Source organism: Magnolia sinica, chromosome 15, assembly GCF_029962835.1.
Source record: "Magnolia sinica isolate HGM2019 chromosome 15, MsV1, whole genome shotgun sequence".
NCBI classification, from domain to species: Eukaryota; Viridiplantae; Streptophyta; class Magnoliopsida; order Magnoliales; family Magnoliaceae; genus Magnolia; species Magnolia sinica.
This window is the reverse complement of record NC_080587.1, coordinates 16,680,509-16,752,597: the sequence shown is the minus strand read 5'-3', so window position 1 is coordinate 16,752,597 and position 72,089 is coordinate 16,680,509. Positions and strand designations below refer to the sequence as shown.

General features: G+C 38.2%; 2 protein-coding genes and 1 non-coding gene across 3 annotated transcripts; 1 reads left to right on the top strand and 2 right to left on the bottom strand.

The window, feature by feature from the left end:
* Positions 1–13,065: 13,065 nt before the first annotated feature.
* On the bottom strand, positions 13,066–65,647 carry LOC131226830 (protein neprosin-like). Its single transcript, XM_058222553.1, has 2 exons — positions 65,558–65,647; positions 13,066–13,443 (listed from the first exon to the last, which is right to left on the bottom strand). The coding sequence occupies exons 1-2, from the start codon at positions 65,645–65,647 to the stop codon at positions 13,066–13,068; spliced, it is 468 nt and encodes a 155-aa protein (XP_058078536.1).
* LOC131228408 (small nucleolar RNA R71) lies at positions 40,773–40,879 on the bottom strand. The gene has a single exon (XR_009162910.1). It is a non-coding gene; the product is annotated as a small nucleolar RNA R71 (small nucleolar RNA).
* A 764-nt stretch (positions 65,648–66,411) lies between the features above and the next one.
* LOC131226829 (uncharacterized) lies at positions 66,412–67,622 on the top strand. Its single transcript, XM_058222552.1, has 3 exons — positions 66,412–66,541; positions 66,584–66,774; positions 66,894–67,622. The coding sequence occupies exons 1-3, from the start codon at positions 66,412–66,414 to the stop codon at positions 67,620–67,622; spliced, it is 1,050 nt and encodes a 349-aa protein (XP_058078535.1).
* The last annotated feature ends 4,467 nt before the right edge of the window (positions 67,623–72,089 follow it).

Here is a 72,089-nt window from a genome sequence, read left to right as displayed (position 1 = left end):
AGATTGGTTGAAGACTCGGTCACCCTTGTGACCTGACTTTGTGGGGCCCACCCTGATGTATTTGTTTCATCTAGGCCATCCATCTGTTTTTTCTGCTCACTTTGGGGCATGATTCCAAAAAAACAAGGCAAATTCATAGTCAAATGGACCACACGATAGGAAATACTGGTGATTGAACTCCTATCGTTGAAAACTTCTTGCGGGCCACAAATTTTGGATCACACTAATATTTGTGTTTTGCTTTCGTCCAAGTATGTGTGACCTTGTGAATAGGTTGGATGGCTCATAAACGTCTTGGTGGGCCCTAGGAAGTTTCAACGGTGGGCATCAGTGTCCCCACTGTTTCTTGTGGTGTGATCCACTTGAGCTCTGGATCTACCTCATTTTTTTTTTTAGTAGGGATGGATGGCCGAAGTGGATGAAATACATGCAATACGGACGCCTCACAGCGTCCCTGATGACCGAGTCCAGAGGTAGTATCTCCGGCCTTTTTCAAATAAACGGTCCAGCCGGTTGAACTATAAGTTACGTCCAGCAGAAGATAACTTCTAACCACTCATGTATGTGAGAGATCTACTCCATCTAATAGGTTTTCCTCATCACGAGGATCACCTTTTGAAAAACTCAGAAATATTCACTTAATGAATCGGCCACACTTGTACTTTTTACTATTTATCAAGATAAAATATTTGTTTATGGTGTGGATCATCTTATGAGTAGATATAGAAGTTATTTGCTAGCTTGATCATAACTTGTGGTCTAACTTATTTGACTAGTAAACTACTCTAAACTTGACATGTAGTAAATTAAATTACACCAATTAAAATGTGGAGCCCATTTTTTATAAGTCATAATTCCAAAATAAGATTGTTTAAATGATCATAATGGTTGATTTATTACACTTGTTTGTTCAAATAATATCAATGGATATTTTAACTATTTATTGTATAATAAATGGCCACCATCATGTAGTTGGATGATGAAATAGGCATAATCTAGGGCTGATTGCATTAGTGGGAGTAGTATTATGGATTGTATGAATTTTAGACCCATTTTTGGGTATCTGAAAAGTCTCCCAAATTAACAACATTATTCATTTGAATATAAATTTTTTTATTTTTTATTTTATTTGAAGAAATGATGTTAAATATTTAGAGATGTGCATTAGTAAGATGAGTTACATAATGTACATAAATTTTAGACTAATTTGAGGTCACTCTAAGTGTGTGTTTGGTTTATAAAATAATCAACTATGCCGAGACAATACTCTTATTAAAGAGTGGACCATTATACCATTATAAACATGTTTAAAATCATGAAAAAAAAAAAAAAAAACATATTTAGAATCTTCTCATTATTTTGATTTTTTTTCTTCAAAAATTAACTATAACATTCCTTAATGGCAATTACACTTGTATAATATATCAATAATGATAGAGACCATTACCGCTATTGCATACCTTGACTTTTCGTTAAATGAGTGGGATGTGTATGAAATAAATGCATGGTTGAAAAATGTGATTAACGATTCACATACAAATGTAATAATGCAGCCAAACTTAGAAGTAGTATATGTAGGAATTTTTGGATATGTAAATTCATAATTATGAAAATTTATAATTAAAATTAATTGTAAAAAGAAACTAAAACAAAATTAGAATAAGGATGAATTTAGAAAACTTATTTAATTTGAGGCACGATGAAAGTAACTTGGCTTGAAATTAATTTGTTCTCCTTTGGATGATGCCCGTAATGCAACATGAATACTGGACAACCAATCTCTAGGATGCCCTCAAATGTTGTCTTGTCACACCGATGCATTCGAGATACGAAGACCCAAACCGTCACTGTATGTCTAACCCGACGACTGAACTAAATGAAATTATGACACAGATTCGAAGTGAAAGAGAGAGAGCCGAAAGATTGAACTTAATTAAAAATTCAGAACCAGAGAAGTTCATTATATAGACTTCAAAGGTTGCCCCGAATGAGTGTATACGCACTCATATCAACAGTCATGGCTGTTGAGTTTTTTTAAGAAGTCTTTTCAATTTTCGGTTTTGTTCAGAAATACAAAACAAATAATCATTGCAAATCGAAATTTCAAAAGGCAATAAATTTTTTAGGCTCGCAAGTATATTCATGCGCACACAAACCACAATACACCACACCGCGTCCACAACCACAGCTCAGCCCGACGCGCATGTCCCCCCCCCCCCCCCCCCAATAAAAATAATAATAATAATAATAATAATCATTACAAATCGAAATTTCAAAAGCCAATAAAATTTTTAGGCTCGCAAGTATATTCGCGAGTGCGCAAACCACAATACACTGAACTGCGCCCACAGCTCAGCCTGACGCGCATGCCCCAGCCGTTTGCAAATAACAATAATCTAAAATTTTCAATAGGAATTAAATCATGTATCTTGATAATAGCTTTAGGAAGCTTCTTTTTTATTTTAGTCTCGTTAATTATTAATTTTTTTTCTTATTTTCTTTCTTTTTCTCACATTATACTAATATCCTACACACGATCATTTTCATAACAAAGGGTCCCACCATCCTTAATGCACTAACAATTTCTCCATTTGTCCATTATGTAACAAAAACCTGACCTAAGACCATGTCATGGTCCATACCAATAACATACCAAAACAATAAAAAAAATATTAAATGTCAAATTAAAACTCTTGTGTTAAATTCTTTATTTATTGTAATTTAAAATTTAATATAATTAAAATTCTCATATTTAAGAAATTTAATTATTAAGATTTAGATTGAATTTTTTCAATAATAATTAAATACAAATTAAAATAATTATTTAATATTTAAAAAAATTAAGTTTATGTTAATTAATTACTAAAGTTGAAAAAATGATTAATTATTGATCGTAAGTGAGATGGATCTTCTTCAAGGAAAGCGTACCTGGGGATTGGAAAGCTCCGAAGGAGAAGAAAGTTCTCTCTCTCTCTCTCCGCCCTCTCTCTGAAAGATTACTAAGCAACAGACATGGATTGGCTGGAGACTCAGTCACCCTCGTGACCCGACTTTTGTGGGGCCCACCCTGTCCGCTCACTTTGGGACATGATCCCTAAAAACAAGGCAAATTCATAGTCAAGTGGACCACACGACAGGAAATACTGGTGATTGAAATCCTACCGTTGAAAACTTCTTGCGGGCCACAAATTTTGAATTACACTAATATTTGTGTTTTGCTTTTGTCTAGGTATGTGTGACCTTGTGAACAGGTTGGATGGCTAATAAACGTCTTGGTGGGCCCTAGGAAGTTTCAACGGTGGGTATCAGTGTCCCCACTGTTTCTTGTGGTGTGGTCCACTTGAGCTTTAGATTTGCCTCATTTTTTTTATTAGGGATGGACGGCCGAAGTGGATGAAATACATGCAATACGGACGCCCCACAGCGTCCCTAGTGACCGGGTCTAGAGGCAGTATCTCCGGCCTTTTTCAAATAGAAGGTCCAGCAGGTTGGACTATAAGTTAGGTCCATCAAAAGATAACTTTCAACCACTCATGCATGTGAGAGAACCACTCCATCTAATAGGTTTTCCCCATCATGAGGATCACCTTTTGAAAAACTCAGGAATATTCACTTAATGAATTGACCACAATTGTACTTTTTACTATTTATCAAGATAAAATATTTGTCCATGGTGTGGATCATCTTATGAGTAGATATGGAAGTTATTTGCTAGCTTGATCATAACTTGTGGTCTAACTTATTTGACTAATAAACTACTCTAAACTTGACATGTAGTAAATCAAATTACACCAATTAAAATGTGGAGCCCATTTTTTATAAGTCATAATTCCAAAATAAGATTGTTTAAATGATCATAATGGTTGATTTATTACACTTGTTTGTTGAAATAATACCATTAGATATTTTAACTATTTATTGTATAATAAATTGCCACCATCATGTAGTTAGATGATGAAATAGGCATAATCTAGGGTTGATTGCATTAGTGGGAGTAGTAGTATCATGGATTGTATGAATTTTAGGCCCATTTTTGGGTATCCGAAAAGTCTTTCAAATTAACAACATTATTCATTTGAATATAAATTTTTTTTTATTTTTTTATTTTACTTGAAGAAATGATGTTAAATATTTAGGAATATGCATTAGTAAGATAAGTGACATAACTTACATAAATTTTAGACTAATTTGAGGTCACTCTAAGTGCGTGTGTGGTTAATAAAATAATCAACTATGCCGGACAATATTCTTATTAAAGAGTGAACCATTATATCATTATAAACATGTTAAAAACCATGAAAAAAAAAATATATTTAGAATCTTCTCATTATTTTGATTTTTTTCTTCAAAAATTAACTATAACATTCCTTAATAGCAATTACACTTGTATAACGGTCATTACATATATTAATAATGATAGAGACCATTACCGCTATTGCATACCTTGACTTTTCGTTAAATGGGTGGGATATGTATGAAACAAATGCATGGTTGAAAAATGTGATTAACGATTCACATACAAATGTAATAATGCAGCCAAACTTAGAAGTAGTATATGTAGGAATTTTTGGATATGTAAATTCGTAGTTATGAAAATTTATAATTAAAATTAATTGTAAAAAAATTAAAACAAAATTAGAATAAGGATAAATTTAGAAAACTTATTTGATTTGAGGCACGATAAAAGTCACTTGGCTTGAAATTGATTTGTTCTTCTTTGGACGATACCTGTAGTGCAACATGAATACTAGACAACCAATCTCCAAGATACCTTCGAATGTTGTCTTGTCACACCGATGCATTCGAGGTACGAAGACCCAAACTGTCACTATATGTTTAACCCGACGACTGAACCAAATGAAATTGTGATAGAGATTCGAAGTGATAGAGAGAGAGCTGAAAGATTGAACTTAATTAAAAATTCAGAACCAGAAAAATTCATTATATAGACTTCAAAGGTTGCCTCGAATGGGTGTTTATGCACCCATGTCAACAGTCATGACTGTTGAGTTTTTTTAAGAAGTCTTTTCAATTTTCGGTTCTGTTCAGAAATAAAAAACAAATAATCATTGTGAATCAAAATTTCAAAAGGCAATAAATTTTTTAGGCTCTCAAGTATATTCATGCGCGTGCAAACCATAATACACCACACTGCGTCCACATCCACAATTCAGCCCAACGCACATGCCCCCCCCTCCCAAAAAAAAAAATAATAATAATAATAATAATAATTGTTACAAATCGAAATTTCAAAAGGCAATAAAATTTTTAGGCTCGCAAGTATATTTGTGCGCGCGCAAACCACAATGCACTACACCGTGTCCTCAGCTTAGCCTGACACGCATGCCCCAGCCGTTTGCAAATAACAATAATATAAAATTTTCAATAGGAATTAAATCATACATCTTGATAATAGCTTTAGGAAGCTTCTTTTTTGTTTTAGTCTCCTTAATTATTATTATTATTTTTTCTTTTTTTCTTTCTTTCTCTCACACTATACTACTCATATCCTACACACGTCATTTTCATAACAAAGGGTCCCACCATCCTTAATGCACTAACAATTTCTCTATTTGTCCATTATATGACAAAAACTTAACCTAAGACCATGTCATGGTCCATACTAATAACATACCAAAATAATTAAGAAATATTACTTGTCAAATTAAAACTCTTGTGTTAAATTCTTTATTTATTATAATTTAAAATTTAATATAATTAAAATTCTCATATTTAGGAAATTTAATTATTAAGATTTAGATTGAATTTTCTCAATAATAATTAAATACAAATTAAAATAATTATTTAATATTTTAAAAATTAAGTTTATGTTAATTACTTACTAAACTTGAAACAATGATTAATTATTGATCGTAAATAAGATGGATCTTTTTCAAGGAAAGCGTACCTGGGGATTGGAAAGCGTACCTGGGGATTGGAAAGCTCTGAATGGGAAGAAAGCTCTCTCTCTCTCTCTCTCTCTCTCTCTCTCTCCGCCCTCCTTCTCTCTCTCCGTCTTTTCGAATGATTACTAAGCAACGGACGCGGATTGGCTGGAGACTCAGTCACCCTCGTGACCCGACTTTGTGGCGCCCACCCTGATGTATCTGTTTCATCTACGCCGTCCATTTATTTTTTCCGCTCACTTTGGGGCATGATCCCAAAAAACAAGGCAGATTCATAATCGAGTGGACCACACGACAGGAAATACTGGTGATTGAACTCCTATCGTTGAAAACTTCTTGCGGGCCATAAATTTTGGATCACACTAATATTTGTGTTTTACTCTCGTCCAGGTATGTGTGACCTTGTGAATAGGTTGAATGGCTAATAAACGTCTTGGTGGGCCCTAGGAAGTTTCAACAGTGGGCATCGGTGTCCCCACTGTTTCTTGTGGTGTGGTCCACTTGAGCTCTGGATCTGCCTCATTTTTTTATTAGGGATGGACGGCCAAAGTGGATGAAATACATGCAATACAGATGCCCCACAGCGTCCCTGGTGACCGGGTCTAGAGGCAGTATCTCCGGCCTTTTTCAAATAGAAGGTTCAGCCGGTTGGACTATAAGTTAGGTCCAGTAGAATATAACTTCCAACCACTCAGGTATGTGAGAGATCCACTCCATTTAATAGGTTTTCCCCATCATGAGGATCACCTTTTGAAAAACTCAGGAATATTCACTTAATGAATCAACTACACTTGTACTTTTTACTATTTATCAAGATAAAATATTTGTCTGTGGTTGGATCATCCTATGAGTAGATATGAAAGTTATTTACTAGCTTGATCATAACTTGTGGTCTAACTTATTTGACTAGTAAACTACTCTAAACTTGACATATAGTAAATTAAATTACACCAATTAAAATGTGGAGCCCATTTTTTATAAGTCATAATTCCAAAATAAGATTGTTTAAATGATCATAATGGTTGATTTATTACACTTATTTGTTGAAATGATACCATTAGATATTTTAACTATTTATTGTATAATAAATGGTCACCATCATGTAGTTGGATGATGAAATAGGCATAATCTAGGGTTGATTGCATTAATGGGAGTAGTTTCATGGATTGTATGAATTTTAGACCCATTTTTGGGTATTCGAAAAGTCTCCCAAATTAACAACATTATTCATTTGAATATAAATTTATTTTTATTTTTTTATTTTATTTGAAGAAATGATGTTAAATATTTAGGGATATGCATTAGTAAGATGAGTGACATAACTTACATAAATTTTACACTAATTTGAGGTCACTCTAAGTGTGTGTCTAGTTAATAAAATAATCAACTATGCCAAGATAATATTCTTATTAAAGAGTGAACCATTATACCATTATAAACATGTTTAAAATCATGGAAAAAAAAAACATATTTGGAATCTTCTCATTATTTTGATTTTTTTCTTCAAAAATTAACTATAACATTCCTTAATGGCAATTACACTTGTATAACGGCTATTACATATATCAATAACGATAGAGACCATTACCGCTATTGCATACCTTGACTTTTCGTTAAATGGGTGGGATGTGTATGAAACAAATGCATAGTTGACAAATGTGATTAACGATTCACATACAATGTAATAATGCAGCTAAACTTGGAAGTAGTATATGTAGAAACTTTTGGATATGTAAATTTGTAATTATGAAAATTTATAATTAAAATTAATTGTAAAAAGAAATTAAAACAAAATTAGAAAGAGGATTAATTTAGAAAACTTATTTGATTTGAGGCACGATGAAAGTCACTTGGCTTGAAATTGATTTGTCCTCCTTTGGACGATGCTCGTAGTGCAACATGAATACTGGACAACTAATCTCTAGGATACCCTCGAATGTTGTCTTGTTACATTGATGCATTGAAAGTACGAAGACCCAAACCGTTACTGTATGTCTAATCCGACGATTGAACCAAATGAAATTATGACAAAGATTCGAAGTGAAAGAGAGAGAGCCCAAAGATTAAACTTAATTAAAAATTTAGAACCAAAGAAGTTCATTATATAGACTTCAAAGGTTGCCTCGAATGGGTGTATACACACACATGTCAACAGTCATAGCTGTTGAGTTTTTTGAAGAACTCTTTTTAATTTTTGGTTCTGTATAGTAATAGAAAATAAATAATCGTTGCAAATCAAAATTTCAAAAGGAAATAAATTTTTTAGGCTCACAAGTATATTCATGTGCGCGCAAATCATAATACACCACACCGCGTCCACAGCTACAGCTCAGCCCGACTCGCATGCCCCCTCCCAAAAAAAAAACAAATAATCATTGCAAATCAAAATTTCAAAAGACAATAAAATTTTTAGGCTCGCAAGTATACTTGCGCGCCCGCAAACCACAATACACTGCACCGCGTCCACAGCTCAGTCCAATGCGCATGCCCCAGCCGTTTGCAAATAACAATAATCTAAAATTTTCAATAGGAATTAAATCATGCATCTTGATAATAGCTTTAGGAAGCTTCTTTTTTGTTTTAGTTTCCTTAATTATTATTTTTTTCTTTTTTTCTTTCTTTTTCTCATATTATACTACTCATATCGTACACACGATCATTTTCATAACAATGGGTCCCACCATCCTTAATGCACTAACAATTTCTCCATTTGTCCATTATGTGACAAAAACCTAACCTAAGATCATGTCATGTTCCATACTAATAACATACCAAAACAATAAAAAAATATTACATGTCAAATTAAAACTCTTGTGTTAAATTCTTTATTTATTGTAATTTAAAATTTAATATAATTAAAATTCTCATATTTAGAAAATTTAATTATTAAGATTTAGATTGAATTTTCTCAATAATAAGTAAATACAAATTAAAATAATTATTTAATATTTTTAAAAATTAAGTTTATGTTAATTAATTACTAAACTTGAAAAAATGATTAATTATTTATCGTAAATTATGAATATTATTTTGAAAATGGTTAAAGTTTGTAGTATATATGTAATTAAATTTGTAGTAAATCCGTGTTTTATATTTCTAAATAAAGTTATTGATTGCGAAATAGTGATTCATAGCATATTCATGTTCATCATTAATTGAGATTTAAGATTAATACACAGACGCTTTGCCTTGAGTATCCCTAAAAGATCACAGACACAACGCCCTGAATCATTCTTAAAAGCTTTACATGAGTGTGTTGCGCTGAATTATTCATAAAAGCTCCAATACAAGGGCACACTGCCCTGAATTATTTATAAAAGCTCATGGAAATATATGGTATTTGTTTAATTTATTATATATGAGAATTCATGAAAATATTACATTCATATCATATTACGATTCCAATATTTGAATTCATAATCATTTTATTCTCGATACTTTAATATCTCGTTGTTTATGATCACATTGAGTGTATGTGTGTATGCTCACCCTACTTTGGATAATGTTTTAAATGCTAAGTTGGAGTACTATAAGCAGGTGAGCCTTTATTATAATTTTTTTTTTTTATATTGTATATTAGGATTTAATTTAAAATTCTAAAGTTTAGTGTAATAAATTTTTTAATTTTAAGAGTAGTGACTTGAATAGTAAATAGTGTGAATTGAATATACAGTGAGTTTGATTTAATTTAATTTAATGATATTTTTTCATTTAGATATGTATGGATGATTACTTAAGTTGAATGAATGTATATGATGTGAAACAACTCGCATTCTTAGAACTTGGGTCTTGAATAGCCTTACTCGAGTATCCAAATTTTGAGGCATGGCAAGTTAAGTATCGGGCCTGGATTTTGAGCTGTGTTGTGAGCAAGTTATACTTGACTTTTTTTTTTATGAGCCTAAAGGAATGGGCTTCTAGTCCATTTGAAATCCAAAATAAATTATTTTTTTTCTAGGACCTAATAAATGAGACAAAAATGAAGAAGAATAAGAAAGAGGGTCAAGGGCCTTAGTTGTTGAGCTTGACTTGTTTTTGGGCTTGAAGAAATGGGCTTCCAACCCATTGCATAGCTCAAATAGATTCTTTACATGGCTGGATAAGTGAGAGTAAGAGGAAAAGAAAAAGAGTAGCGAGATATGGATATGGTGTTTGGTTTAAATGTTATTGGGCCTGACCACGTTTAGGCTTATTAAATGAATGTACTTACCATTCGGTCTAGGGTTATTGTAGACATTGGCCACACAAATTTAAACCCATGGACAACATAACAGATGTTTATATGTTGTTTATGAACTAGTTTGATAAGTGGACTCAAATGTGGACTTGGGTCCATTAACCTTTAATGTGATATTTGGATGGTCTTTGTGATACCATTTAAATTCATCATTAGTGATACCATCTTATTTCCTCTATTGTGCTAAAGTTTGGGGGTCCATTGAATGTTGTCCACAAGTGGATGGATAACTTAAATGAGTCCCCCATGGATGTCCATAAAAAGATGGGCTAGATTAGAAGCCTAAATCACTTCTCTTAAAGATTAAGTGCATCTTATTAAGGGCTTTTAATTGGCCATTTGTGGATTGATTTAGATCAAGTGTGAGGAAGTAACTTTGAATTTTTCAGCGAGATCTAACTGATGGCGCGATCTGTTTTTATAATTAATGGTTCAAATCTTTTGTGATAGTGATAATCGACATATGCATTAAAATAAAGGAACACTACTTATCTTAATGCGATTTGTCATTGAAAGACAGATCAGATGGGTGGGCCCGCAAGATCTAACGATTTACACGATATTGGGACCTTTGCAAAAGTAAAAAATGTATGATGCACATCCAATAGTCCGCCTAACTATTACGGGAGCAAACAGGTTTGTTTGATTCTACAGTTATGAGGCTCACATCGTATAAGGCATGGGCCACATGGACAAATTAGATATGAAACTCTTTTTCTCCGTATCTTCTTTCTCATCCATCTCGAAACTATTAGATACCATTTACTAGGGATCCCTATCCATATTTAAAAGGAAAGTCAAAGAGATTGGATAAGGCTTAGAATTATCCCATCTAATTCTGACTTTATCCCAATCTTATTTACGATTGAATTCAATTTTGAATTCATTTGGGAATTCAAAACTTAAAATTCAAATCAAACATCAGAGAGAAATTGGACCTATCACTAGTGGTTGACTACAAGTGGTCCCACAGGCTTATGCCCAACAAGATTGAAATATACTTTTTTTTTTTTTTTTAAACCCTTCTCAGGGCTATCTATAAAAAATTTCAATCATTTAAACATAACCCTAGATCCAACGACTATAGTCTCAACCAATGATATCTGACCAAAGCACGCGTGGGTATTTATCACTTGTACAAGATCTGAGCCTTTAATTGAGTGGACAACGGATTATGTGTTTTGCCCCAGCATTTCTCAAAAGTGGATTGCAATGGGCATTTTCTATCCATCCACTGCTTTCAAACATTGCTCTCTTTAGATGAGTGGCCTGTTATATAATCGAAAGCTCCCATCAGGTCCACCTAAAAATATACCTTATGGGAACTTCCCATAAGGTCAAGTTCTGTGGACCCCACGGTGATATGCGTTGAACATCCACACCGTGCATTTGGTGGGTTCCCTTTAGGTTATGGGATTTGTTAGAAATCAATTATATTTGAAACTTAGGTGGGTTACAAAATCTAAAACCATGTAAAATCATGCCTAAAACATATAAAAGCACCTGATGCAGCCCACTTGAGTTTTGGAATGGCTTGAATTTTGAGGTGGCCCCTCATTCAAGTGGGAGTATACAAGGGATGGATTGGGTGTCAGAACCACATCTCAATGGGCCCTATATGCAATCAATAATGTTTCAATGGATATTTTTGGGCATGATGCCAAACACGTACATGACACAGATCCAAGTGGACCACACCATAAGAAATTGTGGGGATTAAACAGTCACTACTAAGAGTTACCTTATGAACTAGTTGGATGGCTAATAAACATTACGGTGGACCGTAGGAAGGTTTCAATGGTGGGAGTGATCGGTCTACTCTTTCATATAGTGTGGCCCACTTGAGATTTGAATCTGCCTCGTATTTGAATTATCCCCTAAAATAATTTGGCAAAACAGATGGACAGCTTAGATATAACACATATATCACATTGGACCACCTATTATTTTACTTTTAACCATCCATTTCATAGTTCCCAATTGAATGGTTAAGGGTCCGTTTGGATATTGGATCCCACTTTTGGGGGGCCCTCACCCTCCAAAGTATGATTGGTAACGCTTTCTTCCTCTGAAAAAAATCATGTTTTTGCAAAAAAGAAGCACAACTTATCCTGCATGATTCGGGATTAGACTTAATCCTTATTTTGGGAGATCCCTCGCCCAAACAAACCCTAAAATTACTCAATTATTATGATTTTTGAGCTAAATTCCATGCATGATATTGACACGGGGATGAACATGATGAGGTGGATCACCGTTTTACGCAAAGATAACTACTTCGAATCCATGAAGCTTATGTGGACTCCTACTTCTTGAATCCATGAGAAAATAGGCAAGAAAATACAAATAATATTTTAGAAAATTCATAAATTGATTGATAATTGAATAAATGTGTTTGCGCATGGTTTTTCGGCCAAAAATAGTGAGTGTCCTATTTCTCCGCACTGTAATGTTTCCGTAACTTTTCTAATCACTTTTTATGTTAGGCGCAACTCCTAAAGCCCAACGGAACTTATCCATCGATTTGGTGGTATTTCACAAATCTAGCATGCGCAACCCAATGTAGCAAATTGGGTGGCTAAAGTAGCTCGTCCTACCCCAAAATCATATATAGTATATCCGATAGCTCACTCTGATTTGCGAGATACGTCCGTTTGAAGTTTTGACGGTCCGGATCACCTGTCTCTAATCAGGTTTTTTTTGGTCCATTTGGGCCATGAAACTGTCTGCAACCTGCTCTACATAAGATATTATGGTCCACGAGATAAATGAATGATAATGTATGTGAGTGTACCCCATGTAATGAGGATTAGTGACAAGAGTATTTCGAATACAGGATATTCCGAATACAAGCTACCAAACAAAGCCTTAAATCATTACATAGCTCTATGGAGAGTTTCATTTATGCAAATACACCATCCATCACTTTCCACAATTACCACCGGGTCCCCCAAAAAGAAAATAATATCTCCAAAGACCCTTTAAGCTTCCATGAATCCCATTGTAGCATTTGGGTTGATCACATTCTGTATAAATCTTCTTAGGCAAAGGGTCCCTAAGACTGTTGGTTTCATCCACAAGCTGTAGCTGTCTTTGGTAGCATGCCTTTCTGTAGCCTTCCTTGGGTAAACGGCCACTGCCCATGGGTGGACTTGGTGAAATTGAACGGCTGTAAGTCTCCCCTCCCCACCCAATCAACGATGCAAAGTCACTTAAGCTGCTGAAGAGAGATTTGGGCCAGTACCCCACTCCTTTGTTTTCTTTTCCAAATACCAACCACCAATTTCCAGTATTTGGATCCTACCATAAAAATGAAAGTAAAAGATAGCAACAACCTTATGCAATCACATAAAAATATATAATCCTCACCTAAGGATGTGTATTTCTACAAGTTGGGCACATGTTTACAAGACCCAAATGTTGTTTTCATGGGCCATGCCAAAAAACATCTTCTAAATTGGAAGATCCAAGCCATCTAATCTTTGGCCTTTTTTGTTGAATATTGACCATCACTCTAGTTTTTTTACTTAAAGTGATTTTTCAGCCACTGATTGAAGAGTTAAATTGTCCAATTAAGGAGAATCATTGATCATGGTCCACCTAGTGCAGCTAATAAAATAATTGGCCTGGATCACCAATTGATGGGGCTCAGCAACCTATCAACAAGGGTCAACCCACAATGAAAATACAAAGAAATCAGGCCAGACCATTCATCATGTGGGCCCGTTTAGGCGGGCTACAATAGAAAACAATGAGAAACCACCTAAAAACCTATGAATCCACTACTTGGCCATCATAATAGTTGATCTACCTTATATTTTGGACATCCCATTTTCATGGTGGGATGGCCCTATTGGATGGGTTGGATGCCATACATACCGCAGTAGACCCACATCAACGGCTGCAGATGTTGTTGGGGGTGATGGTCTGCTTATCTAATAATTGCACTCTTACAGTAAAGAGAAATGCTTCAGTGCTCTTATAGCTGTATGGGCTATAATGCTGCTAGTTAGATCAGGACACTTTGTAAAATTTATTGATCCAAGCCGTTCATTAGGTCCAATGCACATTTCATTGGCTACCATGCATTCATCATGCAAATCCAACAAATATTAACCATTGATCAAACTGCCTTGATAAGAACGGTCAATATTGTTTATGAAAAAAAGAGGTCTAATCACAATTTGATTCATCTACATGTTACGCCTCATCATGGATTGCTTATGATTCCAAATAATCACTTCCTTAGGCAATCATAGCCATCCCATCCATGGGTTGGAAAAAGGATGGCTATAGAAAACAAGGCCATATTAAAGATGGATTAGATCATCCAATGAATGTGATTTTGGCAAGGTAGTCAGTTCAATCTATTTTGGATTTAATAGACAATTTAGATCAATCAATTAGGCTGTCCAAGTGGATCAATGCAACTAAGAATATTATAAGACTATAAATTATAGTACTACCAATAAATGTTCCTACCATTTTATATTTTGTACCCTAGAACTGCAGCCTCCAAGCACTCAATACATGGTCAAAACCCCGACGGCTCAAACCAATCGGGTTAGGTAAACTCAAAGATGTGGATGCATCTTAAATGAGTTGACTCGATTCATTTCATCATACGTGTTACTTTTCCAATGAATTTATATATTTTGTTATTGGAAATTGTTTGATGCAGTGAGTGAGAGACTAGTTAAGCTATGAGATACCTCGTTTCAACACTCGAGGTCTTGGTATCGATTCCCAACAGGGATGGCTAACATTTAACCCCCCCCCCCCCAATGGTGGGCCTTGGGCTTAAAAATCAAGTAAATCTATGACTTGTGTGGGCCACATCACATGCCACAGTTGAGAGTAAAACATTCGTAATCATTTGTTGGGCCCACCGAGATGTGATTCACAAATTCAACCCATCCATTATGTGTGTCTCACTTGGATGAGGGGTCAACCAAGTTTCAGACGCATCCAAATTTCAGGTGGGTCCTACCAAGTGCTTTTATATGTTTTAGGCATGTCTTTACATGATTTTAGATGATACGGCCCACCTGAGTTCCGTATATGGTTGATTTTTTGGATATCCCATAATTTAAAGGGGACCCATCAAATGCACTATGTTGATGTTCTACACACATCATGGTGGGGCCCACACAGCTCAACCTCATGGGAACTCAGCATCGTGTGTGTGTGTGTGTGTATATAGCTCATTTTAAGAAGTTTTTAATGGATCAGACCATTGTCATATGTGGTGTGGTCCCTCACATGGATCTATAATAAATACATCAAGGTGGGCCCAACAGTCAGGCCCACACTGTGTCACGTGAGGGTGGGCAGCACTTCATCTGCTCCCCTTCCAAACATGCTTTGTGTGGGCCCCACAGAGCTCGGTTGTTGTTCGTGCAAGCTGTGCACAACATATGCTGCAGAGGATTCTAATCCGTCGTATATAGCCCAAACCCTCTGTAGCCTAGGGCACCAATCTGTCATGTGGGGGACATCCAAGCCATCAATTAGCCATCACCATGTGTAAGTGCCCGGCTCAAAAATCAGTTTGGTCCACTCATCAGGTGGGCCATGGTGGTTGGATAAATCAGGTCCTTTATCTTTTCATCTGTTCCTTACAATGCGCCCCAGCCAAACGAGTGGGCCAGGCGGCCAGCCTGATTCTTGTGCAAGATTATCCACACGGTAGGTTCCACCTTTTGAACGGCTCGATCTCACACACATCTGTTAGCCTAGCAGGTGTCTTGGCATACACACGTGTGGTTAATAGCGGGGGAGTCCTTTTTGGCTTACAGTCCAGTATCCAAACAGTCGAGTGCGATGGTCGTTGTATAAATCATAATCCACCTGATATATATATTCCACAAATGATATTAGTATTAGGGATTAATTATTAAAAATAAATCAATAATAATTATAGCCAATATGGTCTTTCCTAAGCTACAAAGCCCACACGTGTGTAGATCCAAGCACACACATGTGGTGATACATGCCAATGTGAGACACATGTGAGAGATCCAACATGGCCCGGTGATTTTCGAAAGCGGATGGTCAAGTCATCGATCCGACCGGGCTATATAGGTTCGAAATTATATTAATCGGAGGGTGCTAATCTTCGAATGGCTATGGTTTTATGACAAGGTTATCAATGGGCCGTGACCGATTTAACATTCAGGCCTGTTTTTCAATTGGATCACATTTAAACCATATACAACAGCCCATCAACATAGCTTGAGTCTAGCCTTGCTTGACTGATTAGGGTTTGCGAAGGTAATTTGTTAATACACACAATAAATAAAAATCCTTATTTAATTTATTGCACAGCTTATATTTATTTTGTAGCTTATAATCCAACTACGAAACACTTGGGCTCGAGCGGTCTCGAAAATTTGCCAGGGCTTATATTGAACAATGCAAACTTGGACAGAGCTTAGCCCGGCCCTAAGTCAGCCCATTGAAACTACTCGCCATTCAAAGTTCATCCCATGGCTATGCAAACCTTTTAGTCAACTTGTCCATGTTTGTCTGGCATTGACGAGATAAAAGTTTCAATATTAACATATGGAATGCAATTTTAGTAATAGAAATGAAAATGAGGATTAGTTAAGATTTTTGACCTTAAGTACCACAAAATGAAGAGATTAAAGGAGAAGTAGAGTTGCACCTCCATATAGTAATTAAACTGAAATGAAGATTTTATAGGATAACTATAAGACTAGCAATGCTTTATGAGACAAAACATTGGATAATCAAGATTACAAGGGGAGCATAGCTTAAATGAGGGTGTTGTTATCATTCATTTGCAAAGTGAAGTATAAATTTATAAACGGATGTATTGGGGAGAATTTAAAAGTAACACAACAACCACGACTCATATAACATGAGAACCACAACCATAATTACAATACAATATAAATAACGGTTCGCTTCAACGAGACCCCAACGAGCTGAAAAACTCAGTTGAGAATGTCTTATTTTACCCTAATAAAAAACTCTATTGAGAAGGTCAGACTTAAACAAGATATTCTCAACAGAGTTTTTCAGCTCGTTGGGTGCCTGTTAAAGAGAATCTTATTCATATTGTATTGTAATTATGGTCGTGGTTCTCATGTTATATGGGTCTTGGTTGTTATTGCATATGTCTTGTGGTTTCCAATGGAATCATGGTTGTTATGTTATATATTAGGTCGTAGTTTTCGTGAGTCGTGGTTTTCATGTTATATGGATCGTGGTTAATGAGTTGTGGTTCATGGATCGTACATGTAGCGCTGATTCCAAAGGGTCATGTTGAATCCGAAGGGAATGGTTGTGGATATAACAAACAATGGGTTGTGGTTGTCATGTTATTATAATAGTACTGAAAAACCATCAAAATCTCCTATGAATCAGTCTTGTGCAGCTCTAAGCTTCTCTTCTAGCAATGACTCCATGGAATTATCAACAGAGTTTTTCAACTCGCTAGGCACTCGTTGAAATTATCGATTTACTAGAGTTCGAAACTCCAAGGCCCACTATACTGTTTATTTGACATCCCAACTGTTGATTAGGTTGTACAGACACAGATGTGGTCCACTTGAGATTGGGATATACCTCATTTTTTGACGCATACCATAAAATGATCTGGAAAAATATATGGACGACATTGATGAAACACATACATGGTGGTGGGGCCCACAAACCACCCAACATCAGCCATTGGCTGGTGGCAATACGTGCCTTTCAATGCTAAGAATACCGTTTATCGGGATTATGGGGAAGTAGCGAGATTAATACGATTTCCTGAAAAATAATATGACACTGTTACCGTAGGGTCGTGGTTGGGAACCACGACCCAGTGTCTATGACAACCACGACCCTGTCGTGTGATCGTGGTTGTCATCCAATGTTGGATCGTGGTTGTCATCCAGCATTGGATCATGATTGTCATCCAACGTTTCATTGTGGATCGGGGGAAAACGGATTGGCAACCACAACCCGTGTAACATGAAAACCACGACCCATATCACATGAAAACCATGACCCATTTAACATAAGAAGACCCATATTAGATGAGAACCACGACCCATATCACACGAAAACCACGACCCATATAACATGACAACCACAACCCATGTTATATGGAGCTTCTCAACAGAGTTTTTCAGCTCGCTAGGTGTCCGTTAAAGAGAACTGTTCTTCATATTGTACGGCTTAGATCTTATGCATATGAATCCATACTATACAAATTAGCAAAAGTAACGTGCTCATCCATACGATAGTAATGTAGAAAAATTTTGTATATCACATTATTCTTGATTGATGGCATAAGCAGCAAATGCAGGCTTTTTAGGAGAGGGGATTACAACTAAAAGAAAACACTCTTCAAAAGTAATAACCAACGATGATGAGAGTGAGGAGGATGATAATATTCCCATTTGCAAACTTAAGTGGAAGAAACTTGTAAAGTTGTGTGATATTACTAAAAAACTATCAAAATCTCTCATGAATCAGTCTTGTGCATTTCTAAGTTTCTTTTCTGGCAGTGGCTGTGTTATATGAGTAATAGTTGTCATCTTTTATGGATTTTAGTTGTCATGAATTGTGGTTTCCATGCTATAAGGGTCGTGTTTTTCATGTTATATGGGTCGTGGTTTGCCAAGGTCGTAGGTGTCATGTTTCATGGGTCATGGTTGTCATGTTATATGCATCGTGGTTGTCATGTTATATGGGTTGTAGTTGTCATAAATCATAGTTATCATGTTAGATGGGTCGTGGTTTGCTTGGGTCGTAGTTGCCATGTTGCATGGGTTGTAGTTGTCATGTTATATGGATCACGGTTGCTGTGGTTGTTGCATGTTCACCACGACCCATATAACATGACAAGCACGACCTATACCTCATGACAACCATGACCTTTAGTGCATTACAACCACCTGACGTGATTAAGCTACTATACAGATATCGTTTGCACGATATCTACGTATGTCATGTACTAACTTTGATGGATGGTAAGGATCTTACAACCACGACCCTTACTAGATTACAACCACGACCCTCGTGGTTGTCATGTTATATGGGTCGTGGTTCTCATTTCCTCCTAACAGATTGTATAACAACCACGACCCATACATGCACATAAGATCCTTACCATCCATCAAAGTTAGAAAAGTAACGTAACCATCCGTACCAAAGCTAGTCTGACATTTTTCAAATATGATATGACTATTGATAGACTACAGGAGCAGGAAATGTAGGCTACATGGGTCGTGGTTGTCATGAGGTAAGGGCCGTGGTTGTCATATTATATGGGTCGTGATTGCATTGTTATATGGGTCGTGGTTGTTATGTTGCCTGGATCGTGGTTGTGGTTTTCAATGTGTTCACTCCTTTTCTATTAGACCATTGGTACCATAACTTAAGGCCCGTAATGGGGTGATCCGATCCATCCACCCTGTCGGCTAGCTCGCTGTGGGTCCAAAAAGTCCTGACTTTGGTAGTATCCACTTCTATTCACCTTGTCGGTTGATATTTGGGCCCCACCCCTAAAATGACACGGCAAAAAGGATGGGTGGCATAGATTATGGATGACATGGATGCCTTACTCCTAAAATGACACGGCATGGATGCCTTACCCCAAAAATGACACGACAAAAAGGATGGGCGGCATGAATTATGGACGGTATGGATGATGGATGGCATAGATGAAACACATAAGCACCGAGCACCAGCACTTACCTGGTGGCAAGGGGAGTAGCCAATCTGTCACTTTCTCGGGAGAGTAGCTACTCCATCTCTCCATAACCGTACAACTTCTGAAGGAAGAATATGGGCATTTTTGTCTGAAATAATATCTAAAGCTTGTCAAAATGCTACTCTTGAGAAATATAGAACGTCGTAGCTTTGTAGGTAATTTGCCCAAACTTCGAGGTCAGTACAATCAAAATTCCTTTATTTAAAAATGCTATGAAAAAGCGGATTGTTTGACTTTGATTACCATTCATGATGGAAAGGCACATTTAATATATCAGAAATACCATTTTTCTATTGATGTTGGTCATGTTCACACTTAGATCCTAATTTTTTGTGCTTGCTTTTGTTGGTATATTTGGGGCTCACCTTTAAGCATACAAAGTGATCCATGCCATCCATTTATTTTGTAAAGTCATTTTATGGATAAATGAAAAAAATGATAGGGATATAAATCTCAGGTGGACCACACTATAGGAAAACAATAATGATTGGATATCCACCATTAAAATCCTCCTAAGGCCCACTATACCGTTTATTTGACATCCATCTGTTTATTAGGTCATATAGGCCCAAATGAAGGGAAAAAGAAAAAAAGAAAAAGATCACTTGATCCAAAACTTTTATGGCCCCCAAAAGGTTTTTAATGGTAGAAACTCATTCAACACTGTTTCCTGTATTGTGGTCCATTTGAGATTGCAGTATACCTCATTTTTGGTCTAACATTATAAAATGATCTGAAAAAATAGATGGACGGCATGGATGAAACACATACATCATGGTGGGGCTCACAGAGCACCGACCACCAGCCATTGGCCGGTGTTGGTCATGTTCACACTTAGATCCTAATTTTTTGTGCTTGCTTTTGTTGGTATATTTGGGGCTCACCTTTAAGCATACAAAGTGATCCATGCCATCCATTTATTTTGTAAAGTCATTTAACACGATGATCTCGTGTCCTAGGAAGGTTTCAACGGCATTCTTGATCTGGATTTTATTTTATTTTATTTAAAAGAATATGATAGCCAAAATAAATCACAATGCAAGAAAGTAAAATAACCTCAAAATTCATATCTTGAGAGGTTGATACAAATGTTGTTCTAAGGACAACCTTACACCAAAAACCAGAGTTTATGGTAGGACAACCTTATTTCTAGAAAGATCTTTGTATCAAGTCTCAAACCGAAGAGGAATACAGAAATAAATACAAACTGAAATGAAATAAAATGAATCACAAATGTATTGTTCTAGGGACAGCCATACACCATAAAAATGGCAGGGCAACCTTGCTGGAACAACTTTTAAAGGAAATTGAATATCAAGCTGATAAAGGAATAACAGAAAATAAATTCTAAACTATTACAAAATTCTCACAATGCTTGAATTAAATGATTACAACATTCACTACCATACATACATCCCACAAAAGAATAATTAAAGATCAGAAGAATAAATCATTCAACCATAACACAAGGGATTATAGTGGTTCGCCTGTGTGTTCACCAACTGTTAAACAACAGCCACACAAAATGCTACTCCACTCCTAATATCCTCACACAGGGGATATTAGCGTTCACTAAAAATAGGTTTTCCCATGTTCACCCAAAACCTTTACAATTGTATCTTTGTATGTGGGCTTATACAATTAAAAACCCCTCTTTCGAGTTTTCCTGGCTCTCCTCGGATAACCAATACAACAAGATTTTTCGACAAATCTTGAAAGAAACCAAAACAAAAAGAATTTACAATTAAATGTAAAATACGATTATCTCCTTCGTTGTAGCGGCCCGGTAGAACCAAATCAGAGTAGATGATTAAATGTCCAAGTTCAATGTCCAAGACTCAATTACAATGGTTATAATTCTAATAGATTTTAAATTAAACCGAATAGGGCTTGCCTTAATTGATTTTGATTCCAAAGAAAGGGAATAATAATTCCTCTTATCAAATCGATTGGAATAGCGAAACAAAATCAATTAAATAAAGCTAAGGAAAGAGAATATTAAATAAGCACACTTAGCTTAGATGGAGCACAATTATCTCTCGAAGTTCGACGAAGATTGGCTTGAATAGATTAATTAATTCGATGATTTCTTCGAGATTCGTGCACTATTTATAGGTGAGCGGATCGTGTCTTCGACTGGTCTAGGAGCTCTTCGACTAGTCAAAGCAATAACAGATATTTGAAAGATCCGGCGGGATAAGTTCGACTCGTTCTACGATCGTCGAAGGTCTCCTTCGATCGTCGTAGGTCACCTACGATCGTCGTAGATTTCATTCGATCGTCGAAGAACCTATAACACATCACTGTATTTTGAGTCGAAGATTTACGATATGGTCGAAGATGCGTCGACACTGTTCCTACGATCGGTCGAACAGTTCTGGACTAGTCGAAGCCTAATGAAATTTATCCCAAATTTGTAACAAACTCACGACGAGGAGGAATTTCTTAGATCGGTCGAAGCAACTCTAAGACTAGTCGAAGAAGGCCTAGGACTAGTCGAAGAACAGACCAATCATATGTAAAATAACATTCGACTTATGTATCCAAAATGACCTACTTCTAAGGTCAACCTATGGTCAATCAAACCTCAACCATGAGGTATGGACATTGAAACATTTGGAACAAGTGACCTTGAAGTCTTGATGAGTTCAATCTTGAAATCTTGATGTACCTCAATCTTGAAAGGTCTTGAGTTCTTTACCAACTGCCTTGTACTCTTCAGCTTGAGTCTTGCGGCTTGAGTCTTGTCTTGTGAGCAGTTCTTGCATTCAAGATTGATCCTTGTACTTGTGAGTTTTGCTTGTTGTGAGCTTTAGCGATTATGAATGTTGATCCTTGAGAGAGCTTCACTTATGCAAGTTATATATAACAGAGTATAATAGTGATTTTGGCACCACAAATTTGACAACAAACAGGATATAAACTATAGCACTTACAATCTCCCCTTTATTAAATTAGTGACAAAACACATAATCAAGATAAATATAAAGTAAAACAACTGGTTATTATAAACCAGGTCATATCAACGGCTTACCTGCAAATCAATATTCAACATGCAACCAGTAAACATCTCCCAGTTTCATTCAATCAACATTCAACATTCAACCAGTTTCATTCAACTAGTTCAAACATACTCCCCCTGAGTAACATAATCAATGCTACTCCTCTCACAATCACGTCGAGAACAAACCATTCTCCCCCTTTTTGTCACAATATGACAAAGGAGAACTAAATAAAGAAATATATAAGAGTAAACATGAGGAAGTAAGAGAGTATAGCAAAAGAGTGATAGAGATACTCAGCATCACATATAATAAATATCCAGCATAAAACATAGATAGTATCAAACTCAAAGTCAATCAAGTGCTAAGTTATAAAGTTATTACAGACTAGAAGTCTCATATAAAGTACTCAGAACTAGAACTTGATGACGGAGCAGGAATAGAGGGATCAAGTTGGTGCATGCCTTTGTTCAAGCGCCTAAGATATTTGCGCATGTACTTGAATTGTAAATCATGAGCAACAGACATGTTTTCCAACTTTACATTTATATTCTCAACTTTTCCCTTTAATGCACTTAGACGTGCATCAACATTAGATGGTACAAAATCTGGATCATTTGCTGAGTCAGAATTCAGTTCCTCAAAAATGTCATCCATATTAATGTCATCACCAGCTTCTTCATGACCACCACCACCACCACCACCTTGTTCAGGAAGTAGATCCAGCTTCATCTTATTGATATTAGTATTGTTGAAAATCAGATGATGGATAAGAGCCTCATCAACCGGCATATCGACTAACATATGTGTAGTCAATACAGTCATTAAATAGGCAAAAGGAATGTCACTATGATCGGGAAGGAGTCTAAACTGAAGAATGAAATGACAGATTAAGGATGGTAAACAAATCTGAGTACCATTAGAAATAGCATGGATAACACAAACCATAAATGAAGTCAAGTCAGTTTTATTACCCGAATGAGGATACAGATTAGACACAAAGATTTTGTGGAGAATTCTATACTTGGGTAACAAATACCTTGCGGGAAGCGCATTCCCTTTTTGTGTCCATTGAACATCCATGTTGCACAAATCTCTAGTGAGCATGCGTTTTTCAGACATTGAGGGTTTATCAGTTAAGTTATGGATAGGAATACCCTCATCATTCACAGGAATGTCCATAAGGGCTGAAATTAAATGACGATCAACGTCAAAAGGCCCTTCTCTAGTAGAAATTTTAAAAGTTAAATCATCCTGTGAGAAAGCACTAATACATGTAAACATGGATTGGGCAATGGACCGGTATGCAGGCCCACCCCAATGTAATAAGTTAACCCAACCTACAGCTTCAAGCATAGGAAGGATGTCAAAAGGTGCAATATGATTAACATCAACAGGATGTTCAACAATAACATTACGTAATCTAATGTCCCTAACATATGATGGATCATCATTGGGTACAAGAAGATGACGTTTAGAGATAGCGGTCGATCTGGAGGAAGAAGAAGGACCACAGGAAGTAGTTTTTCTACCTCTAGAAGCCATTTGCAACAAGGATTTCAAGGAATAAAGAAGTTGCAAAGGATTGAGAAGTGGGTTTACTCAAAACAGATTTTTCAAAATCCAAACCCCAAATCTCAATGAAATTCAAAATAGAAAGCTTAATGCTTGAAAAGGAAGCAAACTAGACACAAATCTGTAAGAAAAAGTGATTTAGAACACTAACCTTGAAGAACAAGAAAGATGGATTCGACAAGTTGAAGCTCGGCTCCAAGGAGAAGAAAGATGAAATGAGGAAGAAAGCAAAAATCCCCAATTTAAGTGAAACTCGAGTTCCACGACTGGTCGTGGGTATCTACCACCGGTCGTACCAACCATACTCATTTCAAACTGTGATTTCATCAAATCTGCAAACTCAGTAGTCAAGTCAGTACAAGTTGATCCATAAATGATATCATCAACATAAATCTGTACCATTAAGATATGATCATTATATTTTTTAATAAACAGAGTTTTATCGACAGATCCCATTTGAAAATTATGACTTAAAAGAAATTTCGTTAGTTTCTCATACCATGCCCTAGGTGCTTGTTTTAATCCATAAAGTGCCTTTTTAAGCCGATATACATGATCAGTATTTTTGGAATCTTCAAATCCCATTGGTTCATTCAACATATACTTCTTCATGTAAATCGCCATTTAGAAAAGCACTTTTCACATCCATCTGATAGATCTTTATCTTTTTAAAACATGCAATGGATATAAATAGTCTGATAGATTCAAGACGTGCTACTGGTGCAAAGGTTTCATCAAAATCAATCCCTTCAATTTGAGTATAACCTTGTACCACTAGTCTAGCCTTGTTTCTAATTATATTTCCACACTCGTCAAACTTATTTTTGAAAATCCATTTTGTTCCAATGATGTGTTTATCTTTAGGTCTTGGTACGAGATACCAAACATCATTTCTTACGAATTGGTTGAGTTCATCTTGCATCGCAACAATCCAGTTCTCATCAGCAAGAGCTTCTTTTACGTTAGATGGTTCAATTTGGGATGTAAAACATACATAATTACATATATCCTCAAGTTGTCTACGGGTGCGAACACCGGTGAGAGGGTTTCCAAGAATTTGTGTGGTTGGATGATCTTTAACAGTCCTCAACTCAGAATCAATCTGATTCGATGAAGTATCGGGTTTATCAATGATTAGTACTTCATCATTATCTGAATTAGAAATTGGCGTGTTTAAGTGATCATCAATGACAACATTATTAGATTCTTGAATCACACCAGTCCTTTTGTTCAGAACCCTATAAGCTCGACTGTTTAAGGAATATCCTAGAAAAATCCCTTCATCACTCTTCGTATCGAATTTTCCTAAATTTTCACGATCACGTAAAATATAGCACTTGCTGCCAAAAACTCGAAAGTATTTAACAGTAGGCTTTTTATTGAACCACAATTCGTAAACCGTTTTATTATTATCTTTGCTAGTGTAGACTCGGTTAATAATATAGCAAGCTGTGTTGACTGCTTCAGCCCAAAGATTTTTAGAGAGCTTCATGCTATTCAACATGACATTAGCCATTTCTTGAAGCACCCTATTCTTTCTTTCTACAATTCCATTTTGTTGTGGAGTTTTGGGAGCAGAGAATTCATGTAATATTCCTTAGTCGGTACAGAACTTCTCAAAATTGCTATTCTCAAATTCAGATCCATGATCACTACGAATTTTACTGATTTGAGAAGATTTTTCAGTTTGAATCCTTTTGAAAACTTTTCTTACTTCTTCAAGGGTTTCAGATTTATCGCTTAAGAAGACTACCCAAGTGAATCTGGTAAAGTCATCAACTATTACTAGGATATACTTTTTCCCACCATGACTTTCTGTTCTGGTAGGTCCTATCGGATCCATGTGGAGAAGTTCGAGTGGTCTTGATGTGGTATTTGAATTCACTTTTTGTGTGAGTTCTTTGTTTGTTTGCCTATCCGGCACTCACCACATATTTTATCTAATTTCAAGTTTGGGTAAACCTCTTACAAGTTCTCGTTTGCTCAATCTATATAAATTTCGATAATGTACATGTTCAAGACGTTTGTGCCATAAATCAGTCTCGTCTGTATGGACCATGTAACATGTTTGATTAGATGAGCTGGATTCGCTAATAATATAGCAATTTTCAGACGTTCTACGTCCAGTTAATATTACAGAACCCTTATTGTTTAGAATCTCACAACTTTGATTAGAAAACCGAACATTATGGTTATTATCACATATTTGAGATATACTAATCAAGTTATGTTTTAAGCCTTCAACATATAAAACATTTTTAAACACGGGAAGATTAAAAGTTGAACCGTACCTTGGCCTATAATCTTGCAGTTACTACCATCACCAAATGTGATTGAACCATTAGTTATATCTTTTAGATCCATGAATAAAGCTTTGTCACCTGTCATATGCCTGGAGCATCCACTGTCTAGGTACCACTTTGAATGACTTATTGCTTTAAAAGCAGTGTGAGCAACCAAGCAGGTAACTTTAGGAACCCATTTCAAAACTGTTTTGGGTTTAGGAACATAGTTGGTCTTTTTTTGTGTATATTTGTAGGAATGACATATAGAGTTAGATTTTAAGAGCTCCTTAAGTAAATCAACTATCTTTTCAGCTAGTGGATTTCGTTTCTAATTAAAGTTGACATGGCTGCTTCTAGGTTTTTGAAAAGTTTTTGAATTTCTAGAAAAATCTTGATAAGTACTTTTCCCTTTTGAGTTTGAAGACTCTCCTTTAACAAACATAGGAGGAGTATACTTTTGTTTAGGAGGTAGATTTTTATCATAGCCCAACCCGGATCGATCGCCACATTTTTTAGATCCGGATAACAGTTTTTCTAACTTTGGATCACCTTGGGCATATTTCCATGTGTCCTTTAGACTCAGAAGAGAAGATACTTCAGTTTTAAGTTTCTCAATTTCAGATTTTAAATCAACAATTAGGGAGTTTTTGAATTCCAAATCGCATTTTAATTTTTCAAAACAATCTGAAATTTGTGATTTTTCTATGACAAGTGATTCAAAACAATTTTTGAGTTTAGAAAACTTTTCTTTTTGAAGTTTAAGTTTGACAGCAATTTTACAACTTTCCTTATATAGGGCATTGTAAGCGTCTTGAAGATCATCTTCATTTTCACATTCACTATTGATTTTCTTCACTTGTTGAGTCATTATCCGAAAATGTGAATTTGGCTAGAGTCATAAGAGCTTTAACCTCATTGCCCGACTCAGTTTCATAATCTTCTGATTCAGGAGAACCTTCAGAATCGGATGATTCATCCCATGTAGCCAACATACCCTTCTTCTTGGGTTTGTCCCTTTTAGGACATCTATTTGCTAAGTGCCCATATTCTTGTCATTGTAACATTAACTATCTTTCAAAGATTTTCGAGATTTGGGTCTAAACTTCTTTTTATCATTTGACTTTTGAAAATCAACCATTTTCTTTCTTTTGAAAATCTTGTAAAATTTCTTAGCTAAAAGAGCCATATCATCTTCTGAATCAGAATTTTCTTTTGAATTACATTTAAAAGATTTTAGTGCAATAGATTTACCTTTAGGAGCTTTAAAGTTTAACTCGTAGGTTTGTAGAGAACCAACTAGTTCTTCTACCCTCATATTATCCGTATCACGAAGTTCATGGATCGCGGTTACTTTAGAATTGAACCGTTCGGAAGTGAGCGTAATATTTTTGCACACACTTTACTTTCTCGGGATTTTATCGCCAAGACCTCACATTGAGTTTACAATGTCATTCAATCTAGTTAAAAGTTCATAAACATTTCATTTTCCTCCATATGAATTTCTTCAAATCGTTGTGAGGAGTTGGACTTTAGATTTTTGACAATTGTAGTACCCTCGTGTGTCATTTCTAATATATCCCAAGCTTGTTTTGCAGTAACAATAAATGATTATTTTGAACTCATAAGGTGATAATTCGCAAGTAATTGCATTTAGTGCTTTAGCATTTGCACTACTCTCACTTTTTCAAGAGTGGTCCATTGGTAATATGGTGTGACTTTCATTGATTTTGAACCATCAACCCCAGAACTTCCATGATAGGAGGATTCCATTCATTCACCGTGGCTTGCCACACATTTTCATCCATTGATTTGAGGAAGATCCTTATTCGGCTTTCCAACAGGCATAGTTGGAGCCATCAAAGGGTGGAGGCCTTGTGGATCGAAAGGCTATCAAAATTTAACATCTTAAATAGCTTAAATAGTTAGCTCAGAATTAAATTCAAGAATAAAAAGAGCTATTAGGCTCGATACCACTTGAAAAGGCCAAGCTATATGTCCTAGAGGGGGTGAATAGGATAATGCCAAATAAAACTTATAACAAATAAATTAAAAAGAATATGATAGCCAAAGTAAATCACAATGCAGAAAGTAAAATAACCTCAAAATTCAGATCTTGAGAGGTTGATACAAATGTTGTTCTAAGGACAACCTTACACAAAAACCGAGTTTATGGTAGGACAACTTTATTTCTAGAAAGATCTTTGTATCAAATCTCAAACCGAAGAGGAATACAAAAATAAATACAAACTGAATTGAAATAAATTGAATCACAAATGTATTGTTCTAGGGACAGCCATACACCATAAAAATGGCAGGGCAACCTTACTGGAACAACTTTTAAAGGAAATTGAATATCAAACTGATAAAGGAATAACAGAAAATAAATTCTAAACTATTACAAAATTCTCACAATGTTTGAATTAAATGATTACAACATTCACCACCATACATACATCCCACAAAAGAATAATTAAAGATTAGAAGAATAAATCATTCAACCACAACACAAGGGTTTATAGTGGTTCGCCTGTGTGTTCACCAACTGTTAAACAACAGCCACCACACAAAATGCTACTCCACTCCTAATATCCTCACACAAGGGATAATAGCGTTCACTAAAAATAGGTTTTCCCAGGTTCACCCAAAACCTTTACAATTGTGTCTTTGTATGTGGGCTTACACAATTAAAAATTCCACTTTCGAGTTTTCCTGGCTCTCCTCGGATAACTAATACAATAAGATTTTTCCGCAAATCTTGAAAGAAACCAAAACAAAAAGAATTTACAATTAAATGTAAAATACCCGATTATCTCCTTCGTTGTAGCAGCGCAGAACTAAGTCGAGTAGATGATTGAATGTCCAACTTCAATGTCCAATACTCAATTACAATGGTTATAATTCTAATAGATTTTAAATAAAACCAAATAGGGCTTGCCTTAATTGATTTTGATTCCAAAGAAAGGGAATAATAATTCCTCTTATCACATCAGATTGGCATAGCAGAAATAAAATCAATTAAATAAAGCTAAGGAAAGAGAATATTAAATAAGCACACTTAGCTTAGATGGAGCACGAAATTATCTCTCAGAAGTTCGACGAAGATTGGCTTGAATAGATTAATTAATTCGATGATTTCTTCTAAGATTCGTGCACTATTTATAAATGAGCAGATCGTGTCTTCGATTGTCTAGGAGCTCTTCGACTAGTCAAGCAATAATGATATTTGAAAAATCAGGCGCATAAGCTTTGACCTACGATTGGTCGAAGGTCTCATTCGACTAGTCGTAGGTTTCCTTCGATCGTCGAAGAACCTATAACACATCGCGTATTTTGAGTCGAAGATTTACGATCGGGTCGAAGATGCAATCGACACTGTTCCTACGATCTGGTCGAACAGATTCTGGACTAGTCGAAGCCTAACTGATTTTATCCGAAATTTGTAACAAACTCACGATTGATCGAGGAATTTCTTAGATCGGTCGAAGCAACTCTAGGACTAGTCGAAGAAGGCCTAGGACTAGTCGAAGAATAGACCAAACTCATGTAAAATAAACATTCGGTTTATGTATCCGAAATGACCTACTTCTAAGGTCAACCTATGGTCACTCAAACCTCAACTATGAAGTATGGACATTGAAACATTAGGAACAAGTGACCTTGAAGTATGAGCCTTAAAGTCTTAATGTAGATCAATCTTGAAATCTTCATGTAGCTCAATCTTGAAAGGGTCTTGAGTTCTTTACCGCCTTGTACTCTTCTTGAAGTCTTGCAGCTTGAGTCTTGTCTTGTGAGTAGTTCTTGCATTCAAGATTGATCCTTGTACTTGTGAGCTTTGTTTGTTGTGAGCTTTAGCTTGTTTATGAATGTTGATCCTTGAGAGAGCTTTACTTATGCAAGTTATATATAACAGTGATTAAAGTGATCCATGCCATCCATTTATTTTGTAAAGTCATTTAACACGATGATCTCGTGTCCTAGGAAGGTTTCAACGGCATTCTTGATCTGGATTTTATTTTATTTTATTCTATTTAAAATTGTTATGGGCCACATTTGGATCAAATCTGGCTGATTTTATGTGCTTGGACCCTAATTTTTTTGTGCTCGCTTTTGCCAGTATGTTTGGGGCTCACTTTTACTATATAAAGTGATCCATGCTACTGATCTCCGGTGTCCTAAGAAGGTTTCAACGGCATTCTTGATCTGGATTTAGTTTTATCGTTGTGGGTCGCATCTGATCTCCGGTGTCCTAAGAAGGTTTCAACGGCATTCTTGATCTGGATTTGGTTTTATTGTTGTGGGTCGCATCTGGATTAAATCTGGCTGATTTTCTGCGTGAAGCCATAATATAAGTTGCAGTCATGATTAAATCCTCCCCATTAAAAACTTCACAAGGGCCACCAGCATGTTTATTTGCCATCCAACATGTGTTGATAAGGTCACAAAGACCTAGACGAGGAGACCATATAAATGTCATCTTGATCCAAAACTTTTGTAGCCCATGAATTTTTTTTATTTTTATTTTTATATGGTTGATTACCACTGTTTTCTGTATTATGGTCCACCTGGGATTTGGATCTGCTTCATTTTTTGGACTTTACCGTAAAATGAGTATTCAAAACAGATGAACGGTGTGGATATAAGTCAAATATATCAATGTGGGCCCCGTGGTCAAGGATCGTACCCACTTCTGTGGACACGGGATCCACCGAAGCTGCACCTGCCTGGCTGGCTAACGTGGCGGGAGGCCTTTAAACGACGTGGCTGCCCCATGTCAGGTGGGGCTCATCATCATGTCTGTGAGAAATCCACTCCGTCCATCAGTTTTGGCAGATCATTTCAAGGCATGAGACAAAAAATTAGTAGATATGATGCTCAAGTGGGCCACATGACGAAACAGTGGAAAAGGGTTGGTTACCGTTCAAACCTTTCTAGGCTCCACCTATGTTTATATGCATCCCTATCTGTGGCGTCCACTATGATACATGTAACTTACATCCACACCGTCCATTCATTTTGACATCTATTTTTAGCACAATACCCTAAAAATGAAGCAAATCCTATTATCAAGTGGACCATACTATAGGAAAGAGTGGTGCTTGAACTTCTAACCCTTAAAATCTTATCAGGGAGCATCGTAATGTTTTAAGGCCACATGAGCCTACATGAAGGGAATTAACAAATATCAGCTTGATCCAAAACTTTCGTGGCCCATTAATGGTTAATCAGACCACTATTTTTTCTAGTACGGTCCACCTTATAATTAGACGTGCTTCATTTTTTGGATAGTGCCCAAGAACAAATGAATGGTGTCGATATAGAATACATGCATCAAGGTGGGCCCGGCTCTATGGTAAGGGCCTCACCATCTTGGTTGAGTGGGATGTCTCACGTAATTTGTTCCCTTTCTCTCCATTGCCAACAGTCATTGACTGATGTGACATGAGAAAGACTTTTAATGATATGACTGCTCCATGGCACATGGGCCACCATGGTGATTTCGAGAAAGTCACTTCATCCATCCACTTGGGTAGAAAATTTTAAAAAAGAAATCAGTAGGATATGATATTCAATAAGATCATACGACTAGAAAACAATTGGACGGGGTTGCTTATTTTTCAAATCCTTTTTAGGTTCCGTCTAATGTTTATACGCAGTCCAAACGGTTCGTAAGTTCATTACCACTGGGATGACCAAAAGAGAAAATCTCACAAACACCATATATCTTAACTTCAGGACACTAACACGAAAGCCCTTCTCTAGTTTAGTTCAAAATGAGGAGAATTTTTGCCTTCTTAAAAAAAATACTATTGTAAAACCGTATGTAATCCTCACAGAATACGATGGCAAGCGGTTAAATCATAACCGCGCGCAAAAGGTAGGTGGCTTCCTTAAAATACACCAAAAGCATGAGTATTTTCGAAAATACAGAAAAGCAGGGTCAGTTTTCAAAAATAATTATTTAAAATTAAAAAAATAAATAAATAAAACCCAATGGGTGAGGCTAGGCTAACGAGTTTTTGTACAACTAAGTCCAAGCTCCTCCCGGATGAAAAACAGGCTTCAAGTTTTAAGCCCAAATCCAGCCCTTGGGCCTGATATTCCAATCCAATCTCAGCTCAAGGTGGGTCAGGGCCAGAAGTCCATTGGACCAGCTTTGACAACCCTACTTAAAAAGCATAGTCCAAGTTGTATTTTTTAATCATCACTTGGAAAATTCCAAACACGGAGGAATATTTCGGTGAAATTCTCTAAGAAAATAAATGCATTCTTATGGTAGCATTTGTTAGGGATTTTTTCAGGAAAGTCCGTATGGTAGTATTTGTTAGGGATTTTAACAGGAAAGTCCTTAGAGATTGGGATTTTAACAAATAGCCGCTTTAGAACGGATGACTTTATGAGAGATGAAGTTACTAAATTACCCTTTTATTATTATTATTATTATTATTATTATTAATTTATTATTACTAAAGAATGAAAAGTCATGGGAGCTTGTGTTATGTATCTCACATCCAACTTACATTATAAATGCACACCAATGTTATTATTAGACAAACTAAAATCCTGGTAATCCAATTATAAAATGTACCAATCCAAAAAAATAATGTAAACCATTCAAAATATCCCAATTCAAATTTCGCCCATTTGATGATATGATGGTTGAGGTGCATTGTCTGTGTTAACATCATGGCCGGTTCTACATATTTAACAGGTTGGATGTTATACACGTACCAAGTAGGCCTAAGTATAAAGTTTCACTCCTTTTTAAAGAAATAATAATAATAATAACGGCAGTTTTGTAATTTCATCCCTCTAAAATCATCATGGCAGTTTTATGTTGTCTTTGGTGTGGTCCACATTGATTAGCCCCAGAAAATGGTGGGGCCAAGGTGACTTCATAGTCAGATCATCAGGACCGTCAATTGGGGTTGGGCCGTACATGGATGGGGAGTGTAAAAAGAAATTACAGTTTTTGTATTATTCGCCTGATTTTCCCATTAAATCTGGACCGTTGGCCATTATTTGTTTCTTAACTTCCGAAAGAAGGCTCGTATGATGAATATCAGCAGGGCGGTTCAGACGGTCCAGGCCAACATATATACAGCCAGGTGCCCTACCCCTCATTGAGTGGTTTATAAAAAATAGGCTAACTATTGTTTTCAACCGTCCGTTCCAGTGCCACCATTCGATGGTTAGGATCATCCAATCAACTTGGATGGTGGTCCATCAAAATTAGATGAATGGTTCTGATCATCCGACTGTCCCCATCCAATGGAAGATTACTTACATGATGACCTGGGAACTGAGGTGTGAATGGATGGATATTTGCACGGTGCTGATTACCAAAATAAGAGTGATGTGTGGCCCTGATTAACTCTTCCTTTTTTGTCCTTCGAATAGGAACCGTTCCTTGGGGCACCCTCCATCCTCGAGCCCTATCTCTATAGGGGTCCCCACTGATGGGCCCTCATTGATCATCCCTTTTGGAAGTGAAGTGGGCCTCAGCTGAAGAAAAAGAAAAGTTAAATGTAAATGAATACCATGGTCAAATCAGGGCCGTCCATTCATATACCCCACCTAACAAAGCCATAGGCAGGTAGGTAATGGGCCGGAGTTGGCCTTAAAAGCCCAAGACCTGAGCCCAAACCCGAAGGAATTGTATGGCCCAGGCCAGATAAGGGCCAGCCCGAAAATTGATCAAATTCCTATCTCCCTGGTAAATGTTGCTAATCCATCAATCAAATGGGCCACATATGCACAGAAAATTGAAACCAACGGTCTACATGCAAGATGCCCAACCGAGGATTGGAATGGTGTTTGTAGGATATAACACAGTAGGACAGTCAGCGGGTCGGGTTCTGGTATAGTATCCATACCAAGGCTAACTTGATTCTGATCTTACTGGGTCCAGGTCTCTTCGGGTCTGGTTCTAGTTCTTGAATACCCAGGCCTGGATTCAGTCCAGATCGGTACCCATCAGGTCTTTTGATCTAGATTTCGAGTTAGGTTTAGAGAAACATAACGATCACCTGCATGGTTGGGCCCATCTGATGGATGGATTAGATTGTGCACTCACGTGCCACTTTGACACTTGTATGGTGGATAAATGGGCTCTCTTACATGTGTGGTTTAGGAACTACATATATCTGAGCTGTGGAAAAAAACCAAAAACAGGCCAGACCTGGACTCGGCTAAACCCGACCACACCTGACTCTAACTGGGTCCAATTTATGGACCCGAGCCCAACCCAACTAGACCCGGTTGTTAACAGGGCACAACAAGGTGAGACCCCAATCCGTGGGTCTGGGTACCATTGATAGCTAGAGCTGGGCAAGGGATGACTCGACTCGTCTAACTCATTTAGACCCGACTTGACCCGAACTAAATGGGTGAGTCAGTCCGAACCGAGTAGGCTTCGCCCAATCCGAACTTAAACAAAGTCAGATTCAAGTTACCCAGTAACTCAACCTGACTCGACCCAAAGTCGATCTAAAACCCAACTCGACTCGGATTTGGGTATATATATAATAAAGAACTCTAATTTTTAATTATATCTAACCCTACCCGCCGCACCTGCACCAAACCTCAACCCCGATCCGATCCCAAACTCTCTTTCCCTCCCTCCCTCCCTCATCCTCCTCTTCCAAGCCAGCAGCCACCCACTATCATCACCACCCTCCTCTCTCTCTCCTCTCCACACCCTCCCTCCCTTCCTCCCTCCTCTTCCAAGCTCGGTAGCCACCCACTATCATCACCACCCTCCTCTCTCTCTCTCTCCTCTCCACACCCTCCCTCCCTTCCTCCCTCCTCTTCCAAGCTCGGCAACCACCCACCACCATCACCACCCTCCTCATCATCCTCCTCCTCCTCCTCCTCCTCCTCCTCTCTCTCTCTCTCTCTCTCTCTCTCTCTCATTGACTCGGTGCCAACTTGATACTTTTGACTGGGTCGGAGTTGGTCCGGATTAGTTTAGGCTAGACTTGGACTCAAATCAGGTCAGGCATGCTGGACTCGGTACCGAGTCTGTTTGAGTTCCGGTCAGGCCTATTTCAAAACCGGATCGAGTCAGGTTAGCCCTAACTCGTCCGACTCGATTCAATGCCCAGCTCTATCACAGCCCTAAACACAAGTTCGTATAAAGTCAAACAGACTAGGTGAGCCGACTTGACATAAAATGACTTAAGCCCGAGTCCAAAAATTGATCGAGCCATCGATGGAAGGCCCAAACCCAGCCCATGAGCCATAAATGCAAGGTGGAATCCCACGAGTCATGGGCCCAGTAACAACAGTCAATCAGCTCATAAGAGAGTGGCCCATTCGCCATTATGACTCATTTTATTGTAACATCAAAACTAGTGCATGAAAACCACCAAAGAAGCCCAGCTAGGGCTGTCATTGGGCTAGGATGGCCGAGCAAGCTTTCGGACACTGCTTGGGTTGAAATACTAGCCACAGAGCCAGGCTCAGGCCTAATATTAAAGTCCGATTAATAACTGGGTGGAGATTGATCTTTTGTTTCGAAGACCGTCAGCCTGGCCTGGTCCATCCCTGTCTAGCATTTCAAGGCTATTTTGGCACTTATGATAGATGATGAACAGCCCAGATCTTACAAAAAGTGGGTGGCCAGGCTCGTAGGCAGTGCTGGGCTCAAGCCTAGGTTTGGATGGGACAGACCTCTACGGGCCCAGACCATAATGGGCTTGACCTGTAGCCCAATGGGCTAGGCCAGCCCATTGGCCTTTTGCTGTCCAATGTCTCAGCGTACCATGAGTGAGAGTGCTCCTAATTGCATCAGTTCAGTTAGACAGTTCGACAGATTGATCTGAACCGTCCGTTAAGTCCAGAACACATTTCTAAGGCTACAATGCATAATTCACACTGATCAGATTATCTAATCCATCTTTGCAATACATGATTGTTTCAAACAAATAGATGGATCCAATTGTTGATTAGACCTATTTTTTAATAAATGATCTTGACCGTCCATATTAAAGACCATTGATCGAATGGATAATATTCGTTATATTGGTGTGACGCTTGCATATGCTTTCCCATGAATTGTGCGTTGGAGCTAGTGAACGGTCTAGATTAACGGATTGGATAGTCCAAGTTTCCAAATGCAACTAAATACGAGTAGGAGCACTATAACTAAAAATGCTATGAGAGTACTGGAGCATTCCTATGCCCACACGTGAGTGCAGCTGGGCTCATCCATAGACCACTGCACGTGCCAATATGGCACATGTGTACAAGATCCGAGAATTTCATGATATAGATCACACCGCGTAGATCATCTCGTCCCTATATAAACAATCTGGTCCACTCATCAGGTAGGCCAGAGTATACGAAACAAATGAAAGGCCTAAATGATTATTTTCCTAGCCGTCCATTTGTTCTGCAGACCATGGCCCAAATTTTGGGTGAACCAACCTAATTTTTAAGCCAGATAATCTAGACATTGTGGCCCACCTCTTGGAACGCTCGGATCTTGCATGCGTGTGCCATATTAGCACGTGTTAATGAGATGAAGATTGAGAAATATACCCGAGGAGTGTGATTGCTGAGCAGAGAATGATCAAAAGCAGGTTGCTCGTTGATGTCAACACAATCAAAGATATCCCCATATTTAGTCCGTAGAAATAATCACCACCGTTAAAAAATGAATGGTTAATAAAAAAAATAATACACGAACGGCCGGCTACATATGAAGGATAAAAAGGCCAAAGATTGAATGGTTAGGATCTTTTAGTATTGGACATTTTACCCAATCTCCCATCTACAATGTGGTCCATATGATAAATGGTATAGATTACTAAATTATGCAGCCCATCTGTAGGAATCCAAGCTGTTCATTGGGTGGACCCCACCATGTAGGTGAGTAGTTAAAAGGCCACGCAAGAACACTCACCAGGTTGCCCACGCATGTATGTTGAATGTAGACGGCATGCAATCATTTCAGATCATCACAAGCATGTGTGGCCCACCTAATGAATTGAACTCCTAGAATTTTGGGCGAGGTCATCTACAGAGTAATACCCACCTGATGGACGGTTAAGATGTCCTACACTAGTTCCCATGCCCATAGAAACCCCTAACAAGATGTATTACAAGCTATATACATGGATACTCTTCGTTGCTGGCTTATTGAGAAGCATCAACCGTCTATCAAGCTCCAAATTTTCATCTCTGGAGAGGCTTCTTTTTCCACCGTCCATTCCATAGCTACTGAAAGCGAGAGAGAACGCTACAAAAGCTAGCAGAGTCATTTCCTTCCAAGCCATTCCCTACAAATCTCTCTAAGAGCCATCAACGGCTCTCCTACTTATTCTCGCGTCATCTCATCACATAATGGAAATGGCCCATTTATGTTGTGATAGTGGTGCATTTATTTTTCTTGGGACGGAGCATTGGGTAAAACGCCCAAGCTCTGTGGGGCCCACCGTGTTCTGAATATGAAATCCACTCTGTCCATCATGAGCTACTTCCCAGATTCACCGTACATCCCAAAAACTATCCCGATATAAATATCAGGTGGGCCACATCACGAGGAACCATGTAAGATCATGGCTAAAGTGTCTAAGCTTTTGCATCATTGCCCGGCTGAACTTTGGATCAGATTGATGAACGGCTTAGATGGGATATAACCATGGTCAACCCGCACAAACGTATGATTGGCGTCTCCTCATTGTTTTATGTAGTGTGGCTCATCTAACTTGTGGATGACACTGATTTTTTAACGTTACGGCTAAGATTGAAGTTCGCATCAGATGGAAGGAATGGATTTCACAAAAACAACAAAGTGGGCCCGCGTTACTCTGTTGCCGTACCAGCTGGCTAAAACAGGTGTTGTAGGGGTTTGGATACATTCGGATGCGGATTTCCTGTTGAAAGCCTTCCGTCCGCGGGAAGTTCCTGCGTAAGGATGCTGCGTGGGGCCACTGCAATATATGTGTGAAATCCATTTTTGTTCATCCGTTTTGGAGATATCATTTTAGGACGAGTGACCAAATATTAGGTGGATAAAAAACTCAAATGGCTCACACGAGAAAATTAGAGTGCTTCACTTATAAATAGAGTTTCCCAGGGCATTTCTAATCATCATTCAAGACATTCCAAAACAAGATTTAGGGTTTAAAGAGTTTTTAATTTTATTAAAATTTTATAAGTTATTTTAAATCTTTTCTATTTGCATTTATTTATTTCTTGTTGTTTTTTATTTCTGTAATTTAATTATGATTTTCTAAGTTCCTTATAGCCCAAGTTAGAAGGGAAGCACATGGATTTAATAATTCTTTAAGTAATGATGATTGATTGTTTTAATGATGAGAAGAATGGGGTTTGCATGTTATCTATTGTTTAGGTTTAGGTTTTTTATCCTCATGTGAGATCCATATGTTTCCATCATATAAGATTCACATTGATGGATAAGCTTACCCTATATCAATTAGATTTCCTAGATATGAGAGGTTCTCAACTTGTTATATTTCTTTAATTTTCATTATCTCATTGATATTGAATTCTTAAAATCACTGGCGCATGAGAATATATATCAATGGTGCAAATCCATAAATTTCTAATCTTTTATTTCATTTATTAAAATATTTAAACCGTTTTATTTTCCAATTAGGCTAACCATAATGCTCAGATCCTAGTTGTGTTATCCAAGTCATCATAATTTTGGAACATTAATCTATGTGGGGAACTTTGAAGCTTGAGTATTATTTTAATTCAGTTGAATTACAACCATTCAAAAATCCTAAAATTAAATAATCAGTTTAGTTTTTTTATTACTTAGTTTGTTTTGCATTTAATTTTCTCCTTCTCGCAATTTATCTCCCTGTGGGATTGACCCTTTATTCATAGGATATTACATACGAACCTCTGCACTTGAAGGCAAACAATTAAGTTTTTGGCGCCGTTGCCGAGGAGAGACTGAGATAGATTAGATCTGTACAAGATAGCTACGGTAAGTTCTTTTCTAAAGTAAGTTCTCTTCTAAACCCTCCAAATTTTCTGTAGATTTTCTTTTTTCCTTTGAAAGTAAATTCAGTTGAGTCTTTCTTGCCCTGCTTGGGATTTTATCACCCAAGTGTTATGGTTGTCCTGTTTGATCACAAAGATCATCCGTTGAATCTATTTTTCAAATTAGCATAGTTTAATTTCTTCATTAGTTTTACTTTTATTGATTTATTTTTTATTTTCACTTTATGGTTTGAACCCTCATGGTCGGCCCTGCCGCCTAGGTTGTTGATTTATTTTTGCTTTGTGGATTGAACTCTCATGGTCAGCCCTGCCGCTTGGGTTGTTGATTTATTTTTACTTTGTGGACTGAACCCTCGTGGTCGGCCCTATCGCGTGGGTTGTTGGTTAAGTTTTTATTTTTATTTTAGGTATCATACTTGCTATTTGAATTAGTGGTATTTGTTGTGTGGTGTGGATGGTTCATGTCCCGTTGGAGTAGGGATCAAAACAATCGACTCTCTTCCGAAGGTGGACTAGTTCCAGGTCTTGATCATTCACTTAGAAGAGGCACTCAATATCACTTGGATTCCATGGCAGATCCAGTTGATAATCCAAATCCAAATTTGTCAGATCCAACTATAAATTAAAATAGAGAAAATCAACTTAATCCTCCTCTTGAGGATGAAAATGAAGTTCTTAGGCATGTGTTAAACCAACCACGAACTTTACGTGAATATCTACACCCTGAGAGATCAACTTTACCATCTTGCATAGTGTTCTCTACTCACACAGGGAGCATTGATTTTAAACTAGGTGTGATCCAATTAATTCCTAAATTTCATGGCTTGGATTCTGAAAGCTCTTACTTGCACCTCAAGGACTTTAAGGAAGTAATTGCAACATTACAAGTAAACAATGGCAATAGGGATGTACTTAAGCATAAGTTATTCTCATTTTCTCTAAATGATCGGGCCAAAGCATGGCTTAACTCTCTAAGACCTAATACCATCACTACATGGCAAGCCTTAAGTAGAGAGTTTTTGAAAAAAATTCTTTCCCGAGCACAAAACAAATACACTTAAATAGGAAATCATGTCATTCTCTCAAAAGGGGAATGAACTGTTTTTCCAAGCTTGGGAGCGTTACAAAGACCTTTTATTTACTTGTCCACATCATGGTTATGAACCATGACACGTAATTGATGTATTCCGAAAGGGGCTCACCATGGATACTCGTCAGTTTATAGAGATGATGTGTGGTGGAACCTTTCTTGACAAGGATCATAATGAGGCTCGGGATTTTCTAGAGATGTTAGTAGAGAATGCACAGACATGAGATGTCTCTGCTAAATTAGACCAAACTTGACCCATTCCTAGAGAGAAAGCGGGGATGTATGTCCTAAGAGAGGAAGACGAACTTAATGTAAAATTCGTTGCATTGGCTAGAAAGGTCGAAGCCTTGGAAATTAGGAAAGTTAATATGGTTAAAGCAAATACTTCCTTAGGTAATTTTTATAGCATTTGTGATGGTACAGACCATGGCACAAAGGATTGTCCAATAATCTCAGTTGTAAAAAATATCACGCATAAGTATGAGCAAACAAATGCTATAAATAACTGCCAAAGGTCAGTTATGCAACCAATGAGAAACATGTATAATCCAAATTGGCGTAACCATCCTAATCTTAGTTGGATGAATGGATCACAAATTAATGCGCCCAATGCACCTCAAATACCTCCACAAAATAACTTCTTTGGGGCATCTAACAATGCACCATATGTGCCCCCACCAAAGCGATCATTTATGGAGGATGCATTGACCGCATCCATGAACTCTCAAGCTCAAATGAATCAGTCTCTAATTCAATCAAATCAAGAATTAAAGACGGCCGTTGCTAGGATTGAGACTTAACTAAATGCTAGGGAAAAAAACACCATTCCTTCTCAATCTGTGCCAAACCCTAGAAACACACATTTCATTGGAGACTCAAATCCAAGTGAGTAACATCATGAACAAGCTAAGACCATTATTACCTTGAAAAATGGAAAAAAGCTCGATAACAAGATAATGCAACTGGTAGAAATATGATGAGCCACTGTCTTAAGAGAATGATGAACCGGCTATGGTTCAAGAGCCGCAACAATAAAAGGATAAAGAGACTAAGTCATATGAGCTTCTAGTTCCATTCCTAGCTTGACTTCGAAACCCGACCTCCTCATGAAATATCAAGAGGTGTTGGATGTGCTCCAAAAGGTTATTATCAATATTCCTCTGCTTGATGCCATTAGACAAATTCCATCATATGCTAAATATCTCAAGGACTTGTGCACTGTAAAGAGAAAATTAAATGTGGACAAAAAAGCCTTCCTTACTAAGAAAGTGAGCGCTATCATTCAACAAAGGGCCGTATGCAAATACAAAGACCCGGAAAGTCCCACTATTCCTTGTATTATTGGAAATTTTCAAATTGAGCATGCTTTGCTAGATTTGGGTGCAAATGTCAACTTAGTACCTTATTCGGTTTACAAACAAATGGGGTTAGGCCAGCTTAAACCAACCATGATTACACTTCAACTCGCTGACCGCTCCATTAAGATACCAAGGGGAATTTTAAAGAACGTGCTAGTCCAAGTGGAGAAATTCTACTTCCCCGTGGATTTTATTGTACTAGACACTGAACCATGTGTAAACGCTAATGCTCAAGTTCCCATCATTTTATGCCACTCATTTCTAGCAACTTCAAATGCAATCATAAATTGCAGGAATGAAATGTTGAACTTGTCTTTTGGTAACATGACTCTAAAGCTAAATATTTTCAATCTATGTAAGCGGCCCATTGATAATAATGAAATCCATGAGCTGAATTTCATGGACTGCTTGATAGAAGAAGAAGAATTGGAACCTAGTCTGACTATGAAATTGATTCAAGTCTTTGGGGACTTGAAAAATTCTGATTTAGAAAAAGTGCTTGCTGAAATTTGTGATAATAATGAGAACACTACTACCCAGGACATTGGTATGTACCAATGGATACCGCACACTCAAATCATATCTATCGAGGACTCACAACCTCTGCCATCACCAACCAATATTCCAAAGTTTGATTTGAAACCACTACTAAATGAGCTTAAATATGTATACTTAGGTAAAAATAAAACTTATTCTGTAGTGATATCTTCATTTTTAGACAAGGATCAAGAGATTAAATTGTTGAATATTCTAAGGGACCACAAAGGAGCCTTGGGCTGGACCATTTCTGACATCAAGGGTATAAGCCCTTCCATATGCACCCATCGGATCCACCTCGATGAGGATGCCAAACTAATTAGACAACCTCAAAGGCGTCTCAATCCAAACATGATGGAAGTTGTAAAAAATGATATGATCAAATTATTGGATGTGCGAATCATCTACCCAATATCCGATAGTGCTTGGGTCAGTCCAACTCAAGTAGACCCAAAGAAATCCGGAATAACTATCATGAAAAATTCTAATAATGAACTTATACCAACATGTGTCACCCCTGGTTGACGTGTTTGTATTGACTATAGAAAATTGAACCAGGTTATAAAGAAGGACCATTTCCCTTTACCATTCATTGATCAGGTTTTAGAGAGGGTAGCAGGTCACTCCTTCTATAGTTTTCTTAATTGATATTCCGGATATAACCAAATAGAGATAGCCCTGGAAGACCAAGAGAAAACCATGTTCACTTGTCTATTTGATACGTTTACTTTCAAACGGATGTCATTTGGATTGTGTAACGCCCCCAGCAACTTTCCAATGATGCATGTTAAGTATTTTTCCAAATATGGTTGGGAAGTTTCTTAAAGTTTTCATGGACGACTTCTCTGTATTTAAAAATAGTTTTGAGAAATGCCTCAACAATTTATCTCTTGTCTTGTCTAAGTGTGAAGAGAAATACCTTGTCTTAAATTGGGAGAAATGTCATTTCATGGTTCAAAAAGGAATTATTTTGGGCCATGTGTAACACCCTGAACTTTTTAATACCGAGTATTGAAAGTCCTCAAGCGTTACCGTGAAAAGTAACATAATATTTACACGTGTACGAGACCAATCTAGCTAACCTAACCCTACATCCATCCTCCAACATGAGTCTGACTGATTAAGAATGATCTTCATCCATGCATTAACTCATCCAACCGTTGATCATGTAGTTCGATATATGTACCTTCCAAAGCAGTGAATAACTCTTTATCCATAATGATGTAGATATACATTCTTTTGTAAGAAATTCTTAGAAACGTGCCTAGAACCAAGTAGAGCAATTGGATTCCCCAGAACTCATTGATCAACGTTAATTACAAAAATGCCATTACCCTAGACCCTTAAATTCCAGAACACCTAGTTTTCATGATCCGTTTCATGTGAAATTTTATACCGAGCCTATCTATCATGAATTAGCTATACACAACAAATTTCAGACCTTAGATCATGATAGAAGTGACTCAATGATCAGATCAGCCATTGACCATCGATTTTAGGGGCCACCTGATCTTTGGATATGCTTCAATTTCGGACTCAACCCCTTAAATTAGATAGATAAACGAATGGATGGTGTAGATTTATCATATGAGCAGCACAGTGGGCCCTTCACGATTAATGTGTGTGCACCACATCGGTGTTATCGCCGTGCACCGAACCAGGGAGGTCGGTCAGCGTACGCTGACCCGACTCCCGCTCGAACGCGTATGCTCTGTTTCTACCGCTACGTAACGGATGGACCACGTCCATTTTGAGAAAGACTGTGGGCCACCATCATGACCCACATAGATGATCTAGATCGTCCATCCAGTTCGGGGATCCCAGCTGTCCAAACCCTAGTCTTGTACACGAGTTTTCAAACAATCAGGAGGACACAGTTTTGAACATAATGACCAGGCTACGATCGCGTGAGTTGCGGTCGGTCTGGATTTGGACCACCATTTCAACTCACATGAATAATCCAAACCGTTCATCGAATCTAACACACATTTTTAGCTAAAGCTCCAAGATCCGAATGGTCCATGCATCAGTCGTGCACGCCACAGCGGCCACAGGAAGAAAATCTGTTTTCCTTCAAGATCGTTAACCCGGGAAAAAGGTCGCTTTAGATGCCATCTACACAGCCCATCCCTAGATCCAGACCGCTTAAACCCCTCCAAACAGCAATCCGCCTCTGTCCACGAAGAAAGATTGGAAAGATCAGATCGCGGGTCTCCGTTTCCGATTGTGATGCAACCTAACTACACACCGACTGCATCCACATCTTGTTGCATAAACAGATTTGCGTAAGGATAGGCAGGAAACGCCTAGATGCCTTACACCTATAAAAGAAACAAAACTCGATCGATGGGGAGAAAGAAAGAGAGAGAGACAGGCCGAGTCACACGCTGCAAGGGAGCGCCAACTGCTGCAAGGGAAAGGAAAGAAGAAAAGAAAAGATAAGGAAAAGAGAAGAAGAAAGAAAGAAAGGAAAGAAAGAAAAGAGGAAGAAAGGAAAGGAAGGAAAGAAAGAAAGAGAGAGAAAGGTTGTGAGCTGAGTTGACTTGCCGAGTCAACCTCTGAGTTGCTACTCGACGTTAGTTCAAGACAAGGAAACACGTTTTGATCCTGAATTACTCGAGACCTTTAACCTTAATAGTAGATATCAATGTGAGGATTTTATCCTTTAAGCTTATAGTACTTTAAGTTGATTTATTTATTCTGCCATTTACCTGTATTCCTATTATTTCATCTGGCCTTACGATATGATTTCTCTTGTCTTTCATGTTTATATGCTTTCTGGGAATTATCCTATCAATTGATTTAGTTTATATCATTATAACTATTGGCCCTTTTGGGATTATGACATGATGTTAAATGCAAGTGATTTCTATGAATTTATGTGAGGCTATGGATACAAGCCTTGCCCTGCCTTATCAAATTTATTGAGTTGGCTCTGCCACCCGCCTCTATAATTGAGTTGGCTTTGCCACTCATCTTTTTATTTGAGTTCACTCTGCCACTCTTCTTTTGTTGAGTTGACCATTGTTACTCTTCTCTTATTATGTTAGCTATTACCACTTTTATTGAGTTGACTATTTTCACTCTTCTCTTATTATATTGGCCTTGTGTCGTTTATCTTTAAGGCTTGGGCATGTGTCTTGCTATTTCAAAACCTCCGTGATTCAGTTTATATTCTCTGTAAGTGCAAATGATGTGTTAAGAGGTATCACAACTAGTGAATCGATTATCTTATCATGGACATAATGTAAACCCCGTATCCTAGACCGTACCGTTCCATAGGCTTCCGCGGTCTTCCCGGTCGAATTCCGGCAACCTTCGACCCTTAACCGTTATTTGCGCGCGACCTGAATTCTCATATCATCAACCCGAGTCGACTCAACTCAGGGCTTGTACCTTAGCGACCGCGTCGTCGCCGCGGTTCCGATGCCGCGACTCGCGCGCTAATGCGATGCTCTGGTCGGGAGTTGTGGGCCAGCGTTCGGTACGAGGAAACGCCGCGCGTGCGAATTTCGAGGGAATCTCTACTAGGTGTCACATCAATCAATCCCATCATGTCAAGTACACATCACTTTTCACCCCTTTCCCAAGCAACCCCAAAAGTCAAAAAGTTCTTACAACCCCCATACCCTTTCTCACAACTTTTGCCAAAAAAGTCAAAAAGCCTCTTACACTCCCATCCCTCTCTCCCATCCATCACTCCATCACCCATCATTCTCTCTCTCTCTCTCTCTCCCTTACAAGTCTCTCTCTCATTTCAACTCTCCCTTAAGCAATTCATACGTATGGTCCTCCCATGGTGAGAAAATCTCATTTGTGAGGTCCACCTTTCCTACCCCTTCATCTCTCATCTCAACCACCCATTTCTCATCTTCCTCCATTAAAGAGAAGCACAAGGAGCTAAGGAAGCCAAGGGAGCAAGAAGATCAAGTGGTGGGTGCCTTGATAGGGTAGATTTTGATATTTTTAAGATGGGCCAAGTGAGGCCAACCGATCAATGTTTAGATCTCACTTTGGACCCTAAGATGTGGCCGATGGTCCACTTGGATCATCATGATCATTCCATGATGGGGCCATTCTCCATGGACCCCATCATGATGTTTATTTCCTTACATGCTTAGGGTCATCTAGACCGTTTATTTTAAGTGGAGAAAGGATCTCCACCGTTGGATTTCGATTTCATGGACCCACATGTAATGGGACCCACTTGATGTATGATTTAGTGCAAGGGAGGGCCCATAGTACCGGGGTCCCTCCATCACACGGTCCCACTCTCTATCTCTCTCCCTTTTTATTTTATTTCTTTTTATTTATTTTATTTTATTTTATTTTGTTGTTATGATGATGAGGTTGTGTGGCCCACTTGAATGGACTCCACCATGAGGTAGGTACCTTATCCAAACCATTTAAAAGTGGGGCCCACTTTATATGTGTAGTACCCTGCCATCCATCCCTTGGTGGCCCACCTAAGCAGGCCCACCTCCTAGCTATATGGAAAGTCCAGCGTCCAGGGACCCTGGACGTTGCTGGAAAGAAAACACAAATATCAGCTTTTTCCCAAGCCTTGGGGTGGTCCACTCATATAGGCCCCACCTTGATGCATGTTTTCAATCCATACCATCCATTCCCTTCCCAACCACCTTTTAGGCGTTGAGCCGAAATATGGGACCAATCAGGCCTTCGGGCAGGCCATACCGTAGCAAATGGTGGTCTTTACCATTAAAACCTTCCCTATTGCTTTTATGCGCCGAAACAGGTCCAATATTGGGCTTGTTTTGCTTGTCTAGGGCCATGGAAGGCCATTGGATGGAGTGGATTGCTTGGATATGGACCCCACCAGTAAAATCCTCAAGAAAATAGAAAAAAAAAAAAAACTGAACACAGCAGCTGCTGCTGCTGTGTCAGAGCCGCAGCAGGCGCTGCCTGCGCTCAGCGGGCAGGCGGACTGGCCGCCGTAGATGTTTATATGCTATCTAAACTGTTCATAGGGTGGGCCCCTACCTGACGTGGGCCCACCCCAAAAATCAACTCGATCCAAGACTCAGGTGGCCCACACCATAGGAAACAGTGAGATTAGACTTCTACCTTTGAAATCCTTTTGGGGTCCACAGAAGTTTTGGATCAGGGTGAGATTTGTTTTCACCCTTCAACTGGGCCCATGTGACCTTATCAGCGGGTTGGATGGCATCTAAACATTATGGTGGGCCCCACATGGAGCCCACAGTGATGCATGTGTTTTGGCCACCGTCCAGGCAGACGGTGGGGCCAGCTATGATGTTTGTGTTTTCCCCACCGTCCAGGGACGGTGGGCCCGTGGGTGCGTGCTTGTGTGGTGCGTGCGTGTGTGGTGTGTGCGTGTGTATATTTATATATTATATATATATATACACATATATATAATATTATATGATATATAATATTATATGTACTGTATGTATATTATATACTATATTATATATATTTTTATTGGCGTGGGAGGCCCATTTCATTACTTGTGGCCCATGGTTGAGGCCCACTTTGATTTATATATAAGGCCCATGGGTCGAGGCCATTTAATGCATTAGGGGCCCATGGGTCGAGGCCCATTAAAATGTATTGGGGCCTATGAGTCGAGGCCCATTTGATGCACGTATGGGGCCCAATTGGCGAGGCCCATTTGATACATATAAGGCCCATATGGGTAGGCCCATTTGATGCACGTATGGGGCCCAATTGGCGAGGCCCATTTGGTACATATAAGGCCCATGTGAGCAGGCCCATTTGATGCACTCTAAGGCCCACGGGTTATAGCCCATTGCAATGAACATAAGGCCCATTGATGCGGCCCATTGATGTGGCCCACTTAATGAATATAAGGCCCATGAGATACGGCCCATTTGATGTATTGAAGGCCCAATGAGATATACCTAAGGTTCATTGCAATGTGCAGTCCCAACATGAATCATATAATGATATTTATGACAGTCGTGCCTTGGGAGCAATGGTGGTTTGACGTCCACATTGCAAGTATAGTGTGGTTAAATGTCCGCATTATGACTTTCCCTAGGGCCATTGTTAGGCTCGTACGTCTGATATGTAGGCCGTCTAGGCCCATCTTTGTTATGATTATCATCCATCCCATATAACATGTTTAATTTCCATGATTCATAATCATATGCATCATACGTATGCTTGATATGAGAAATGCCTGATCATAGCATATGCCTTCGGGCAGATGGTTTAGGGGCTCCCGTACAAGGGGTGTTGCCCTACATGAGCGCACGATACGCGCAGGGTTGCTGCATGACTGGATAGTGTGATTCATGCATTCGCATTGTGTGATATGGTTACTGTATGCCCTAGCGACATCAGGGCCGTAGCCTCCACAGACGTATCGTGGTTGGCAGGATTGGATACCGAAAATACTGTTCTACATGGGGTGCGATAGATATCCCTGGGTGAAAGTCCCTAAACCCTTATGGTACCAGGAGGTTGCTCCAACGTCTAGACCGAGTGGATGCATGAGCGCTGAGTGCCGATTACCAGACGGTTGCGCTTTCCACTGTGTCGTGGTCGGTTGGAAGGGGGTGCGGCCTTACCCGCCCGAGAGTAGGGGGCAATGCTAGGCTGAGTCTGACCAGCTCGAGGAATGGGTCCGCTATTGACGAGCCGAGCCCGATATTGGCAGGCGGATAGTGAGGTCTTTTCCACTCACCTTATTGCGCGCGATGGGGCGACAATCTGGCTTGGAGTGTACTAGACCCCGGTGATATTCCAAATTTGAGCCGTATTGACATGTGGACTTAGACGAGGATTTGTATGCTTGACTTGCATTTCGCATTGCATGGCCTTGGTATGGCCGACATCATTCCTTGCACCGCATGGCCTTGGTACGGCTATAGTATTCTTGGCATTCATCAGCTTGTTCCGCATTACTCTGATACTGTATAGCTGCATTACCACCTTGAGCATACACTTTCACCACCCTTTAAGCTTATGCACGACTGTTGCGTGCAGGTGACGTTGGATCGTAGCAGCGCTGAGGCTTAGGCGCGTGGCAGATCATTTTTGGAGTTTTGTTCATCTTCATTGTATTTCCCTTATGCTCATTGTACTTGTAAAGTTTTTGATTATAGTGAAAATGTGATGGAGTTTTTGGTTGTTGTGTGTGGGTTATGCCTTTGGTTATGCTTATTACGAATTAAACTGATGTTGAAAATCCTCCTTGTAGCATCCCAGGATCGGAATCTGGCGAATGGGCGCTGGGAGCGGAGAATGGGGTTCTACGGAGGCTGTCGGCGCCAGATTCGGCGATCGGGAATTTTATGAGCCCGGTCTCCGAGTTTGGGGCGTGACACGTAATGTGTTACGGGTAGCGGCTCTCTTGGTCGGCACGTAATTCCATGGGTTGGTTGGCGTGGTGCACAATCAATGTATGTAAATCGACATACGTGTTACATCAAATTTTCAGGATTAGATGTCACAAATAGTTGCTCCATGAACACATCGTGTTACGTAATCCCCCAACCGCGTGTTTTGTTGCCTTGAGATGTTCGCATAAATTCACGTTAGCGTTGGCCATGCCAGCGAATATCTGTAGTTATGGGATGCGGGTCGAGTTGGATTTCTTATAAATTATATTCCACATTATGACGATCACTATGTATGATGAGCCACACACATTGTGCTAGGCATGCATCTCATGTAGGTTGTTTGTGCATACTGATATCTCATGTATTAGTGGAGTACGAGACGTATCAGTACCCTTTACTTTACCCTTTTATGAATCTCTTGAATTATTGTTAATATTAAAGGATAACCATCACTATAAGTAGGGCATTGACCCTCTCCCAACCATATAGATGATGTAGGTGACGTACAGATCGAAGACTTAGAGGACTACTTCCCTATAGAAAATTATCTTGAAAGCTAAGAAGACAATTTTACTATTTAGTTTTATACTTCCGCTGTGAACTCTGATGTTGTAATAAACCTCTCATTATGAGGGCATTTGATTACTCTTTTTACTCTGATGAAATATAATCAATACAGTTGATTTTATTCTTATGAATGTTACTTTCATGAATGTATTTGGATGTGACCCAAATGGAAAAAAAGGGTACGATTTTCTAAAGTATCTAATTTATACATCATTAACACCCAGCTTCCTCGGGCACGAGTATAAACTCCGGCCGTGAAAATTTCAGAATGTTACACCATGTTATCTCCAAAAATAGAATCGAGGTAGATCGCTCAAAACTGAACATTATAGCTAATCTACCTATCCCCCGAACTATTAGAGATATTAGATCACTTCTAGGGTACGCTAGTTTTTATAGAAGATTCATCAAGGTCTTTAGTGTCATTACCAGACCCTTGACTAATCTTCTTCAAAAGGATATTCCATTTAAGTGGACAGATGAGTGTGTAAGTGCCTTTAATAAAATTAAATCATCCCATACCACTACACCCATCATGCGTCCACCAGATTGGACACTTCCTTTTGAACTAACGTGCGATGCAAGTGATTATGCCATAGGGACTGTTTTGGGCCAAAGGAAAGATAAACGACCCTACGTTATTCACTATGCGAGTAGAACTTTAAACTTGGCCCAAGTGAACTACTCAATAACTGAAAAAGAGTTACTTGCAATAGTTTTTGCTTTGGATAAGTTTAGGTCCTACTTGCTGGGATCCAAAGTGGTCATTTTCACGGACCACTCGGCTTTGAAATATTTGTTATCTAAGAAGGATGCAAAGCTGAGACTTTTGAGATGGATCCTCCTACTTCAAGAATTTGACTTAGAGATAAAAGTTAAGAAATAAGTAAAAAACATAGTGGCCGATCACCTTTCTAGATTAGTGTTAGATGATTCCACTGAGGAGATGCATATCCAGGACACTTCCCTGATAAGCAATCATTTACGATCTCCAAATTACCTTGGTATGCGGATATAGTGAACTATCTTGTAACGAGAAAAATGCCATATCATTAGAAGTCAAAGATAGGAAGCGTTTTGAAACCGAGGTTAGGAACTTCTTATGGAATGACCCGTATTTATATAAATATGAGACTGATCAAATTTTTAAACGTATGTCCTGGAGGATGAAGTTTAGAGTATTATTTCTTTTTGCCACATGAAAGCATGTGGTGGCCATTTTGCTGCTAAGAAAACCATTGCAAAAATCCTATAGTGTAGTTTTTACTGGCCTACCATATTTAAAGACACCCATGCTTTCTGTGTTGCTTGTAATAAATGTCAAAGGTTGGGAAGAGTGTCCCGGTGTAACATGATGCCTTTATCCCCAATTTTACCATTGGAAATATTTAATTGTTAGGGTATTGATTTTATGGGCCCATTTCCATCTTCTTTTGGATTTCTTTATATATTGGTTGGCGTGGACTATGTTTTAAAGTGGATTGAGGCAGTTCCAAGTAGGACCAATGACAATAAAGTGGTCATACGATTCCTCAAGGAAAATATTTTTTCTAGATTTGGAACTCTAAAGGCCATCATTAGTGATGGCGGGTCTTGCTTTTGTAATAAGACATTTGAGGCTTTGATGAAGAAATATGACATCAAGCATAAAGTGAGCACCCCATACCACCCACAAATGAGTGGGCAAGCTGAGATTTCTAATCGGGAAATCAAACACATTTTAAAGAAAACTATAAGGCCAGATAGGAAGGATTGGTCCCTCAGACTATCCGACACTTTATGGGCTTATAAGACTGCTTATAAGACTCCAATTGGATTGTCTCCATACAGATTAGTGTATGGGAAGCCTTGCCGCTTGCCTGTGGAATTGGAACATAGAGCTTACTGGGCAATGAAGAAATTAAACTTTGTTATGGACCAAGCAAGTGGACAAAGGAAATTATAGTTGAATGAATTAGAGAAGCTGAGGAGAGACTCTTATGAAAATTCTAAAATTTACAAAGAGAGGACCAAAGCTTTTCATGAAAAAAATATCCTGAGGAAGAATTTTGAACCTTAGCAAAAGGTCCTATTGTACAATTCCCATCTCCAATTCTTTCTGGGAAAGTTAAGATCAAGATGGACATGCTCCTTCATTGTGAAGAATGTTTATACTTATGGGGCTGTTGAAATTGAGAATCTATGTAATGACAATGTGTATAGGGTTAATGGTCAGAGATTGAAGCCTTATGTGGAAAACTTTTATTTGGGAGAGGAGTCATTCCCTCTTCATGAGCTAGAATATTCAGATTTATGCTTCTAGTCTGACGGAGCATTTATGTAGGATTTGTATCATATTCTTTTTTTTTGTGTCATGTAGCAGGTGAGTTCTTCATGGTAGGTACTATCTATCATTTTTTTTTAATTATTGTTTTCTACATTACATTATCATTACATTGGGGACAATGTAGATTTTAGGTTGGGGGGTGTGGATAGTCATCCATGTGAGGTTTTTTTAAAAAAGGTTTAAGTTTATTTTTTTAGGTTTATAGGAAAAATTTTCAATATTTTTAAAATAATATTTTTATATACAAGAATGTGAACATGATATTATGCGAATTCCAAAGGCAAAGTTAATACTTAGTCTAGGTTAATAGTAATCAGAATTCTGATAACTGAAAATTATAGACTTGAGTTCAATTATCTAATCACTAGTTTAAAGTGAGTTGTAATTTGATGTACTGAATTCACAATATACCCTAACTAACTAAGTGAGGAATATGATATGTGAACTAGAATAACAACTTTTGATTCAAACAAGGTTGAATGAACTAGTACCATTGATATATGTTTAAAAGAGAGAATATTGAAGGAAAAAAAGTGATGAAAAAAGAAATTTTTATTATAGAGTATGAATGTAATGACCATAACAATCGTGTTAGTAATCCGGAGTACGGATACTTGAGTATCTATTACTATTACCATTATAAGTACGATACCTTATGTTATGAAGCAAACCTGGTGGGAATCTTCACCTAAGGGTGGTTTATAATAATGAGGATATGATGATAAAAGAAGAAATGACATGAAGGAAATGAGATAACTAGAGATTTCATATTCTTGGGATGATTGAAAGGAGTTAAGATAGAGAACATGCATATTTCTCAAAGTTGGACTAGTGTCACGGAGCACCTAAGTATATTAGATCATAATAGATCATAATTATTCTAAATTTTGATTAGGCCTCTGAACTCAAGGATGTAATGGATTAGGAAATTGGGATTCTAACTAACTTCAAGCTTAGGGTAAGTATTGTTTCATTTTGGAATTCATATGATGAATTGATGCATAATTGTATAATTTTCTGAGTGTTGAACTATTTTTAATGTTTGTGGGTAACATTTTTGGAAACCCTCACGAGACTATAACTCGTCCACTAGGAGAAATCTAGGGTTTAAAGACTTATTGCATATGTTAAATGCAATCGAGTTACCTGCGAAAGTGGTATAATTAGATTTTTTTTAATTTTGTTTCTAGAATTAATTTTTATTCTTATTTTTATTTTTCTCCGCTTATTTTGCTTGGGATTAGCAAAATGCCGGTTGGAGGTATGTTGAGACTCAAATATTGCATAATTTTTCCCATTTATATATTGGTTTTATGAACATGAATCAGCTTAATATTTTATTTTACTCATGTATGTGTTACAAGGTGAATTTAAGAACTTAGATTGAAAAAGGGTGCTAAAACTATGGATTTGATGCTCAAGAATCACCAAAGCAAGGGATGGATCTTAGGAGAACAAGATTGAAGAATTCACATACCAATGATCCAAGAAAATAAAGTGAGGAATGAAGAGAATTGAAAATTTGAAGTAAAGAATCCTGAAATCGTCATGAAAAAGTATATTCTAAACTCTGAAGTCTATTTTGAAAAACTGCGCAGCGTAAAGACTATTTTAACGAAACTGTGTAGCGAGAAGTCTATTTTGAAAAACTGTGTAAATTTGAGGTGGTTTCTAGAGTTTTTCAACTTTGTACAAAAATTGGAGTTCCCCACTTATAAATAGGGTTTCCCAGGCATTCATAAGCATCATTCAAGGCATCCCAAAGCAAGATTTAGGGTTTTTAAAGAGTTTTTAATTTTATTAAAGTTTTATAAGTTGTTTTTTTAAAAAAAAATTTCAAATATTTTCCACTTGCATTTATTTTTTTCTTGTCGCTTTTTATTTCTGCAATTTAACTATGTTTTTCTAAGTTCTTTCTAGCCCAAGCTAGAAGGGAAGTACATGGGTTTAATAATTCTTTAAGTTATGATGATTGATTGTTTTAATCATAAGAAGAATGGTATATGAATGTTATCTATTGTTTAGGTTTAGGTTTTTTATCCTCGTGTGAGATCCATATGTTTCCATCATATGATATTCACATTGATGTATAGGCTTACCCTAGATCAATTAGATTTCCTACATAGGAGAGGTTCTTAACCTGTTATATTTCTTTGATTTTCATTATCTCATTGATATTGAATTCTTAAAATCACTGGCGCTTGAAAATATATATCAGATTTTCTAATCTTTTATATCATTTATTAAAATATTTAAACTATTTTATTTTCTGATTAGGCTGACCATAGTACTCAGATCCTAGTTGTGTTATCCAAGTCATCATGATTTTGGAACATTAACCTATGTGTGGAACTTTGAAGCTTGGGTGTTATTTTAATTCAGTTGAATTACATCCATTCAAAAATCCTAAAATGAAATCATCAGTTTAGTTATTTATTTATTTATTTATTTATTAGTTTGTTTTGCATTTGATTTTCTCCTTCTCGCAATTCATCTCCCTGTGGGATCGAACCTTTATTCACGGGATATTACTTACGAACCTCTGCACTTGGAGGCAAGCAATCAACATTTTATATAAATCTTAGGAAAAGGAATCATGAGATTTAGTCCTAAAATAACTCATTGATCCGTAACCGAAAATTCTAGATAAGGGACTATGGTTACAAAAATGGAAGGTGTTAAGCACCATTTTCGCTCGTACAAGTGTATGGTTTCTACTTCACAGGACTAAACAAAATATCAGACATTGGATTAGTTTTTGTGCATTGATGATGCAAATGAGTATGCAATAATACAGTGTTGCGATGAGTGCTTATAACAAGTGATGACCCGAGTCAGATAAATTACCCTAACGCACCCACTTGAAGAAATCGATCGAAGCCTATAATTTAGTCTAAGTGTTTTTTTTTTAGCAAGATCTGGTATACCGGCAAGTTATAGAGCATACACTTGAATCTATTAGATAGGTTGGCTGAAGGCGATGTGTAACTAAAGTGTATTAATTAAAATCAATTCCAAGTTGGTTGCAATGTTTCCTATTTAAATAAATGTTTTATGCTTTTTTAGAGATGAATTAGGGTAGGTATAGAACAAAGAGTTGTGGAGCCTCCAAGGATTCCCCCATCATCTTCAATCATTCGGTTCTAGTTAGTTTTTATAATTTTCTTTTTGAGTTTTAGTTCAATCATATCTTTGATTGACTAATCTCTTAGATAGGGCTAAGAGGTGAAGCTTGTAGTTATTCTTAATGTCTTAGTTTACTTTGATTCAACTTACTTTAGCTTTCGATTGCTAACAACCTCTGCCAAAGATGAACATTTGTAGACACCCCACACTGGACTTAGTAGAACAACTGATGGATAGCTGGCGCAGTAACTTTGACACCTTGAGATTTTTTGACAAATCCTGAATGTAAAAAATTCTCCAAGTGTCCGTCGACAGCCCATCAATTGTCGGTTTTCAAGCCTATTTAAACAGGCATTCATCCCCTGTCCAGGAAGAGATAGAAATGTCAAAAGAAATACTCTAAAAAAATTTCTTCGCTTTCGTTCCCTGATAGTGAGGAGATTCTGCCGCCTAGACTCCCTTACAACAACTAATACCTATGCCTAGGTTTTGCCTCAGTCAATCATAACCATCCAATTCAGCAAAGCCCACCTTATCACATCAAAAGTAGAGTCAAGATTAGAGACATTTGCAAATAATATTTTATTTCTTTTACTATGTTTACTTTCTATTACCTTTATTTCTTATTTTGTTTGTAAACACAGAGCAAGGCTAGGACCTTTTATTCTTTTTGCATTTACTTTTTAATGACTTTATTTCTTATTTTGTTTGCTTGCCCATTGTCTTTTGACTCTGTGAAGCAAGGTTAGTATTTGCTTACTTTTTCCTTTTTGCTTGCTTGGACTTCTCGTAGGGTTATGCGAAGCATTACCATATGACAAACATTTTTTGCAAATATATGATTTCTTTGAAAACTGTTCATCTCTTAAAGTAGAGATCACACGAAAGTGCCAGCGAGAGAAGATGACTAACCCCTTCTTGTCCTATAACTGAGACCCTTACTTAGATATCTAGGATTGCAGGCCAATTAAGGAGTCATTCAGGTCGAAGGATTTTCACGATTCTTCGGCCTTACTAGGCAAGTTTACGACTCTCGCCGTTCGTGAACTGTTATTTTGCCAAATCAGCTATTGGCGACTCCAACTATTTCAAACATATTATTCTGGCCATCTTATAAAGGTATTGCATAGCAAAAGAAGCCAAAAATAAAAATAAAAATAAACAAACAGTACACATAAGGCCATTACCACCCAAAATAGATCAACAACATAGAACGACAAAAGCACCATCCCATGAAAGGCAATTTCCCACTGCCATATCCAACACCGTGTGCACATGCGCATCATGGGGAGGGCATTCACAACATGATGTACAAAGAGGACTTGGGAGTGGCGCACTTCATCTTTCTCCTTCCCATTGTCTTTTTTTTTTTTTTTTTTTCTCTTTTCCTATTTCCTATTGGGTATGGACATCCACCACAAAGGCACAGGTGTGAACGTCCAAGGCTTTCTCTCCCTTCCCATTTTGATAAGATCTTAAAAAGAGCTTGGGTTGGAGGAGGATATGCCTTATATGATGCTCCACTACTCTATAAACATATACGCACCTTGCTTGAATGATGTCCATATACTTTCCTACTCCATTCACTCCAACAATCCAAACTCCTTCACTATCAATCCTTTCGACTAGTTCTATTTTCCATCATGATAGTACTTTTGGTTGGTCTAAATCTTTGTTGTGCTGGATCCCTCTAGTATGATTTTTTTATCTGCCCTAGCATATTACCTGGACATGGTTTCTGACGTTCAAGGCTTTTTGATCTCACAGTACAAGTTTTGATTATGTGTTTCTTCTTTTATCTTCCAATTCCAATTAGATCTTATATCTAATTGTTGGATCTTATATTTTCAATTATCATAGTAGACCAAATATGGAAATATGAATCATTATGCACCTACAAATCATTCGCAAACCCGTTTGGACACACTTGTATGTTATTGACCGACTTTTCAATATCCCACATCTGAATTTGAATATGATCATTTGTCTTTCAATATGATCTTCTAATTTTCTGCGTTGCTTGTCTTATATTGTCATTAATTACAATTTATAGGTGTTTCTTTCAAATAAAAATATACCATTTCCTTTCAAAATTTGTTCTCTCGAACCACCTTGAGTGTGAGGAGAGTGTTAAGACATATATTCAAATGCAAACCTGATTAATTGAAAACAATTTATATTTCAAGCTCGATTATTGATTAATAATCTATTAGATTTAATTAGCTACATCGACAATACACACACGACTATAAATCAATTTGGGTCAGGTACTCATTTGTGCGAGAATATATAATATTTAGTTTTATCCTTTATTTGGGATGTGTTTGGTTCAACGAAATATAATAAAATTTTGGATAAAATTAGACTGATTAATCACGAAATTTCATGATTCTTGTTGCAACCAAACACACCCTTAATTGTATTTATCATTGAGAAAACATAGAAATGACTGTCCTAATTCATACTCCAAATTAGACCCGAATGGATAGCTGAATCCAATTAGATCTGGCTGAAAATTAATATCTGTTTTAATTTCTTCAGAGAAATCATTGCAATCCTCCTCCCTTCCAAGTGCTTACTGCTATTCCCATCATTTCAAACATGAAAACAGGAATTAACCTGCCAACCCATCATCCAACTTTAGCACCACCGCCAAGAAGATCATGGCCGTTGAGTGTGCCATGCAAAAGTCAATGTATAAATCAACAATTTTCTTTTGGGGAAAAGAATTTTATTAATTTGGTATCTTCACATGCATGCTTACTAAGTTCTACGAATGATTAGATTTTTTTATTTTATTATTATTATTTTTTTAATCTTCTCTTGGTGTCATGTCAATTCTACTTGGGCTCTAGTGGGCCCCACCCCTGGTCAATGAAAAGTACCGGAATGGAGGAATCCACCATATACCACGCATGACCCCATGAATGAATAATCACAGCCGTACAATTAAGGGCATGAATATACACTGCCTTTCCATTCATTTGTCAAGCCCTATTTTGGATCACTTGCAACCGATTGTAGACTAACTTGTGCATTTATACAAGCACTTGGTTGTCCAATAGGGATTTTTACCACAAAATTCCTCAAGAATTTGTGTTTTTTTTTTTTTTTTTTTCCTGAATAATGACTGGACAATAGGAAATTCTAGGGAGATACTTTTGTAAGGAGGAAATTAACAAAATGCCCTCACCTATTGTTTCTTTAAAAGTAATGAAATCGAGAATTGTTGGGCCCATATGGTATATGTATAACATCTGACCCATTCATCATATACAACCCATAACGGTGATCACAAGAACAAAAAATCTGGCCAATATTTTTGGCTTGCCTCATAATCTTGGTAGGATGCATATATTGGATAGTTTAGATGTCATACACATACCATGCAGTCCCACAATTCCTGATTCTCTACTTGTTAAAGAAAATTTAAATAATGACATTTAAGTAATTCCTCCCCTGAAAAGCACCATCCAGGAATTTTAGTTCTTGTACTTGGTCAAATCAGAACTGTTGAGGATATTTCAATAAAAATCATAATTTTAAATTAGGAAAAAGAATAAAGGAATTTTTACAACTAAACTTAAAGGATTTAGATTTTACCAACAACCAATATTTTTTAAATAATTGAAATTACATTACTGCACTTCCTTACTTTTCTTTCCAGCAAAGTGGAAAATGGTAAGTTATGGGGCCACGTGGTATGTGTTTCACATCCAACCTGTCCAGCAGATGCACACAAACATTATTTTTGTACGAATTAGAAACATGAAAAATCTAATTGTAAGGTGAGCCTATACATAAAAATAATGTGCACCGTTCAAAAAATCTCAATTCAAGTGCAGCCCATTTGATGATCTGACTGACCTAATATTTTGCTCATATTAGGATCACATGTACATACGTTTAATGAATGGGATGTTATACGCATACCACGTGGTCCCATAAGTCCCATAAGTCTTATATATATATATATATATATATATATATATATATATATATATAGAGAGAGAGAGAGAGAGAGAGAGAGAGAGAGAGAGAGAGAGAGAGAGAGAGAGAGAGAGAGAGAGAGGCTGACACACAACTACTTGGACCGTGAGTTTTGGTCCAACTAGCTGTGCATTAAATGTTAAAATTTATATTTTCATACACATGTAATGCATCACATGTGAGAATATGTGACACTGATTTTTACATTAGTATGTTGGGAATTATGTGTCATACATTCAAGCCATTTATCAAATAGAGCACGCTAATGAAATTTTATATACTGAAAGTTAGTAAATTGTCATCACCACTAAAACCATACATGTAACTTGAATCTGGACTATTGGAGTAGATTTCTAACAGTTTACTTTTCTTATAAATGATATCATGTTATCAAAAAATATATATATTTTTCCCATATACTTACAATGGACCCTACCCAATTAACGGACCAAATTTGCAAGATACATTGCGCATCACCCAAGTATATCATATGTGTACACCTTCTTTAGTAGTCCTTTGTAAACATTCCCCCTCCTCTTTTCTCTCTCCTCATTTAAACTATTTTTTTCTTATTTAATGCTCTCCGTACGTTTGGAAAGGAGTCATAAGCGGATCCACATGTTGAGTCGCTACTCAAATCACGTCACTAAGTTATGTGGGGCCCACCATGATATGCGTTATATCCATACCACACATCTATTTGGAGAGATCATTTTAGGGCATGATGAAAAGAATGAGGCAGATCCAAAACTAGAGTGGACCCCACCACAGAAAACATTGGGGAGAGTGACGCTTACCGTTGAAACCTTCCTAAGGTCCACCATGATATTTATTTGAGATCCAATCTGTTCACAAATATAACATAAACATTAAAAAAGGGAAAACACAAATATCAGCTCGATCGAGAACTTTTGTGGCCCTTAGAAGTTTTTAATGGTGGGCGTCACCCTCTCCATTGTTTTCTCTGGTGGGGTCCATTGCAGCTTTGGATTTGACTCATTTTTTGGCTCATGCCATAAAATAATCTCTCCAAATGGATGGACGGTGTGGATATAAAACATACATCATGGTGGGACCCTTTGAACTAGGTAACATCACTTCAGTGCCAGTAGAGGTGGGCATCGAGCCGAGTCGAGTCGAGGTGGGCCAAGCTCGGCTTGGCTTGTTCATGCTGTACTCAAGTTTGAGCTCAGCCTCGAGCTCAACATTGAAGCTTGGCTTGTTTGCTGAAGCTGTCAAGTCGAGTTTGAGTCGAGCTAGTGGTTCGAGTCGAGTCAAGTTTACCTCAAGTCGAGCTCGAGCTTGTTGGGTGAGAGAGTAATGGATTCCGTTCTTGATCCTCCTCCATTGATGAAAAATTCAAAAATCTTAATAGAATCAAAGCAAAACCCGATGAAAAAACCAAACAAAGCTTCGAATTGGATGAGGAAATCTATAAGAACCAATCTGTTCTTGATCTTCTTCCACTAGCAGAAATCCAAGTACTAAAAAAGAAACAGAGTAGTACACAGATCAGAAATCCAAGTGAAGAGATCTAGCCAATCAAATCGTTGGATTTCCTTGAAGCTCTAACAAATTTGAAAAGAACCCATCTTGGATTTCTTGGGTTTCTCGCCCAAGAAGTAGATCTCAAGAGATTGAAATCATACTATTGTGGAGCTGAAATGAAAATTAGTGGTGGTGGTAGTTCGGGCGGGCGTGCGGCTGGTAGTGGGTAAAGAAAGAGAAGAAAGGGAAAGGGAAAGGGAAAGGTGGTGCGTGCGGTTCGGTAGAGACTCTAGAGTTTTTTTTTTTTTTAAGGTTAAAACTTAAAATTTATATTAATAATATATATAATATGTAATATTTAATATATTTATTAATTGAGCCGAGTCGAGCTCGAGTTCAAGCTTTGAGTCGAGTTGAGTTCGCGTTCGAGTCAAGTTGAAATGCCCCCTGGTCGAACTCGGCTCGAACTCAACTCAAGCTTCAAATAATTAGCTTGACTTGGCTCGAATCGGCCATTCAAGTCGAGTCAATCTGAGCTGACTCGAGCTGAGTCGAGCGAGTTTTTCGAGCTAGCTCGACTCGTGAACAGCCCTAAGTGCCAGGGAAGACTTATTGGTTTGGGGACGCGGATTTCCTGCGAAAGGTTGTCGCAGGAAGTTCCTGCGCGGGAACCAAGTGGGGCCCACTATTATGTTTGTGAGAAATCCTCCCCTTCCATCCGTTTTTTGAGTTCATTTTAGGACATGATGCCAAAAATGAACCGTATCCAAAGCTCCAGTGGACCGTACTAAAGGAAAATATGGTTAGGGAAATTCCTACCGTTAAAACCTACCTAGGTTCGACAGTGATGTTTACAAGCCATCCATACCGTTAATAACTTCATTTCTACTGGGATGAACTCAAATCACAAATATTATCATGATTCAAAACTTTTGTGGCCTACGAATATTTCAACTATGGACGTTCATTTTTGGCTTCATGTCCTTAATTGAACTCAAAAAATGAATGGACAGGTAGGATTTCTCACAAACATCACAGTGGACCCCACTTGAATTCCCAGCGCAAGAACTTCCTGCATTCCTATTTTGAAGGAAATCCGCTTGGACGCGGATTTGCTTCTTACAGGTTGAGTAGCCGGCACTGAAGTGACGTCACCTAGTTCTTAGGGTCCCACCATGATGTATGTTTTGTATCCATATCGTCCATCCATTTGGAGAGATTATTTTATTGCATGAGCCAAAGAGTGAGTCAGATCCAAAGCTGAAATGGACCCCACCACAGAAAACGGTGGAGAGGGTAACACCCACCATTAAAAACTTCTGAGGGCCACAAAAGTTCTCAATCGAGTTGATATTTGTGTTTTCCCTTCTTTAATGTCTATGTTATATTGTGAACAAGTTGGATCTCAAATAAATATCATGGTGGACTTTAGGAAGGTTTCAACAGTAGGTGTCACTCTCCCCACTATTTTCTGTGGTGGGTTCCACTCCAGTTTTGGATCTGCCTCATTCTTTTGATCATGCCCTAAAATGATCTCTCTAAATAGATGTGTGATATGGATACAACACATATATCATGGTGGGGCCCACATAACTTAGTGACGTGATTTGAGTAGCAACTCAACATGTGGATCCACATATGACTTCTTTCCATACTACAGGGAATGGGGAGCACTAAATAAGAAAAAAATAGTTTAAATGAGGAGAGAGAAAAAAGAAGGGGGAATGTTTACAAAGGACCACTAGGTGTACACACATGATATATTTGGGTGATGCGGAATGTATCTTGCAAATCTGGTCCGCTAATTGGGTAGGGTCCATTGTAAGTATATGGGAATATATATATATATATATATATATATGGGAAAAGGTACTATGCGCTCGACCTCACGAGTCCGTCTCATAAGGTCGAGCTGTGTGGGCCCCACCGTGATGCGTTTTAAACATCTACCCCATCAGTCAGATGCACCATTCCATCGTGGGCCTAGGTCTCAAAAATCAAGTCAATTCGTGACTTGTGTGGGCCACACCACATACAGAAGTGGGGAGGGGCCGTGCACCATTAAAACATTCATAATCATTTTTTGGGCCCACCAAGATGTGGTTTGCAAATCCAGCCCATCCATTATGTGTGTCCCACTTGGATGAGGGTTCAGACCAAGTTTCAACAGCATTCAAAACTCAGGTGGGCCCCACCAAGTGCTTTTATATGTTTTAATGGTGTCTTCACGTGATTTTAGATGGTATGGCCCACTTGAGTTCTGTATATGGCTGATTTTTGGGATATCCCATAATTTAAAGGGGACCTATCAAATGCACGGTGTTGATGGTCGACACGCATCATGGTGGGGCCCACACAGCTCGACCTCACGGGAGCTTATCGTGAGGTCGAGCGCATAGTACCTTTTCCCTATATATATATATCAATAGCATGATATCATCTATAAGAAAAGTGAATTGTTAGAAATCTACTCCAATAGTCCAGATTTAAGTTACATGTGTGGTTTTAGTGGTGATGACAATTTACTAACTTTCAGTACATAAAATTTCATTCGCGTGCTCTATTTAATAAATGGCTTGAATGTATGACACATAATTCCTAACATACTAATGTAAAGCTTAATGTCATATATCCTCACATGTGGTGCATTACATGTGTATGAAAATAGGAATTTTGACATTTAATGCACAGCTAGTTGGACCAAAACTCACGGTCTAACTAATTGTGTGTGAGCATTTCATATATATATGTGTGTGTGTGTGTGTGTTTCGAATAAGAAAAAAATGCATTTAATTTGGGATATTATCTTATTCAAACATAACAGAGAGAGAGAGAGTATTATTAATAATCATCATATTTTATTATTACTGAGTTTATTTACATCCTTAAACATCCCTTGATTCTAAGATAGATTATTTAGAATACAGAAATTAAGAATAATCATTATGTTTTATTATTACTGAGTTCATTTACATCCTCAAACATCTCTTGATTCTAAGATAAATTATTTAGAATACAGAAATTGACAAAGTTTAAATATCCAAGTCAGATATCAAATCCGGCAGCACTTCGACTCGCGATTTGATCATCTCTTTAAGAGGGATATGACATAGATCTCTTCTACTGGTTCCTCTCCTTGAAGCTTGGACAGAAGAAATCTGAAGACTTAGCCATTCCAGCAATATATCAACTCTTTTAACATCACAGACTGCAGGGCAATCTGGTTTGCGCGGGTCCGCGCAAACCATTTGGGCCTCCTTTCTCCTACCTTCAGTCTTTCTCCTTTCTCTGCTTCCTCTCCAAAATATTCAATCCCCTCAAATGAAGGGGGAGGGGGTATTTATAGGCCTTCGCATGTGTGGAACCTCGAACTTGGTGCCGTGGGACCCACCTTCCATCAATCTTGACCGTTCATGGGAATTACTTCCTGAAACAGTTGCACACTCCCGCGCAACTGGTTTTTCGGTTGCGCGGACCTGAACAACTGATATCGTTTGCGTGGACCCGCGTAAACCACCTTTAAAGACACTTCCCTGGTTTCTTTTTGTATTTTCTTTCTATTTCCTTACCTTTCAATCTTCTTTTCTTTAATCATTTCTAATTTTTTTATGCTTCAACATATGCCACCTTGATCCTTTCTTTGTTTTTCCAAAATCAACGGAAAAGGATCAATTTCTTCACCATGACAGGGTTTGCGCGGGTCCGCACAATTGAGACCCGCATACCGTACTCGACCGCATGCCCTAAAAATACCCTGACCCTTCATTCATTCTCACTTTTCTCGTACTATAGCGAAACTCTTGCTCCTTCGCGATTTTCTCCCGTGCAACAGCCTTCTGTTCGCGCATGTCTTTTGACCTTTGCACTGATCCGTGCAACTAACTTCAATTGCGCGAGTCTGCGCAATCGGGACTTGATGAAATTTTCAGTCTTTTGAATCTTTTTCCAAGACTTAGACAAATTCCCATCTTTTCTTCCTCATGGCTCGTATCAAACGAACATACCGTCTTGTAGATCCTCCTACTAACCAACCTTCTCACATGGATTGCCTGATTCGTCTTCTTATCGCCCTTCTCCTTCTTCAGATCAACCATCAACCAAATGTACTAAGATCACTTCCTGCAATCCTGCATATTTTCAAGAACCTGTACTACCCACCTTCTATTTCACCAACTGCATTGAAACACTACCATCTCCCATTCATCAGGCCATCGCTATGGGAGACCTAGAGTGGCCTCCAAAGCAGGGCTGTGAATATGAATGGAATGAGTGGTTGAAGACGACTGCCCACATTCGAATGGACAGTCAAAGACCTCCCGCTTGAGAAGACACTTCGCCTGCTTCCCATCCAACGAAGACTCGCCGAAACAAGGCGAAGGAGTTCAAGGAGAAAATTAAGGAGCACAATAAGAAGAAGCTTCAGAACTCATGGGAATCAGTCCGAGTTATTGAGGGCATCATGAAGTTCGATAACCCTCACTCGGAGGGTATGACAGTGATTCCCATCAAACTTTATCACCACCAATCCATGCTCAATTGCGAGCTGCGGGATTACATAGACGGGGAAAAGCTGATGTACACTTCCTCATGGGCAATGAGAGAACCGAACATCCTTGAAGGAATATTACAATTGCATAAGCCGCGACAAAGCATTGGTGAAGTCCACCTCATGATTTTTCTTACCCCTTTCCACAGTCCACACAACCTCTTCCCCACGTATTTTTATGAAACCATCAGACAACGCTTCCGAGATCACGAGCAACTATGGGGACCGGAAGAATTCCGAACAAGGGGTCTATTAACTTCACGACGTTATTACTCAAATTGGGCAGAAGCCATCTTGTAGAAGCATGCAGGTATGCTTGCCAAGATTGGCTTGTACAATGCTATAGAAGTTACATCTCAGTACTTCTATAAGGAACCAACAGTGATGAAGGGTTTTCTTGAGTACTGGTCACCTACTACCAACTCTTTCCACTTGCCATTTGGTGAGATGAGTATCACACTTTGGGATCTTCATTGAATAGCAGGCCTTCCACTAACAGGCAAGTTCTATGATGAATTCGTCCTGTCTAATAGAGAGCTGGCCTTCGTATCTTCCCCTGATCGCAAGCCTTCTATCTCTGAGACCACCATTGAACTCTTCAGAGAGATGGAAAAATTTCCAAACATCCATAAGCTCTCCTTTGCAGTAGCTAGCACATTTCACGAGGGCCCTCAGGTATCTTTAAGTTTTAGGAATCAACTTCCCTTTTTCTTTCTTCCCTTTTTATTATACATTTCCTCATACCAATCTTTTTTACCTTCCCTTGCAGATTAAGTGATTGTTGATCTAAAGAGCTGACAGAGTTTCGTGATAATATTAAGGAGAAAGCAGATTACAGTTTATTCGAGGAACTCGCAGGCTTCTTAGCTTACTGGCTGAGCATCGTGGTACTTCAAAGCTTGAAATGGGTAAATGCTATTCGCCCCACGGTCTTTGTCGTTGCCGATGCTTTAACAGAAGGACACAAGTATTCTCTTGCACCTCCAGTACTGTGTTTTATTTACAGAGCCCTCGGAGATGTAGCCACCCATGTCAAGAACCTTACCATTGGAGCTTCATCAGCACACACTTCATGGCATTATTTCACAGGTTGGCTGGGAGTCTACTTTCCTTGGACTTTCGAAGCGCCAGAGAAGGCGTATGTTCATCCTGCACATCTCCCGCTCTGGTTCTTCCAACAAAGGGTTATGGCCAAAAGGTCATACAACTGGGTGGCCAACAAAATCAGAGATACTGATCAAGTGGATTTCTTCCAATTCCGTCTCCATCTCTATATCGAAGATACAAACATGGTGGACCAGGCTAAACTCATAGTAGCAGAAAGAGCTTTCTTCCTCTCCATTCGCTCTTGCAGTTTACCCCTTCGAGAAGGAACAAAGTTTTGGCGAGAGCCCTATTATCCCAGTCGCTTCGCTCGTCAATTTGGCTACGACCAAGCTGTGCCAGAAGACTGCGGATTGGTCACTAAGAGAATGTGTTGCTACGGAACCAGTCCTATTAATTGGGCCATGATATGGAAATAGCTGTTAGGCAGTCACGTGGATTCTTTCTTCATAATCTCCGGTTGCGACCGTACAGTTCGTACTTCTTATAGCTAGATGCGGTGGTGGGATCACCAGTCATTCTTGGTCAACAATTGTTTACCAGTGGATTCACCCATCTAGCTTCATCCGCCCAGGCTGAGGGGCAGAAAACTTGAAGACAGAATCGGCTTCATACCAGAGAAGAGTCGCGTATCTCATCACGGTGAAATTTATATAAAGATATCGCTAGAAGATCTAATCTGTGAGAAGAAGCCCATTAATATTTTGAACGGCTGGATTGCTCATGGAGTTTTGATGGAATTTGAGCAACTCCCTCGTGACTTTGGCGACTGAGTCACAAATGCTATCGAAGGAACATCTTCTCCTATTCCGTCAGAAACTGTAGCAGCTCAAGATGAGCCAGCCCCTCCTTCATAGCCTACTCCTCCTGGTTCATCCTCTCCTATGACCAGGTCTCGAGCACGCTTGCAAGCGTCGCCATCCGTTCCTCAGGAAGGAGGCAGACAGGTCTCTACATCCCCTTTGGTCCCAGCTAGCAGAGAGCCTCAACTAGAAAGTAGCTGAGCTCCTTCTTCTAAAGGAAAGCAAGTTATGATTAAAGAAGTAGACGAAGAAAGCTTAGGAGATGAAAGTTCAGCTTCTTCATCAGAGGGTACTGCTTCTATGGAATATGAAGATGATGAGGACGATGAAAGCGGCGAGGATAAAGATGATTATTTCGAGGAAGGAGAAGTTGATATAGATGAAGAGGAGAATATAGTTGCGGAAAATGTTGAAACAGAACACCCTCCTGTGGCTTCTGAAACTCTTCTTAGTGCCAATATTCCTGTAAAGTCTCCTGCGACAATAGAGGAGGAAGAAGAACCTTTAGATTATGCAGAGTACGAATATTCACCTGGTAAGGAAAATTTATTTTCATATGTATTTATATGCATATTTAGTGATAGTTATCTCATTATCATCATCATATTTTATTTCAAGTGCTCATGTTGCAAATGTTGAGACGAGTGATACTCCACCCATAAATCCTCCTATAACTGCACCGGTGATTTCGCTAAGGGCTCCTCTAGTTCCATTGGTAGCACCGAAAGTGGTAGCCCATGAAATTATCTTTCCAATAGAGCCTACTGATTTGCCCACTCCGACTACTAGGATTCAAGTACAGAGGTCAGGGCGCCTTCCTTTGCTGACATGCTAGGAGCTGGCCCTTCTACAGTTCAGGAAATCTCGCCTCCTAGTAGTCATACTTCGGCGGCAGGTAAATATATATTGATCACTTTATTGAAAGCTATACATCTCCTAACTTTTTTATCACTATTTTGACTTCTTTCCTTCTTTATGCTACAGGAACTCCTCCTTGTAGTGGGGCAATAAGCTCTAAGTCTGTGGCTACTGCGTCTGAACTGCTGTCATTTGTAAAGATTCCCACCCACAAGATGCTTCTGATGAAGAATTCTCTGTTAGCAATAGCTCACATTTTCATAGACCCTGAGCAATGGTTGGACCTGAATATTGCCATTGAAATTCTGGAAAGCTCTGCAAGAATGGCGAAAATCAATATTTTTACTCTGCGTGATTCTCTTCTCAAATTCCGTGACTCAATCATCTCTTTAGCATCAGCGGAGAACGTCACAATTGCTCCTAAGGTCTTGAAATATGGGAAGCAGTTGACTCTGTCCAAGAAAAAGGCTTCTCTTATTGCTTCCGCTATTTCTGAATTTGACCAGGAACAATTGGTTCTTCAAGAACAGCTGAAGGCTTATAGTGATGACAGAGTGGTGATTTGGGATCGTATCACTGCCCTGAAAGAGGAGATTTCGCAGCTAAAGTTGAAGGATTGCGAGAAGGAATCATCCATAAAGGAGATCGAGGAAAGTATACAAGTCAATATTCAGTCTGCTAATGCTCAGAAATCCGAACTGCTCAAGAGCGAAGAGATGATTGCATCATTGGAAGATAAACTGACTGGCATTCCTTATCAAGCAAAGATCATTCTCGAGGAAAAGTCAAAACATGTTGCAGCTCAGATGCAATTAAAGGAGGACTTGTAAAACTATATGAGGATAGTAGGAATTGTGGAAGAACTTTAAGCACGTAATTTCTTTGTGTATATGTTTTTTTTTTTTTTGAACAAGTAATCACTTTTGATTCTCAGCATATGAATACATGATAATATTTTGAGATATTTTATTCTTCTATGCATTTCTACATCACAGATCATTTCAAACATATTTATCTATGCGGTAATTTTGACATAATATTTAATGAGGAACTAATTGCAAAACAACAACATTTTATGCTTAATAGTGCGGGATTTCCTATATGATTTTTTTATTATTGGCGGTGCTAAGTTTCAATTTAGTCAGTTACACACAGTTTAAGCTCTTGAGTAGTGGAGCCCACGCAGTTTTTTAGACTCTTGAGTAGTGGAGTCGGGTCTCACGTGATGGTCTCTATAACTCTTAGAATTTCACTAGACTTCTCACAGCCTGATGAGTTCACAAACCGCGATCCATCAAAGGGGCCCAGTGAAGCTACCAGGGCCGTGAACTCGGTTGGAATTATGCATAGGTTTGGCCGCGGTAACTCTCTAGAGTTCACAGAGCTCGTAAGGCGACCTTTGGAGTACCAAATATAGGGCCGTCAGTCCATCAATGAGTAGGTTTAAGCCCTTCCTGATGAGTTAATACTAAAATCAAGCCAAAGATTTGGGGGGTCTTATGCATGGTTGGCCTATCTATGGATATGGCCAAAGAGCTCACACTGCGGCCCACATTTTCTTCGTCTGCAAGGTCGGACCCATTCATGGGAGGGCATTTTTCTTCGTTCCCAGTGACGCTGTCAGAAAGCTATGCAGACGACATTGGTCTCACGCGTGACTGGCCGTTGAGGACTTTTTAGCCTTTTAGGCTTTTAGTTACTCGCTCCGTCAGCTGCCCGCATGGGTATGCATATGATGACCTTCATGGACTTTTTAGGGCCACTGGCTTCTCATTGCTGTCCGAATGGCTAAAATGATAGGCCTTAAGCGTAGTTGGCCATTTTAGGGCTTCTAAGCTGCCTTGAAAGATAAAAGTAGGTGGCCATCATTGTCGCGAGGATAATAGAGATATCTGCCTGAGATTGATAATACATCACCACTTCTGCTAATATCTTCAACGACAATCATATGTGTTGTTTATAATATATTAGCCTGGTGACGATACCAATTTCAAGAAAATTTTGTACAAATCACTTAATGATGATGATGGGCACTTTCTTTTCGCAACACTTGTTGGTACATAGCCTTGATGTACTTACAAATTTCTTCTTTATTCATTCATCTGATAATACATAGCCGTGGTCTTACTTATTCTTGTCTCCTTTTGATATAGAATTATTATTATGATAATATGCTTGATCAAAATCAGTAATGTCTTCACAGACGGTATTGTTTGATGAAGCGAGCATTGATCGGTATACTGATACCTTATCCATCTTGATCCACGACTCTGTATGTGCCATTGGAGTACACCTCTTTTATTATGTACGACCCATCCCATTTAGGCTTAAATTTGTCCCCTGTTCGACGGGTGACCACTATACGTCTTTTCAACATCAGCACCATATCCCTCTTTTTGAAAGAGCGATATTTAACTCGTTTATCAAAGGTAGCTGATATCATTGCCTGATACGATTGCAATCGCTGTTGGGCTGCCAGGCGTTTCTCATCAAGCAAATTCAGCTCTCTCAGCCCTATTTTTGCATTTTCATCTGTAATAGACTGATGTATAGCCACTATGAGTGACGTTACTTGTATTTCGATCGGGATCACTGCTTCTATACCATAGACTAACGAATACGATGTTGCTCTTATTGCTGTCCGATGAGTAGTTCTATATGCCCACAATGCTTCTTGTAATCTATCATTCCAATCACGCTTGTTTCCTGTCACTATTTTCTTCAATATCTTGACTATCATTTTATTAAACGGCTCTGCTAATCCATTGGCCGATGGATAGTAAGGTGTCAAAAACGAATGACGAATGCCAAATTTTTGACATAGCTTTTCCATGCCACTGTTTTTGAAGGGAGTGTCATTATCTGTGAAAATTTTCTTCGAAATACCATGGCGGTATATTATTGCGTGTCGGATGAAATTGGCCACATCTTTTTTCTTAATATTACGTAATGACATTGCTTTCGTCCACTTGGAGAAATAATCTATCGTTGCCAAGATATACTGTTTTTCTTTAGATGAAGGTGAATTTATAGGACCGGTGATGTCAAGGCCCCAGGCCGAGAAGGGTCAAGAGGTGACTGAGTGATGCAGGTCTTCTGGAGGAATGTGTATAACATCTCCATGAATCTGACATTCATGACACCGCTTCGCATAATCTATCGCCTCTTTGAACATGGTAGGCCAATAATACCCCATTCAATGTATTCTATGGAATAGATTTCAGC

Bases quoted from the DNA above. Each gene is read 5' to 3' on its own strand.
- LOC131226830 (XM_058222553.1), bottom strand. From the start codon at position 65,647: ATGGTTGATCTGAAGAAGGAGAAGGGCGATAAGAAGACGAATCAGGCA. The intron at 13,444-65,557 runs GTATGTTCGTTT...TTTTTATGGTAG, and splicing joins GTAGGAGGATCTACAAGACG to GATCCAAATACTGGAAATTG.
- LOC131226829 (XM_058222552.1), top strand. From the start codon at position 66,412: ATGCTTGCCAAGATTGGCTTGTACAATGCTATAGAAGTTACATCTCAG. The intron at 66,542-66,583 runs GTGAGATGAGTA...ATTGAATAGCAG, and splicing joins CTCTTTCCACTTGCCATTTG to GCCTTCCACTAACAGGCAAG. The intron at 66,775-66,893 runs GTATCTTTAAGT...TGATCTAAAGAG, and splicing joins CATTTCACGAGGGCCCTCAG to CTGACAGAGTTTCGTGATAA.